General features: G+C 43.9%; 2 protein-coding genes across 2 annotated transcripts in view; both read left to right on the forward strand.

Moving 5' to 3' along the window:
- Positions 1–10,790: 10,790 nt before the first annotated feature.
- On the forward strand, positions 10,791–40,246 carry LOC311579768 (uncharacterized protein; the record flags this gene model as incomplete). The annotated part of the gene is made up of 4 exons (XM_084750612.1): positions 10,791–11,709; positions 33,758–33,834; positions 35,956–36,058; positions 39,035–40,246. 4 exons carry the CDS (start codon positions 10,791–10,793, stop codon positions 40,015–40,017), a joined length of 2,082 nt encoding a protein of 693 aa, XP_084606738.1. The 3' UTR covers positions 40,018–40,246.
- Positions 40,247–64,894: 24,648 nt separating this feature from the next.
- ZNF641 (zinc finger protein 641) overlaps positions 64,895–72,089 on the forward strand; it is a 9,722-nt gene continuing 2,527 nt past the window's right edge. The window contains exons 1-6 of the mRNA XM_084750167.1: positions 64,895–65,128; positions 67,412–67,620; positions 68,290–68,381; positions 69,544–69,673; positions 70,233–70,346; positions 71,104–72,089. The exon at positions 71,104–72,089 is cut by the window's right edge and continues 2,527 nt beyond it. Coding sequence (XP_084606293.1) covers positions 67,437–67,620; positions 68,290–68,381; positions 69,544–69,673; positions 70,233–70,346; positions 71,104–71,858 — 1,275 coding nt within the window. The 5' untranslated portion in view covers positions 64,895–65,128; positions 67,412–67,436 and the 3' untranslated portion in view covers positions 71,859–72,089. The remainder of the gene's footprint in view (positions 65,129–67,411; positions 67,621–68,289; positions 68,382–69,543; positions 69,674–70,232; positions 70,347–71,103) is intronic.

A 72,089-nucleotide genomic window follows, 5' to 3' on the forward strand; every position in this document is an offset into this window, starting at 1 on the left:
GGAGCCTCCCCGATCCCAGAGATACGCGCCCCCCCACAGATTTCCATTCTCTCTCCCAGCCGTCCCCCACCCCGTCTCTCCACACTTGATCCCCAGCCCCTCTCCCCAGCCCCTCCCCCACCCCCCCTCCCCCGTTTCTTCCCTCCATCCACTTCTGATGTCTATTTTATTTCTCCTTCTGGGTGAGATTCAAGCATCCTCCCTTGGGCCCTCCTTGTTGCCTAGCTTCTTTGGGTCTGTGAATTGTAGCATCGTTATCCTATACTTTATGGCTAATATTCATTTATAAGTGAGTACATACTACACATGTCTTTCTGGGCCTGGGTTGCCTCACTCAGGATGATCTTTTCTAGTTCCGTCCATTTGCCTGCAAATTTCAAGATTCCCTTGTTTTTAATAGCTGAATAGTATTCCGTTGTGTAAGTATACCACAGTCTCTTTATCCATTCTTCGGTTGAGGGACATCTAGGTTGTTTCCAGATTCTGGTTATTAAAATAAAGCTGCTATGAACATAATTGAGCAAATGTCCTTGTATGATGGAGCATTTCCTCCAATTTTCTGAGAAAGTGATAGACTGATTTCCAAAATGGTTTGTACAAGGTCGCACTCCCACAGCAATGGAGGAGTGTTCCCTTTTTTCCACATCCTCACCAGCATGTGCTGTCACTTAAGTTTTTTTTTTTTTATCTTAGCCATTCTAATGGGTGTAAAATGGATCCCAGAGTCATTTTGATTTACATTTCCCTGATGACTAAGGACATTGAACATTTCTTTAAGTGCTTCTCAGCCATTTGAGATTCCTCTGTTGGGAATTCTGTTTAGATCTGTATCCCATTTTTTAATTGAGTTATTTGGTTTGTTGATGTTTAATTTCTTGAGTTCTGTATATATTTTGGATATCATCCTTCTGTTGCATGTAGGGTTGGTGAAGATCTTTTTCTATTCTGTAGGCTGCTGTTTTGTCCTATTGACATTGCCCTTTGCCTTCAGAAGCTTTTCAGTTTCATGAGGTCCCATTTATTAATTGTTGAGCATAGTGCCTGAGCTGTCGGTGTTCTGTTCATTTCTTCAGAGACTTGAAGTTCTTATCATACAAGTTTTTAACTTGCTTGGTTAGAGTTACACCAAGATATTTTATATTAGCTGGGGGTGGTGACATGTGCCTTTAATCCCAGCACTCGGAGAAGCAGAGGCAGGGGGATCTCTGTGAGTTGAGGCCAGTCTGATCTACAAAGTGAGTCTAGGACAGGCAAGACTGCACAGAGAAGTTCTGTCTTGAAAAACAAAGTTTACATTATTTGTGGCTATTGTGAAGGGCGTTGGTTCCCTGATTTATTTCTCAGCCCATTTGTTGCTTGTATACAGGAGGGCTACTGATTTTTTTTTTTTAGTTAATTTTGTATCCAGCCATTTTGCTGAAGGTGTTTATCAGCTGTAGGGGTTCTCTGGTAGAATTTTTGGGGTCACTTATATACACTATCGTATCATCTGCCAGTAGTGAAGCTTTGACTTCTTTTCCAATTTGTAACCCCTTGATCTCCTTTAGTTGTCTTATTGCTCTCGCTAGGACTTCAAGTGCTGCACTGAATAGATATGGAGAGAGTGGGCAGCCTGTCTTGCCCCTGATTTTAGTGGAATTGCTTTAAGTTTCTCTTCATTTAACTTGCTGTTGGCATCGGCTTTATTGGGTTTAGGTACGCGCCTTATATCCCTGATCTCCCCAAGGCTTTTAACGTGAAGGGGTGTTGGATTTTGCCAAAGGTTTTTTTTCAGCATCTAATGAGATGATCATGTGGGTTTTTTCCCTTTTGTTTATATGATGGATTACATTGATGGAATTTTGTGTGTTGAGCCATCCCTGCATCTCTGGGATGCATTCTTGGACTTGGCTTGTAAGTATTTTATTGACCATTTTTGCATCAGTGTTCATAAAGAGGTCTGAAATCCTCTTTCTTTGTTGAGTCTTTGTGTGGTTTAGGTATCAAGATGACTTGTGGCCTCACGGAATGAGTTTGGTAATGTTCCTTCTGTTTCTATTTTGTGGAATAGTTTGAGGAATATTGTTACTAGCTCTTCTTTAAAAGTCTGGTAGAATTCTGCACCGAAACCATCTGGCTCTGGGGCTCTTTTCTAGTTGGGAGTCTTTTAGTGACTATTTCTATCTCTTTAGGGGTAACAGCTCTGTTTAAATAGTTTACTTACCCCCAATTAAACTTTTGTAAATGGTATCTATCAAGAAATTTGTCCATTTCATTCAGATTTTCCAATTTTGTGGAGTGAGGTTTTTGAAGTAAGACCTAAATAAATCTTTGGATTTCTTCAGTGTCTGCTGTTATGACCCCTTTCTCATTTCTGATTTTAATTTGGATACTCTCTCTCTCTCTCTCTGTCTTTTAGTTAGATTGGTTAAGGGAATGTCTATCTTGTTGATTTTCTCAAAGAACCAGCTCTTGGTTTTGTTCTTTGTATTGTTTTCTTTGTTTCTAATTTATTGATTTCGGGCCCAAGTTTGATCATTTCCTGCTGTCTACTCTTCTTGGGTGTTTCTGCTTCCTTTTCTTCTAGAGCTTCCAGATGTGTGATTAAGTTGCTAGTACGGGATCTCTCCAGTTTCTTTATGAAGGCGCTCAGTGCTATGAACTTTCCTCTTAGCACTGCTTTCATGGTGTCCCGTAAGCCTGGATATGTTGTGCCTTCATTTTCACTGAACTCTAGGAAGTCTTTAATTTGTTTGTTTCTTCCCTGATCCAGTGGTCATTGTGTAGGGAGTTGTTCAGTTTCCATGAGTTCGTAGGTTTTCTGTTGCTTCTGTTGTTGAAGTCCAGGTTTAATCCATGGTAGTCTGATGAGACATAGGAGTTAGTTATTTCAATTTTCTTGTGTCTGTTGAGGCTTGCTTTGTTATTGACTGTATGGTCAGTTTTGGAGAAGGTTTCATGAAGGAAGTGAGAAGAAGGTATATTCTTTTGTGTTTGGGTGAAATATCCTGTAGATATGTTAGATTCAGTTGACTCATAACGTCAGTTAGTTTCACTATTCCTCTGTTTAGTTTCTGTCTGGATGACTTGTTCGTTTGTGAGAGTGGAGTGTTAAAGTCTCCCACTATTAATGTGTGGGGTTCAGTGTATGATTTAAGCTTTAGTAATGTTCCTTTTATTAATATGAATGCTTTTGCATTTGGGACATAGATATTCAGAATGGAGATGTCATCTTGGTGGGTTCTTTCCTTTGATGAGTATGAAGTGTCCTTTCTATCTCTTTTAATTAATTTTGGTTGAGAGCCTATTTTATCATATATTATAATGGTTACTCCAGCTTGATTGTTGGGTCTGTTTGCTTGGAAGACATTTTCCACCCCATTACTCTGAGGTAATGTCTGTCTTTGTTGCTGAGATGTGTTTCTTGTATGCAGCAGAATGATGGATCCTGTTTTAGAATCCATTCTGTCAGCCTGTGTCTTTTTATTGAGGAATTGAGTCCGTTGATATTGAGAGATATTAATGACCAATTGTTGTTCATTCTTGTTATTTTTATGTTGGTGTTGGGGGATGGAGGGAGGGAGAGAGAGAGAGAGAGAGAGAGAGAGAGAGAGAGAGAGAGAGAGAGAGAGCAAGAGAGAGACAGAGAGAGAGAGAAAGAGAGAGAGAGAGAGAGAGAGAGAGAGAGAGAGCGAGAAAGAGAGAGATCCTTTTTTGTTTGCTGGTGTGGTGTGGAATTATTAATTTCCATGTTTTCTCATTGGGTTGGAGTTTTCCTTCTAGTATCTTTTGTAGGGCTGGATTAATGGGTAAATATTATTTAAATTTGGTTTTGTAGTGGAATATTTTGTTTTCTCCATCTATGGAGATTAAAAGTTTTGCTTGGTATAGTAGTCTGGCTGGTAGCTGTGGTCTCTTAGCGTCTACTATATATCTACCAGGTTCTATTGGCTTTTGAAATCTCTGTTGGGAACTTGGCTGTAATTCTAATAGGTTTGCCTTTATATCTTACTTGGCCTTTTCCTCTTGCTGCTTTTAATATTCTCCCTTTGTTCTGTACATTTAGTGTTTTGATTATTATGTGCCAAGAGGATTTTCTTCTCTGGTCCAATCTATTTGGTGTTCTGTAGGCTTCTTATAAGTATATAGGCATCCCTTTCTTTAGGTTGGGGAAGTTTTCTTCTATGATTTTTTTGTTGAAAATATTTTCTGGGCCTTGGACCTGGGAGTTTCCTCCTTCTTCTATTCCTATTATTCATAGATTTGTTCTTTTCATAGTGTCCCAGATGTCCCGGATGTTTTGTATAAAGGAGTTTTTAGATTTAACATGTTCTTTGACTGATGTATTGATTTCTTCAATCATATTGTCTATTCCTGAGACTCTGTCTTCCATCTCTGGTATTCTGCTAGTGCTGCTTGTGCCTGTAGCTCCTGTTCTCTTCCCTTGGTTTCCCACCTCTAGAATTGTCTCAGTTTGGGTTTTCTTTACTCTCCATTTCCAGGTCATAAACAGTTTTATTAATTTTCTCCACCTGTTTGATTGTATTGTCCTGTATTTCTTTAAGGGATTTATCTATTTCCTCTGTAAAGGCCTCTATCATCTTTTTAAGATTGGATATCAGGTCATCTTCTTGTGATACAGCTGTGTTAGGATACTGAGGCTTTTTTTTTTAATAGTAGCGTAGCTGGGCTCTCATGATGCCATGTTGCTCTGGCTTATGTTTATTGTGTTCTTATGCTGGCCTTTAGCCTCTGGTTGTCCCTGGCATTAGCTGGATGTTTCTGATGCAGCACTAGTTAGGGAGGCAGGCAGAGCCTCGAGCCTGATGATAGAACTCAGGGAATAGCCTGCTGCTCACCTCTGCTGCCTGTGCCCAGGTGGACCAGGCAGGCAGGGAATTGGTGGAGAGGAATCTAAGCTGGAGTGTCCTGCTCCCCCAACCCCACAGGCCTCCTTGGGAAGGTGGGTGATGGGTGTCAGAGGACAGTGTGCAGCTCACCTCTGCTGGATGTGTTCCCAGTGGATCAGGCCTCAAGTGAATTTTGAACAGCTGGTATATCAAAATGCTATCACAAGAAACCCATAGTCTAGAGCTAGACACTACTTAAATGGTGGCTGCAACCACCCACCAACTAATCATAAACTCTTCATTGTTTACCATCAAGACATCATCCCTTAGTGTCAAGCGAATGTCACGGCAGTTTAAACTGGTAAGTGTATCCGGAACAACTGATTTATGGGTTGAATAAGAAATGTCCCCCATAGTCACGAGCCATTTGAGCACTTGGACATTAGTTGGCGGCACTGTGTGGGGAGGAGTAGGTGGTGTAGCCTTGATGGATGACATGTGTTACTGGGGACGGGGTTTGAGAGTAAAAGCCTTGTGCAGTCTCACTGCTTCATAGTCACAGCTGAGATGTGGACTCTCAGCCTCTGCTTGCTGCTTCCATGCTGTCGTTGCCAAAAAAAAAAAAAAAAAAAAAAAAAAAAAAAATCAATGGTTTGATTTTTACCAATAAAGACTCCGGGAGCCAGATGAAAGCCTGCTAGCTCAGAGAGACAGAGAAAGCCCCCAGCTGACCTTCCTCTTCCTCAGCTGACACCTCAAAAGAAGCAATGCTCCTCTCCCATGCTGTCTCAAAAAACCCTCAAACTGAATGTCCCTCCCTTCTACTTCCTGTGCTTTTTTCTACCCACCCTCCTGACTTCCTCTCACTCTCTATGGTGTGCTCTCTGCCAACTGGCTGCTTGCCCTGCCTCTTGACCTATGGTTGACTTTATTTATTTATTTATCTATTTTTTTTGGTTGTCTGAACTTTATTTAATCCTGTTTACAATATTCAAGCAGAAGGCTCTTGGATTAAAGGTGTGTGCTAGGGCTGAGCCTCACAACAACTAGAAACAGTTTTTCCCAGCAAACAACACAATCTCAGGGGTCACACTGTGATCAAATATCCTGCAACATCATGCCATGGTGGTCTCCTGTCCTGTTCTCCCTTCTATAAACTTCTTTTGGCATTGGTGTTTATTACAGCAACAGGAAAGTAACTAATACACGGTATTAACTATTTCCATCTGTAGGCATTATTGTGAACAACCCACATAACATCTGTAGGGAAGCTCCTCGGAGTCAGTACAGAACACACCCAGACACCAAGTTCTCAGCACAAAGGAGATTAGCCCAGAGGGACAAACTAGGGCGTGTGCTGCTGCCTCTAGATTGGACAAATGTAGTGGCAGGTATCTCTGCAAGGGTGGTTTTTAATGAGAAAAGGGGGAAGTCTGTGCCAGGATGAATTGATAAGTCCTGTTGGACAGGACAGCCAGTGTAGCCAAAGAATAAATTTTGGTGGCAGGACCTTGGTTTTTAGTCTCAGGGATGAGTCAGTGGCCAGATAAGGAAATAGACATTGGGAGCTATCTTTAGGAATGTAATCTAATGGTTTGTCAAGGGAGAGAGCAGTGAGGTGGACAAAATCTACCAGCACCATGCTTGCTATGCTCAGGCCTGTTAGAGAGCCTGTCAACATCTGTGATGACAAGTTATGCTAGGAAATGTCTTTACAATGTCACAAAGCATACAAAGGGCACTCTAGAAAGTTCTCAGTTTGATGTAGAAGTTAATTCATTGCCAGAAGAGGTACTGTAAGGAAAATGGAATTCTTACCAGTTCACATTTCATAACGTATCTACTGATATTTGCATTCTGTCCACCTTGCCATCCTGAGTTATGTCTGTTGTTCCTTTTATAAAACAGAAAACCTTACTGACATTCTTCTTGAGGAGGCACCTTTTTTGATTGAAGGCCAAGTGCCCCCAGGTGAAAAAAGAAGAAGAAGAAAGACCTACATCTGAGCCCATTTCTCTATGTAAAGATGTCTAAAATGCTCATTAGCTCTGGGTCTGGATCAGTGTTTACACACAGCCTTTCATTATCTTTAGAAATAAAACCCATTTCTTGTTCTCGCACTGAGATGAGATCGTGATGTAAGAGAAGGTCATTGGTGCCTTCAGAGCATCTTGAAGAAGCTTGGTTCTTGGAAGGCCATTGTTATAGATGGCTTTCTGCTCTTCAGAGCAGCATCGGCACAGGACTCAGCCCGAGGGAGGGCAGCAACGGGGAGTGCTCAGCATCACTGATGACTGTTTCCTCTTGGGCTAGAGGAGGGAGGAAAGGGATCCTAACAGCTCTCCTGGACTTCAAATTCTGGCTGCCCTCAGCTGCCTGGAGCCTGTGTGCAGATGCCATTTTCTCTCCCTCAGTCTGTAACCTTAATGCCATCTGCAAAGCCCTTTCCCCATGGCAGGTCCTTTTCCTGCGTGTCCATAGGCCTCAGAGATTGGGGTGTGGGCATCTCCTGGGAGGGCATCTTGCCTGCTACAGAAGCTACATTTTTGACTTTTGTAAAGTACATGTGAGGTACAAAGAAATATCCGAACCCCATGAATTGCTTATTTTTGAAAAAATAGTCTGAAACAAATACAGCAGATATATAATAGATAAAAATGTTCATACTTGATCACATCAAATACAGTTATTGGAAGTCAAATCAGAAAATATTGAAAAGTGTGTGAAAGAATATAAAATAATTAACTTCAGAGAAAGTAAAATAAAACTACCAAACTGACTTATTTTTAAATTTTTAAATTTATTCTTCACTCCTGACTAAAGTTTTTCCTTTTTCCTCTCCTCAGAGTCCCTCTCCTACCTCTCCCCTCCTCTCTCCTCTCCCTTACATCCACTCCTCCACTAAAATGACTTCTCAAGAGCAATGTCAGTCAAGTAAGAAAATGATAGGATATCTTTGAACACACACACACACACACACATACACACACACACACAAACACACACATACACACATACACACACATACACACACACATACACACATACACACACATACACACACACATACACACACACACATACACACACATACACACACACACACATACACACACACATACACACACACACATACACACACACACATACACACTATCTTTGAACACACACACATACACACACACACACATACACACACACACACACATACACACACACACATACATACACACACACACACACACACACACACACACACACACACACATTTTTCAAGTTACCCATTAGGCCAGACATGATAGCACACAGGATTTGAACATCAGAGGCAAGTGGAGTCTGTGAGTCCCAGGTCATCTAGGGCCACATAATGAGAACTGGGTCTAAAACAAAAAATGATGCACTGGGAGTCTCTGCCCATTGAGCGTTACAGATCGTGCACATGTGCAACCACACATACGAGATCACTACACGATAACCCATAAGTATGTATAAGTGAAATGGTAAAAGCCATAAAGACGGAGTCATATAGAGACTTAAAATGTAGAGGTAAACATCGCCATAAGACTCTCCCTAAACAGAGCCTTGAAGAGACGCTTTCGTGAGGAAAGGAGATGTTCACACAAGTTGTTCACTTTTGCCCTAACTCCAGGGTCCTCTTCAGCTGCGCCTACTTGGTGTCAAAGTCATCAGCTGAGCTCAAGTCTAGCTACTGAGCTTTTCAATTCTGGATGCAGATCAGGTGAGTAAAATAAGTAAGTGTGTTGGCAAATGCAAATTATCACCAACTATACAGCAAGCATGTTATATATAACATATGTTATTATACATAGTAGCTCTAGAAGAACAGCATTGGGGAGGTGGTTTAAAATAAGCAGCGAATCACTTAACCTCAACGGGAATTCACAGCGGAGTCACTTAAGTAACCCTTTTAAGCCAAAGAGCACAAATCCACCCCAGGAGGCACATTCTAGCAACCAAGAGACTCAGCTGTCCCCTGGGCTTTCAGGTCATTGCTCCTCGGTTGCATTGGCCACCTTAACACAGTGGCCTCCTTTGTTAGGTCGGCGTCCTTAGCAGTATATCAACAGCGACAGAGAGGTGACTGTGTAATTGTGCTATAGAGGGGTTGCGAAAACTTTGCTGCGATACTCATTAGGAATTTGAAGTCTCAGGGCTTTCCTTCTCTTTGTAGTTAAACCTGTGAAGGGGTCGTTTATGCTGTCAAAGTTCAGAAAGGCTTATTTGAAGGGCGAGTGCACATCTTTATGCATAAAAGATCTTAACTAGAAATGGCAATGTCAGACCCTGAGATTGTTCACGGTCTCTTTTGAGTTTCTCCTGCATTCAGAGAGGTGCCAAAGACTTTAGGAAAATGGGACGCATCTGCACAAGGAGAAGACGGAGCCACGGTAATGCTTTCCCTCTGTCCCGGCTTTCCCCAGTGTCCAGCATTCTAGCTCTGTCCTGATCAGGCACTCCCCCTGCCTCCTAGCCCTGTTGTCTGCAGTTTGGCACCTGCACCAACAGTCGCACCTTCCTCTCTGGTTTGGGAAGTCAACGTTTCTGTTATGTAAGAGGTCTGGCTTATTCCTCAGGATAATTTCTCTTCCTCTTTTAAAGAAAATTAACTATGAGTTGGAGGTGAGGAAAGAAAATTGGGTAAGTCTTCAGCACTTGCTCTGTCGTTAGCCCCAGACTAAAACCAGTACGTTTCCTCACAGTCTTCCAGAACAGTTAGGTCTTAGCTTGTTCTCTCTCACACGTGCAACAACTGAGATGTGATCTGCAAATCCAGGAGGGCAGGAGCAGGGAGCGGCAGGTATGTATGAGGGTGTGGTAGGTGAGGACATCTGTGATAGGTACAGGGAAACCTGTGAGTCACAAAGAATTCCAAACATACAAAGTGCAGATAGTAGCCACGCGTACAGCTATCCATTTGCCCACTAGGTATCTCTGAGGTTTGTGGCAGTACAGAACAGGGTACACATCTTCCCAGTTGACAGACGTTTGCCCACTGCCCTTGCCACATCTGTTCTAATGCATGCCATGTAAAGTCCCTTGTTGGTCCCTAAGCAGGCCAGCGCTCTGAGTAGTAAAGCTGCAGGCTGTTCTGCCCCAAGTTATGCATACTGTCCATCCGCTCATCAACACATCAATTTTTTATTTTGAGATAATGCATTCTGAGAAACGCTGAGCCATTTACAGAGCTAGATATTTTGTGTGTCCCCTTCTGAAAATGTTGTTTTTTCCAGACAGGTCTTTTTTGGAGGGGAAGGTCTTTTTTTGGAGAAGAGCCACTCACACCGTGCCTAATTGTGACAGCAGCCACGTAAACAGTGGCAATGTTCTCAGAGTGGTTTCCACTGAAAACTGAGACTCGGAGTCTGAATAACTGAAGCACCGAAGACAGTGACACTGCAGTGCCGGGTTAGAAAAGAACGATGGCTTTAATCCCGTGAGTGTCACAAGGCTCTAACACAGTGCATGTGACCTGAAGGAGCTCTGACTCCAGAGCAGCACAGTCTCCAAGTCATCTACCTGAAAATCTCCTTGTAAGAGTTCCACTCTGGTCTGTAGTTCTTTTCTTTTTTCTAATATATATATATATATACTTTAGTTTTGTCTGTGTTGGTGTTTTACCTGCATGTAGGGTCCATATGAGTGTGCTGTAGCCCCTGGAACTAGAGTTGCAGACAGATTCCCATGGGTGCTGGGAATCGAACCTGGGTCCTCTGAAGAGCAGCCAGTGCTCCCAAAACCTATACCCATCTTTAAAGCTATCTATAGAGCTTCTGAGGCTCTGCTCTAGTGACCTGGGCAAGTTAATCATTTTTAAGCGTGCATTTTTAAATAGTGTGAAACCCTGACTAGGAAAGGGGGCCAGGCACTTACATGTTTATTAGGCAAAGGAAGGGGTGTCACCAATCTACTTCTCACATTTCAAAAGAAATGTTGCCGGTGATGAGGAACCACAGCACGGTCCCCGAGTTCATCCTCCTTGGGCTACCCGGTGATGCTCAGGTCCAGGCCTTGCTCTTTGTGCTTTTCCTGGTGATTTATCTTCTGACTCTCGTGGGGAACCTGCTCCTGCTGGTGGTGGTCAAGACTGATCCTCATCTCCACACTCCCATGTACTTCTTCCTGGGACAACTGTCCTTCCTCGACCTCTGCCACTCATCTGTCACAGTGCCCAAGCTCTTGGAGAATCTCCTCTCCGTGAAGAAGACCATCTCAGTGGAGGGCTGCCTGGCTCAGGTCTTCTTCGTGTTTGCCACTGGAGGCACCGAGTCCTGCCTACTGGCAGTGATGGCCTATGACCGCTACGTGGCCATCAGCTCCCCTCTGCTCTACGGCCAAGTGATGAACAGACAGCTGTGTGCAGGGCTGGTGTGGGGCTCCTGGGGCCTGGCTTTTCTGGATGCTCTCATCAACATCCTTGTCGCTTTGGATTTAGACTTCTGCGAGGCTCAGAGTATCCACCACTTCAGCTGTGAGCTGCCCTCCCTCTACCCTTTGTCTTGCTCTGACGTGTCTGCGAGCTTCACTGCCCTCCTCTGCTCCAGCGTCATCCACTTCTTTGGGAACTTCCTCCTGATAGTCTTGTCCTACGTCCGTATCTTGCTCACCATCCTGGGCATAAGCTCTGCCTCGGGGAGGAGCAAGGCCTTTTCTACCTGTTCGTCCCACCTCACTGCAGTGAGCTTCTTTTATGGCTCTGGGTTGCTCCGCTATCTACTGCCAAATTCGGGGTCCACTCAAGAGCTGGTCTTTTCTTTGCAGTACAGTGTCATCACCCCGATGCTGAACCCCCTCATCTACAGCCTGAACAACAAGGAGGTGAAGGCAGCTCTGAGAAGGATGCTACGAAGATATTTGGAGTGTCTCAAATAGTGGCCTAAAAGCCAGGATGATGGGGAAGTGGGCGGAACTCTCTTGAACGATGCTGGGATGTGGAGAATGCATGGTGCTGGGATGTGGAGAATGCATGATGCTGATGCTGGGATGTGGAGAATGCATGGTGCTGATGCTGGGATGTGGAGAATGCATGATGCTGGGATGTGGAGAATGCATGGTGCTGGGATGTGGAGAATGCATGGTGCTGATGCTGGGATGTGGAGAATGCATGATGCTGGGATGTGGAGAATGCATGGTGCTGGGATGTGGAGAATGCATGGTGCTGATGCTGGGATGTGGAGAATGCATGATGCTGGGATGTGGAGAATGCATGGTGCTGGGATGTGGAGAATGCATGGTGCTGATGCTGGGATGTGGAGAATGCATGATGCTGGGATGTGGAGAATGCATGGTGCTGGGATGTGGAGAATGCATGGTGCTGATGCTGGGATGTGGAGAATGCATGGTGCCAGGATGTGGAGAATGCATGGTGCTGATGCTGGGATGTGGAGAATGCATAGTGCTGATGCTGGGATGTGGAGAATGCATGATGCTGATGCTGGGATGTGGAGAATGCATGGTGCTGATGCTGGGATGTGGAGAATGCATGATGTTGATGCTGGGATGTGGAGAATGCATGATGCTGATGCTGGGATGTGGAGAATGCATGGTGCTGGGATGTGGAGAATGCATGGTGCCGGGATGTGGAGGTTGCACGGTGCTGATGCTGGGATGTGGAGAATGCATGGTGCTGGGATGTGGAGAATGCATGGTGCTGATGCTGGGATGTGGAGAATGCATGGTGCTGGGATGTGGAGAATGCATGATGTTGATGCTGGGATGTGGAGAATGCATGGTGCTGATGCTGGGATGTGGAGAATGCATGGTGCTGATGCTGGGATGTGGAGAATGCATGGTGCTGATGCTGGGATGTGGAGAATGCATGGTGCTGATGCTGGGATGTGGAGAATGCATGGTGCTGATGCTGGGATGTGGAGAATGCATAGTGCTGGGATGTGGAGGGTGCATGGAACACTGTGTCTCCACAAGTGCTTACCTCTTTTCTTAAAGGCGGGGAGTTATTTTTTGGGATGATGCCAGTTTGGCCGTACTCAGAGGGTAAGATAAACCTGTGGTCTAACAACTCTCCTATAGTACTGTAGTCAGTCATTGTATGCAGTCCGGGTGACACTGTTGTTTTCAGTCTGTTGTCAGCATTCTTCCAGAAACGAGACTCCACTTGTTCAGTGTGGCTCCAGGGAGACCATTTGTTGTGGTGCCTCTGAGTCTTCTCTCAACCCTGAGTGGTGTTTACTCCTTCGGTCTGGTGGGTGGTAGAGAGATGAACACAGGGCCAATGGTAGGTCATTCACTCTCTGAGGGATCTGAAACTCGGGGAGAGATTCTGCAACACAGAGATCTGCCTTTCACCAGCAACGCTCTGCTGGTATGTGCCTGATTCCCCACTATCAAGATCACTGGTTTTATCCAATATTTTATTCTTTAAAGTCCAGATAGACAAGTGTGAGACTCAGTCAGAGTACATCACAGCAGCCTCACAGTGTGTCTTGTACCATGTTAAACCAATTACATAAATCATCCCATCTGAGCTACAACAACAACAACAAAAATGCATTGAGTAAACATGTTAGCCATCCCTACTCTAAAGAAGGAAAAACTGTCTCAGAGAGGCAAGTGATGAGGTTGGAATTTTGAGCCACATTGACTTGGAGCAAAACCTGTTCTCATTGCCATATTGATAATGAACCCTCCTGTGATCCTGGACTCAATTAATGAATTTTATTTTTAATGTTCATCATGATTTTCTATTATTTTAAGTTGAGAATAGATTTTGTCATTTTCAAAAAATAAGGACTTTAAAGATGCATTGATATCACAACACACACACACACACACACACACACACACACATACACACACACACACACACATCCGGGGACAGCTGGGAAATCTGAAATTGCTTTTGGGACCCAGCCACATTCCTAGAGACTACAGATAACACACCTACTTTGGCCGGTTTGCTCAATGGTCAAACTTTGCTCCCCATGAGGGGGCTGATGATGAGAGATGATTTCCCAGGTTATCCACATGGCTACACAGACAGCTTTGCCATTCAGTCCCCATGGGGTCAAAGTATCACATCACAAGACTGCCAATGACCCAGCGAGTGATGGGCAGAACCCGTGTCACACACCCAGAAGAAAAGAACAGAATTTCAGCAAACATACCTCCGATTGTGGAAGGCAACTGTGGGATTAACGATAAGAATTCTGAGAGGGGTATAGATTAAATCGCTGTGGTAAAAAAAATATTTCTCAGAGTGCCTTCTTTGGTTTTGACTTATTTGCAAGCTGTCCTCTGTCACCTTCCCACTCCCTGGCATGTTGTATCCCTCGGCGGCAAAGAACATAAATTCCAACAAAACAAAAGAAAACAACATACATATACAAACAAAGAGAGGGGAGAGGGAGGGAGGTGTAGCTGGGGGAGTGGAGGAGGGGATGTGGAGGTAAAGGCAGAGAGGGAGAGGGATGGGGAGGAGGTAATGGGGAGAGATAACAACAGAAAACAACCCCACCCAGGAGATTTTCTTGTATCCTTCCTGCCGTTTAAAGAATACAAAAATGGTACCTGAAGAGCTAAAGGCAATTGATGACTACCAAGAGGGAGAGTCAGTATTCTCCAGGGATGGGCCTCTGCGTGGTTATCTGATACCAAGGGGTCAAGCCATAAACACACACGTGAGTAACACACCACCAAACGGACTGGACCGAGCTGTCTTTACACTGTCATCTGTGTGATGATAATATCTAAAGAAAAAGAGGCCATGGACTTGAGAGGGAGTTGGTGGACTTGAGAGGAGGTGTGGGCAGAGGGGATGGTAGGGGAGAGGGGGCGGGGTGGGGGGGGAGGATGTGAACTCAGTACACAGAGATGAAACCTGAGGAAAAGGTTTCACTCTGTTTATTGTCCGATAAATGTATTTTAAGTGTGGAAGCTGTGACTCGAGAAGCTGAGGACATATTTAAGGTGAGTTTGCATCGCATGTATCAAATCACGACTACCTGAACACATCTGCTGTACAAATGTCATTCTCCTCCTGCTCATCCCTGGTCAAGCCCATGGGCTCAGTAACAATGCAGTCCTGGCCAGACAGGTCCCCGAGGCTGATATGCATTTGCACTTGGTGAACTCACACATGGCTTTGTTGGCTGTGTTGCTGCATGCCTTCTATCTTTTGCTGTGTGGTAAAGTGTCAAGTACACTTACCACTTAATTATTTCCAGTATATATGTATGATGTTGTGGTGTCTTATTCATAGATATTATTGATATTCTTTCAAAGCACATTTAATTATTTCATCTTGAAGAGCAATATTTTTTCTATAATTTTATATATCTCATTTTTAAGTTAATTTAGTGGCCAGGACCTTGCAAATTGTGTTCTTGTACCTAGGACTGATTGGAAAGCTGCTCATGGGTCTGCATTGTAGATGGTGGTTTTCCTTTGCTTTTGGATTAATACCTTGTCAGGAGAATTCTGTTTTACTCATAGTTTGCTAAGAACTGGGAGGAGACTTTATCAAACGTTCTTCTGCTTCTATCAAGGATTACTTGTTTATTCCCCTGCTGTGTAACAGCCATCACAGAGGAGACACGCAAGAGAAGAATGCATTCAATAAAAATAAGTTCATTGACATGATCATGTGAGTTCTTAGGAACAATAAATTGGAGGGCATGAGTTCATTGTTCAGTTGTTGCATTTACTCTAATTAGAGTACTAAAAGCTTAGCTTATATTTTTCCTGTTAATTTTTTTCCCAGTTAGCACACATGGTAACATGATTCTTCGTGGCATTTCATTAGACTTGGTTCTGGTCTGTTCCCCACCATTGCTCTCCCCTCTCTCCCCCAACAGTGTCCCTTCTGCTCGCTCTCTTAAAGGACAACCCTTACCTGTATTGACTTATTTAGTTTGTGTGTGCATGCACAGAGATCAGAGGACCACCTGGGAGAGTCGGTTCTCTCCTTCCACTGCATGAGTTTCCTGGGACCAAACTCAAACTGTCTGTTGAGCTTGCCAGCAAGAGCCTCCACGGGCTGAGCGAGTGAGGAGTCCCTCTCTTTCGCTTTTACTGGGCCAGAGTTACTTGATATGACCTCCAGGAATTAAACCAGGCCAACTAGTTGCAGAGTCCGTAGCAAGGCTGAGGCTGTGGCAATATTACCGAGAGCAATCAGATTTTTAAAATACCTTTACCAGCAACAGAATATAGTGCCAGTTTCCAGGATCAATACAGTTGTAGTTGCCGGGATACAATGACGTTTGCAAGCTACACAGGGTACACAGGGTAAATGTCCAAGACCAATTGTCCTGTCAAGTGTTCATGCTTCCTTGACTAAAAATCATGACCAGTACATTTTAAAGTCATGTATTTTACCACAACGACAACAATTCTTAAGACCTATATAAAGCTGGACATCATAGTACACGCCTGTAGTTCCAACTCTTGGCAGGCTGAGGCAAGAGGATCAAGAGGTCTAAGTCAGAGTGGAATGCATGGCGAGAAGCTGGCTTAAAAGGGAAGTAAGTTAGGAAGGGAGGGAGGAGGCCTAAATGCTTCGTTGCCTGAGGGTCTTTTTGGAACTGGAAGGGACATTGTGCCCAAGGAGCACTGGGCCCCAACCTGAAAAAACCCTATGATGCACACCTCTCAAGGCAGCTGGGCCAGGCCAACTTCATGATTCCCCAAATCCCATGAGATCTATTGTCCTCCCTTTTTAGATCTCTTCTTTTAAGATCTCCTTCTCCTCTTTATTTTAAGATCCATTCTTCCATTTTCATGACCCTGTTTCTAGTTTTTTTGTCCTTTACAACCATACCTACCGAACAACCATGCACACACTTAAATTCAGGCTCTGTGTATGTGAGAACACATTGGTTTCTTGGCGGGCTTATTGTTGGTATACAGAAAGGCTACTGATTTTTGTGTGGCACTTTTATGTCCTGCTACTTTATCAAAAAAATGCTTATCATAGCTAAGAGTTTTTTGGTGAGAAAGCCCAAACATGAGTCTGATTAATTTCACTCACCATAACATTCCAGTTTCATCCATCTTCCTGCAGATGATGCAATAGTTTCATTTCTTTATAGATGAACAAGCTTTCAATGTGCCCATGGACCATTCCTCTATCTGTTGATGGATATCTAGGCTGGATCCAGCAATAAGCACGGATGTGCAAATATCTCAATGTTAGGACATAGAGTTCTTTGGTTAAATACCAGGAATGGTATAGCTGGGTCATATAATAATTTTAATTTTAGCATTTGGAGGAACCTCTACACGGACTTGTATAGCAGGTTGTATAGTTCACAGCCCATCAGTAGTGTTGAAGGTTCCTCTTTACAACAAATATGCCTGCTGGAATTTGTTGTTTATTTTTTAGAAGACCCATTTTCTTAGTGTGTGTGTGTGTGTGTGTGTGTGTGTGTGTGTGTCTGTGTTTGTGTGTCTGTGTGCCCATGGGTACCTGTGGAAACCAGAAGAGGGCATCAGATATCCTGGAGCCAGACTTAAGATGCTTGTGAGTGGCCTGGTGTGAATGTTGGGAACTGAGTTCGGGTCTTCTGCAAAAGCAGCAGGCACCTTCTTTAGCCTTCATTTATTTTCTTGAGCTCACAATGATCCCTGGGTACTGAGATTATAGGTGTGTGTCACCTTGCCCAGCCATCTTTCTTTGCTTTTTTATGACAATACATCATCAGTGTTCTCTAGAACAAAACTGATAAGAGTGAGTGTGCATATTATGGGGTACATTAGAGAGGCTTACAGGTTGTGGTCCAGCCAGTTTAACATTGGCTGTCTACCCATGGAAAGTCCAAAATTCCAGTAGTTGTTGAGTCTACGAGACTGAATATCTCAGCTGGTTTTCATCTTCAGTATGTGCCAGAGTCTCGAAGAAGTGAGTTCTAATGCCAGGGAAGGAATGGACTTGCCAGAGGAAGCCAACAGGCAAAGAGCAAAAGTGTCCTCCTTCCATGTTTTTCATACCAGTTGCCACCAGAAGATGTGGGCTTGACTAAAGATGGGTCATTGCACTTAAAAAGATCTAGGTTTAGAGTGGATCTTCCCACACCAAATGATTTACTTAATAAAATTACCTCACAGGTGTACCTGGCTGTAAGATCCAGGATTTACTTCCAAGCTAGGGTCTCCTGATGTGGTCCCTCGGTAGAGGAATGAATATAGAAAATGTGGTATATTTATAAAACGGACTACTATTCAGTTATAAAAACAAAGACATCATCCAATTTGCAGGCAAATGGATGGAACTAGAAAAGATCGTCCCGAGTGAGGCAACCCAGACTTAGAAAGACACACATGCTATGTCCTTACTTCTAAGTGGATATTAGCTGTAAAGCACAGGATCACCAGGGTTCAATCCACAGACCCAAAGAAGCCAATTATAGACATAGATGAGAAGGGTCCAAAGTCAATGGCATAGGACAGATTTTCAGCAAGATTACAGAAGGAAACCTCCCCAAACTAAAGGAGGACATAGCCATACAAATACAAAAAGCACACAGAACACCAAATAGACAAGACCAGAAAGAAAATCCCCAGAGGATATCATATTTAAAACACAAAACATAGAGAAGAAAGAAAGAGTATTGAAAGCCATAAGAGAAAAACGTTGCCAGGTAGATGGACTATAGAGTTGGCAGGGCAGATAAGTGAGTTGGCACGGCAGATAAGTGCACTTGCTGTTCTTGCAGAGGACCTAGATTTGATTCCTAGCACCCATGTCGTGGCTCACAACCATCTATAACTCTAGTGCCAAGGGGATCCAATGCCCACTTGTAACCTCTGTGGGCACCAGGCACACACCTGGTACATATCCACAATGCAGACAAAACACTCGATACACATAAAATAATAAAACAAATAAATCTAAAAAGAAAGAAGTTGCCAGATAGAGATGAGTCCAGGGAACAGAAACATGAAAAAAAAGAAAGTATTCAAATCAACGAGTCATAATTCTAAAGCACATGAGGAAAACAAAGAAAGTGCCTAATTAGAGAAGCAAAACTTCATAAGAGATTCACATTATGAGTTACTGTATCCAATTATAAGTGAGTATATACCATTTGGGTCTTTCTGCTTCTGGGTTAACTCACTCATTATGATAATTTCTAGTTCCATCCATTTGTCCACAAATTTCGGGATTTCCTTGTTTTTAATAGCTGAGTAGTATTCCATAGTGTAAATGTGCCACAGTTTCTTTATCCATTCTTCTACTGAGGGACACTTAGGCTGTTTCCAAGTTCTGGCTATTATGAATAAGGCTGCTATGAACATGGTTGAGCATATGTTCCTGTTGTGTGCTGGAGCATCTTCTGGCTATACTCCAAGGAGTGGAATAGCTGGGTCTTGAGGAAGCCCTCGTCCCATGAAAGTCTTCACTTACCAGGAAATTGGGATAGATGTAAGGACATCCTATTGGGACTCTAGGTGAGAGAAGCATGGGAGAATGGGGAAATAGAAGGATCCAGAGGGTCCTAGAAACCTACAAGAAGAACATTATGATGGGAGGATCTGGGCCCAGGGGCTCTGCTCAAACTATGGTACCAACCAAGGACAATATGTGCAGTAAACATCGAACCCTTACCCAGATCTAGCCAATGGACAGGACATTCTCCACAGTTGAGTGAAGAGTGGGGACTGACTTTCACACAAACTCTGGTGCCCCATATTTGACCACGTCCCCTGGATGGGGAGGCCTGGTGGCACTCAGAGGAGGGATAGCAGGCTACCAAGAAGAGCCTTGATACCCTATGATCAAATGGGGGGAGGAGGTCCCCCTCAGTCACAGTCATAGCGGAGGGGAATAGGGTGAAAGCGGGAGGGAGGGAGGAATGGGAGGATACAAGGGATGGGATAACAATTTAGATGTAATATGAATAAATTAATTAAAAAATGAGTTACTGTAAAAGTATTTCAAGTGTATATTAAGATATTTAAAAGTATTGCATAAAGAGTAACTTTCATATACAAAGAGTAACTTTCATATACAGTATACAAAATGATTGGCTATTAAAGAAAACAAAAAACATAATAAGAGAAAAAAATACAAAAATGTTTATGAATTTTGAAAACAAGATCACGGCCATCGAAATAAAGATATGAATATGTGACATAAACCGCAGCCCATGTTTATTGTTGGACTGCATCAGACTGCCAAAGAGGAAGCCCTTACAGAGACATCTGTGCATAAGAGCGTGTGGAGCAGGGTTTCTGTGGAAGTCAGTCAGCTCTCAGAAGCCCTAGGGTTCTTCCAACAGAAAGATGTGATACAGGAATCAAGAAAATCAAATCTGAAGAGGGAACCTCTTAAGAAACAATTCGAACGATATTTTCATAGTTTAATAAATGTGCATGACTTCTCAAGGGTATCAAATAAGTAGCAAAGCTTATTTGAGACAAGAAGAAATTGTAAGTAAATGATAGAGAGGGAGCATCCAGCGTTAGCATGGGATCGTTGAAATGGGCAGCTCTTTATTCCCATCACTGCTCCTGGAAGCTGGCTGGACACTTGGCAAATTAATACATACTCTAAGCAAGTAAGATAACTCAGGCTAAAATGCAAAGAATTAACTTAAAATCTAGATAAAGACATCAACAGGGCTGGCTTGTCTAAGACAGATGCCATCCAAAACCATCTAAACTGACTGGAAAAATAAGCACATTATAAAACAAAACAAAACAAAACAACAAAAACAACCCCTAAAGGCTGAATGTGGATGCATGAGAGAATGCAATGCCCTTGGGGCTGTAGGCAGGGGGACCTTCATACCCCTGTTGCCAGTTTCCTTTCCTTTTCTTCCTCCTCTGAGAAATGTGAAGAAACAAAGGCAGAGAGAGTCTCCCAGTAGATACAATTCTCATCAGAACCGTGGAAAGAAGAAGACAATGAAAGGGGGAGCTTTATGTTCCTTCAACAAACAGCTGAAAAGGGATGCTCACAAAATAACCTCCCCAAATAAAACAGAGCTCAGACTCTCTCAGCAAACAAAACACAGAAGACCTAGCGCCATAAGACCAACTCTACCAAGACAATGAACTGATTTCCCTACTTAGATGGAATGTGATAGAGGCGTGAACCTCGGATGAAGACTACAGAGATGCAGGAACTGAAGGTAAAGGAATTCTTTAGACATTTTGTGCCTCAAAGTCTGATTAAAGGGAAACATGTACATATCAATATTTTTGTATAAGGACAATGTGTGACAAAAATGCACATGAGGACAGGGACGGAGAACTGAGACACATGTAGGAAAACAGAGTTAAAAGATTTTTATACTACTCTAGTGACACACTTACCAAAATGACATCAGATTATTTAAAAGATGCATTTAGTAGCTCTCTAGACAACTACTAAATGCAGACTAAAGCCACTATGATCAAACTGAACTAAAAAAAAATCCCCACTGTATACTTTCTATAAAAAGCAAAATTTAAGAATATCATGCACTAAAGGAAAATGACGTAGTAAGATGTGCCTTGGAAGAGTAAAGAAGAGTGGCTCATGTGGGCTAATATTTCAAAGTATCCTTCAGAATAAAGACTTTCAGAAAGAAAGGTAATTAGACAATGATAATGTAATCTTGTCTCCAAAAGGCATAAAAATATAAATGTGTACTATCTAAAGTTACAGCTTCAAAGATAAGCGAGACAAAACCCTATAGGCGTGTAAAAAAAACCACAAAGTCACAGCTGTAGGTGGACACTGAAACATCGTCGTTGCTGGTTACTACAGACATCCGCAGAAAGTCGGTTGAGGTAGATAGCACCAGTGTGATCCATCCATTTAACTGTTTAATTCGTAAAGCTTGAGTCAACACCAGAGGAAGACATTTTTCTCCACGTACACAGATTATTTGATGAGAGATGCCATATCTTAAATTTATTTTTTTTTAAAAAGCATCAAACTTAAAATAACAATCATACCATGGACTTCAGACCTTCAGGGGTAAAAAGCCAGCACGCTATATACAACCTTATGCTTATTAGTTTGGTGACTTAGATGAAGCAGCCACATTCCTCGAAAGGACCAAAGCATCTAAATTTAGTAAAGGAAAACAGAGCGGTTTGTATTATTAGAACATCTTTCATAAAATGAATCCAGCAAAAACATTTCATGGATGGTCTTGTTGGTGAATTCTGTTGGTCCTTGAAGAGAGAATATGTACTCTCTATATACACTTAATTCCAGAAGACAGAAAAGAAGGAAACAGCGTCTGTCTACTTTTGATCGTTAGTGGATGCTTACAGTATACAGTTCCACACAAGCATATTAAGCACTTTGTGTTTACCCCAACTCTCCTTTTTTTTTTTCTCTCATCCTCTTTGTCCCTCTAGACAGTTTGCTTCTGCTTTTGTGTCATATATACATACGTGATCTTATATATCAGCATAAAATCCAGAAATCACATATATGGTCATTGTCCTAGACTGGTTCAATAATTTTCATGATATGATTCTTACTAGTTGCAGCCACTTTTTTTCTTCATGTCTGAAAACTTCCATTATATGCACATAGTATATTTTAAAGCCACTCCTCTGTTGGTGGACACCTCTGCTGGCTCCATGACAAGCTTCGGTGTGAGGTACCCCTGTGATGTGTTGATGGGGGGTTCCTTGGGTACATACCCAGGAGTGGAACAGCTGAGTCATATGGTAGATGTCCTTTTAGTTTTCTGAGGAGCCTCTTTCCTGACAAGACTGCTTTACACCCTCGCCAGCAGTGTGTGAGGGACTCCTGTGTCCACATCCTCACCAGCTTCTTTCTTTCCTTAACGATGACCACTCTGACTGGGGTCACACAGACTCTCAGGGTAGCTTTAATTTGCACTTATCTGACGACTGGTGAGACTGAACGTTTTTATATGTTAATTGGTCACTTGTACACCACCCCTTGAGACTAGTTTGTTTATTTCATTGGCCTACTTATTGATTGGATTGTTTAACTTATTAAGTTTTTGGAGTTGTTTGTAGACTCGATATGGATTTCTCGGGTGCGCAGCTAGCAAAGATTTTCTTCCATTCTGTAGGCTGTCTCTTTGCTCGAGTGTTTCCCTTGATGTACAGAAGCTTGTTAATTTCATGGGACCCTTTTGTCAGTGTTAGCACTATTTCCTCGGGCACTAGAGACCAATTCAGGAACCCCCTGCATAAGTCTACATCTTAGTATTTACCTGACTTTTCATATTTACTTGGGTAAATATTCTATATTAACTGTATTTGGTGCTTTTCTTGTTGCCAAACACCTGACAACAACAACTTAAAGAGACATTTACTCTGGCTCAGTTTGGGGGTGCCATTCGTCATGATGGGATGGCATAGCAATGTGAGACTGATGGTTGCATCCGTGTCTGTAGCTGGGGAGCAGAAAGATGAATACTATTCCCTCCCCTCCCCTCTCATCTCCTTCCCTTCCCTGCAGGTGTAAGGTTATTATGTAATTCAAATGCTGATTTCTGTACACCTAATATCTGGCTCTATGAATCTCCTGTCTCAATGTTGTGTAAACACTGCTCCCCAATTGTCCCTTGATGTGTCAATAAAGCAGTTTACAGCCAATTACTAAGCAGAGGAGAGAATAGGGCTGGACTCCCTGCCAGCCAGGTGAGGAGGAGTTAGAGGAAGAAGTGGGGGATTCAGCCATTGGAGAGGTCCAGGAGGCATTAGGAGAGAGAAAGCTGGAACATGAAAAGCTACAACGTGCAAATATCTCTGGGATGTAAGCAGGGAGGAAGCCAAATTAACTTAGAGGGATAAGAATAGAGTCGTAACTGATCAGTTATTGTGCCGTGAAGCTTATTATTAAACAAACATAAAAGAGTATGTTATTTGTATGATAGCCAGGTTAAGAGAGAAACCGAGAAACAAAAGGTGTTTTATAAAAATAACCTTAACACTTCTCTTCCCTACATTCTCCTCCCCTCCCCTCCTCCACCTTCTCCCTCCTTCCCTTCCTTCCTCTTTTATTCATTCTGTGAATTCAGACTATGGGATGTTTCCGCCTATATTTAGGTTGAATTTCTCCACAGATAAACTTTGGGAATACCATGACATAAGTGCCCCAGAATTATGTCATTTAGATGAATCTAAACCTAGTCAAGTTACATGGAAAATTAACTTCACACAATCAAAAGGAAGAAATGGGGGCTGTGCTGGATAGTTTTATGTCAACTTGTCACAAGCTAAAATAATTTGAGAGAGCTGGGCGTGGTGGCGCACGCCTTTAATCCCAGCAGTCGGGAGGCAGAGGCAGCGGATCGCTGTGAGTTTGAGGCTAGCCTGGTCTACAAAGTGAGCTCCAAGACTGTCACGGCTACACAGAGAAACTCTGTTTCGAACTCTCTCCCCCAAAAGTAAAATGTTTGGGGCTAGAGAGATGGATTAGTAGTTAAGATCACTGGCTACCCTTCCAGAGGTCCTGAGCTCCATTCCCAGCACCCACCTGGCAGCTCACAAACTCCAGTTCCAGAGGATCTGACACTCTCTCACGGACATACATGTAGACAAAAACACCAATGCAAATAAAATAAATAAATTATTAAAAGAGCCACCGGAAAGGATGGAACCTCAGTTATGAAAACGAACCCATATAGGATTAGTGTGTAAGCAGGCCTGTAAGGTATTTTCTTAGTGACTGATGGGGGAGGGGCCCAGCTCATTGTGGGTGGAGCCATTCCAGGGCTGGTGGTCCTGGGTTCTGTAAGAAAGCGGACTGAGCAAACTGCGGGGCAGCAAGCCAGTAAGCAGCAAGCCTCCATGGCATCAGTTTCTGCCTCCAGATGCCTACCCTGTTTGAATTCCTCTTTTGACTTCCTTCAATAACAAACAGTGGAATGAAAGTGTAAGCTAAATAAACCCTTTCCTTCCCAAATCATTTTTTGGTGTTTTGTCTCAGCAACAAAAACCCTGAGACCGAGGTACAGAAAAAGAGTAATGGAACCAACGCAAGATCAAGACATTCTCATCAGAGCAAACATTACAGTCTATACCTCCATGCCCAGCATCTGGGGCACCTAGAGGTATCGCGCGAGTTCCAAAAGGCCTTGGCAGTATCACTCCTTATGGCTTGCCGCTTGCATCCTGAATGATCCTTGGGCCGACTCCGCTAAGTGTCTACAGTTTTTCTTGGCAGATGGCTTCTTCAACATTCTGGGGACTCCACTGCAAGTTAAACTTCCTGGCCACAGCTTCGTGCCTCTCCTTCTCACGGGCAGCCTCCCTCTCTGGGAGGAACTTGATTCTGGTATCAAGTTCCTCAACGCTTCGCCTCTCGGGCTTTCCCGAGAAGCCCCAGTGGAAGCTCCCACAATCCCCTATTGTTGCGCATTCCTGAAAAGCCAGAACTACATATAAAATGTAAGTGCGGCAGCAGACTTGAGCAGTAGCCTCCTGAATCAACAGTGAGATTTGCCTCTGATGATCCCGAGAATGTTCCCTAGGTCTGTGTGAGTAGGGCGCCAGAGAGAAACTCTGTTCTCAAGGTTCTAACACTGGAGACCGGAACAGATGGTTTATCATCAATTCCCCAAATGTCTTCAAGACATCTTTCCTAGTGGCCCAGTGAAAAGCACCTGGTCCCTACTTTAACAGCACTAATCTCTCACAACTATGATCTCTTTGTTTGTAGGTTTTTTAGTTTTGGTTTTTCAAAGCAGGGTCTCTCTGTGTAGCCTTGGCTGTCCTGGACTCTTTGTAGACCAGGCTGGCCTCGAACTCACAGCGATCTGCCTGCCTCTGCCTCCCGAGCGCTGGGATTAAAGGCCTTCGCCACCATGCCTGGCTTTGTGCTATGTAGCCCAGGATGGCCTCATGATGGTCATGCTTCAACCTCCTGAGTTAAGCGAATAAAGGTATGCAGCACCACACCCAGCTGGTTCTGTGTGTGTCTACGACTTCAAACGAGCTCCTCCTGAGGTCACCTTGCACATTTGCACATCTTTCTGCTCTTCCATTCACTCTCGAGTCTCACTGTAAGCAGGCATAAAAGCAACCGTGCCATATCTTGAGTGCTACGCTATCTTAAGTTGTCCTCCATCGTATTAATTAGGCTGTTGCTTTTGACTCAGCCTCACTTAAAATTTCAGGACATGGGAAAATACAAGCAAATTCTTTGCCTAAATGTAACACGAATGTCCCCGAGTCTAATTCCCAGTAGAAGTCCCTCATCCCACATGAAACCTCATGAATTTGGCCCCCATTGACAGAATTCCTATTAGAATTCTGCTTTTCTGAGCTCCCACCAGAATTCCTTTAAGTTCTGCTTACGGAATTCTGGGGCTTCTCTAGTCTGCGTCTCCAAACTCTTCCAACGTCTTTCTGCAAACCAGTTCCAAAGGCCCAAAGCTGTGTGGTGAGATTTGGTTGCAGCAATAGCCCCGGCCACTTGGTACTCATTGGCAACCAACAACCCCGCCTACTTGGTACTCATTGGCAACCAACAACCGCACCTACTTGGTACTCATTGGCAACCAACAGCCCCGCCCACTTGGTACTCATCGTCCATATTAGTTACTTTTGCGTCCCTGTGATGTGATGCCCAATAGAGGCGACTTAAGGAAATACGTAGTTTTAAGTTTTAGAGGGCTTGGTCCACCTTGGTGGTAAGGCATGGCAGAGCTCAGATACGGTGTCAGGAGCACACGGATACCACAGGGTTTACAGGCTAGCCTCTAGAGAGTTCACACTGTAGGATTATAGAAGACAAAGAGTGTGAGAAAGGAGGACAATGTCTACTTAATGAAAACGGCTTCAATCTTCCGAAGTCTGGGCAGATGTGGACCTTCAGGTACATGAAGTTCAAAAGCCCCCAAGAAGCTTCACCCTAACCATCTCACCAATAAACATTATAATCAGCCTTTCAAAGTTCAAAGGCAGCAATAACGTTGAGGGGAACAAGAGAAGAAGCCCGTCGTGTACAAAGGGGCTTCCAGATGGAGGTCAACAGAGTCCCTGCCGAGCAAACGAAGAATTGAGAGTGGAACGGAACAATCAACATCCATGTGGTGAGGGGAACATGTCAAGTCAAGGGGCTGTACCCAGAAATCCTGCCTGTCAGAAATGAGGGAAACAGGGTCCCACACAGAAACAAAAACTGAGGGACTTCATCTGTACTAGACTAGCCTTCCGGGAGGCGCTGAGGGAGTTTTTAAGCCGAAAAATTAAACATCAATCTATCAACACACAAATTCACTGGCAAAGATAACAACCAGTAAAATTAGGTTATCCTAATACTGTAGTTTTGATGTTTAAACCCACTTATAACTTTAGTATAAGGGTTAAAAGACAAAGGTAAAAAATAACTGATGCTGTGATAATATATTAATGATATACTATAAAAATTACAAATTTTAAGATTAAAAAGAAAATGTGAGAGAAAGGAATAAAAGGGCAGTACATTTGTATGTAGTGAAAATTAAGGTGCTGTCAGCGTCAAAAGTTGTTATAAATATCATATTTCTATATAGGCTGTGCAAGAAGAAAAGTGTTGTATATTCATAGAAGAGAAGGCAAAAAAAAAGAGCACTCCTTCCAATGAAAGACTGAATTACAAAGGGGAACAAGAGGAAGGGACAACGACAAAGTGGCTGCAGTAAATCTTGACTTTACCCAAAATTCCTTTAGCCCATTTAATCAAAAGATAAAAAGTGCTTTATAAAAATTTTAAAAACATCCAACAGAAATATCCAACCATGTCCTGCCTTGAGATGACTGACTTTAGAAGATAGACAGACAGGCTACAGTGAAAGGACGGAGTAAAAATTTCCAAATAAAAGGAAGCCAAGAAAGAAGGGGTGGGTACACTCATATGTACATCAGTCCAAAATAGCAATAAAAAAATCATGCTGTAATGAAGAGGTTAATTCATGAAGATGTTGTAACAGCGATAAATATGGGTAGGCACCTCAAATGGGAGATCCAAATAAATACTGCAAATATTAACAGATCCGAAGCAAGAGACGGATAGTAATAAGTAACAGCATGGGCTGTTGATGCTCCTAGCAATGGACAGGTAATCTAGAAAGAAATTGAATAATAAAAATTGTACCTGAGTAGCACATTCTGCCCAATAGCAGTAGGACTATTTTCTTTTTTAAAAACATCTGGAACTTTCCCCAAAGTAGATGCTAGGCCACACGTTTTTAATAAACTTAAAAAGATTAAAGTCATATAATATCTCAATTCTAGCCACAGTGATATAAAAAATATAAATAAGAAGCTAGAGGAAAACTAAATATTTCTCAGATACCCAGAGATTAAACAATACACAGTCGAATAACCAATGGATCAAAGAAGAAATTAAAAACATACATCCTAAAGTGATGAGGAGATGGCTCCATTAGTATAATGCTTGCCATGTAGATGTGAAGATCTAGGCTCAGATCCTTAGAACCCATGTGAAAGCTGTACATGGTGGCCCACATGTGTAGCTCTCATGCTGGGAGAAGGTGGGGAGCTCTGGAGCTCACTGGACAGCTAGTCTAGGTGAATTGATGAACCCTAGGTCTAGCGAGAGACTGTCTCAAAAAAAAAGAAGTAGGGACAGATCAGGAAAGACACTTGAAGATACCTACCATTAATCTCTGGACTCTACACGCATGCACACGCATGTATATGCACACCCTCTGTTGACATGCATGCACACAAGTGTATATATACACCCTCTGTAGATTGACACTATTGCAAGGATGATCGTTAAAAGACTTCTATTCACTCCAGACAGGGAGCCCATGTCAGACCTAGGTAAGGATCTCATTGGAGCCCAACTTGGTGAAGCAATGTGTTGTATTGGAGTAATTTATAGGAATATGGGTTGCTTACAGAAACAGAAATACTCAAAGATAGCTGCATCATCAAAGCCCACATCAGCATGGGTGATATGATAGTTCACAAACTCTGCAAGTCTGGAGCTGCATAACTTGCAGGGAGCTCGACAGGATGGAGTCGACAGAGGGCCTTTGCCTCTTCCAGGCAGCCTAGCTGGTCTGAACTTCTAGGAAGCCTGGCTGGTCTTCTTCCAGGCATCATCTCTTGGACATTCTTGGAGAGGGAGAAGGCCCAGTGTATATGGTCAGTTTCAGGGACTTCCTAAAGCTTTTGGGTTGTTTTTCCTGAGCTTTAATGACCTTCCATGCAGAACAGAATGTTTCACCTCCCTTAGACACCCTGTGCCATAGCAAGTTTCCAAGCAGCATGGAATGTTTCAGCTCAGAGAAAATTGCTACGTGTCAGTGTCCCTCCACATATACCCAGCCACATGAGCACACACACACACACACACACACACACACACACACACACACGCTTGCATGCGTGTGCACACAAGGAATGCATATTTGTAAAAAAAATAGATAATAAAGTGTTTAAGAAGATATTAGTGATTGACAAGAGGACCCAGATGGTAAAGATGGTTATGGCGCAAGCCTGGTGGCATCCCTGGAACTGTGTGAAAATAGAAGGTGAGAGTTGCTTCTTAAAGTTGCCCTCTGACCTTTACATACCTGCCTTTGCACATGTTCCCACTCACACATTATGCCTGTGCACACACACACACATGAATAAGTTAAATATTTTTAAGGTAGTCTATGGAGAAATCAGAAAGTTTCCATGCTCGTAATGGAAATTGAAAATTATTAGTCATATTATAGAACTATTGGGGTTTTCCTCTAAAAATGGCTGTTGTGGCTTGGATGAGAATGGCTCCCATAGGCCTGTGTGTTTGAATGCTTAGTGCCCGGTTGGTGGACCTTTTTGGAAAGGATTAGGAGGCGTGATCTTAGAGGACGTGTGCTGTGGGAAAGATTAAGCTTTGTCACAGGTGGAAGCAGTCTTGGTGGGCTTTACCCTTGGGGCACACCATAAATACCTTGTGAGAGACTGTTTGGAGCCTTCCTGGGCTTGGAATTCAGGAAGCCTACCTGGGAACCCCACCGTGGCTATTGTTTTCCTAATTGACCCTCGAAGGGAGGAGGAGACCGCCCTTTGCATGTGACTGGGAAGAGGGTGAGAGAAAAACAACAGGTTGAGAGAAGGCGAGGGGAGAGCACGGAGAGAGAGGAAGGGACCGGACCAGCTCGTGGAACTGAGACACCTAAGGACCCGTCCTGCCGAACGGATTCCAGGAGGTTTTAATCTTATGTCCCTTTAACCTTTTTTTTCCTTCTTGTATATGCTAGTTGGGTTGTATAATAAAGTTTAATTGTTAATAAACAGAGCCAACAGTGTGCTTTATAAAAAAAAAAAAGATTTCATTTCATTTTGTTGGCACATACATTTATATTATTACATGTAAGTAGAAAAAATACATACAGCGTGAAGAAGCACAAAACAATCAGGGATCATATGAATGTGTTATATTCATGGTGTTTTTAGCTAATTGCATCTGGCAATCTTGTAGAAAACATCTCTCCTATCTTGGTGAGTCTACAATTCGGAATGAGAATCAATATCTATCATATCTCATCTCTGTCAACTCAAAACCTCTGTCTAGACCTAAACACATCTGGACCCCTAAACAGCTAAGGTTAATTCTAAGACTTAAACTAATCTGGTCTTCAACCCCATCAGAGACTTGAGAAGGAATGAAAACTTAATTACTTGAGCGAACCAGAAGTGCAGGTTAGCAGCTTCCAAAATGAGAAGAAGAAAAAAAAAATGACAGAGACAGTTTGCTCTCTATTACGTTGGAAGTGTGGTTAACAGTGAGTGGGTATCAAGGTTTCAAAGTCCTGTGCTATTCCCAGTGTACCTTACGCCTCCAGCTTGCAGATTAAGACATGAACTCTCAGCTGTTCCTACAGGCATGCCTTTGCTCCACCATCATGGACTCTAACCCTCTGAAACCACATACTCAGTTGTCTTGACAGGGTGCTCTGTCAGAGCAACAGTCACCAAAGGAATGTGCTACAGAGTTACTATTGGAACTAGAATTGTATTCCTGGTGTACACCAGAGAGAGTCAAAACATAAAACTTATGTCAACACAAAATGTGCATATACTAATAGCCATATCATACCGCCCCAGACCCAGAAACAATCCAATGCATCTCAGTTGCTGGGCAGATAAACAGTGGGCATACCCATTGTGCTAGCCAGCCCTTCACTGCTGTGACAAAAATCCATATCTTACCAAAATAAGTCTAAAAGAGGAAAGCTTTATTTTGGCTCATGGTTTTGAGGTTTTTATCCCCTGTAGGGTTTGTTCCATTGTTTCTGGGCTCTTGTGAGCTTGGGTGTCATGATGAGGAGGGCATGGAACAAGAGGATTGGTCATATCACAGGGTCTAGGTAGAAGAAGGGCGGTATCGTTCAAGAACATTTTGCCTCAGTGACCTATTTTCTCTATCTAAAATCTCCAGAACTTTTTTCCAAATAGCACCGACAACTGGGGACTAGCATTCAACTCATGAAGCTTTGGGGCATCTCATATTTAAATCATAACATGATCACAATGGAACACTACTTTGTATGAAAGGAGTAAAGTTTTGATTCATGTTGCAAGTATGAAACATTATGGTAAGTGATAGAAGCCAGGTACAAAAGGCCACATACAATATGTGGAAAGGAATGTCAGGGATGCTCAGTCTCACTGGAAAGTCCCGGGGCTATTGGTGTCACTGTGTGCCTGCACTAACCCTGGTAGTTCACTACCATGGAAAGGATATAGATGGGATTCTTACTGTGACTCATTTATTTTGCCCCAGTATCCTGAGATCACATTTTTAAGTGGTTTTGTTCTGTAACGGTAGAATATATAGCCTCCTCTTACACCCCACCCCCAGAGATGTGCACAGTTTCTTTGAGAATGAATACCATATAGATATCTTACCCTGACACCAGTCAAATATACACCTAGTAAACCAATATCGTTGAGAGGTATGTTATCCAACTTATGAGACCAGGCTATAAGGCACATACTCTGATAACGATGAAGTAATTACGGTACAGGGCTGGAACACAAAAGGAATATCCAAGTGCATACACGTCCACGTGCAGGCATAAAATGCCCAGTGTAGAGCTCACTACAGCAGATGTAATTTATAATTATCTTGAGTAGTTATCAAGAGGACAAAGGCTTTATGACGAATCTACTATGAGTATTTTTTTTAGTGCATAAAAATGAGTTCATTGAGTACTTCCTGTAGGCATGGGAAAGATCACTCAAATATGCAATTAAAGGACAAACTTAATCTAGACTGTTCATAGATATGGACCACACTCATAAAAGGTACCTTGAGCTTATCTGCTAAATCTTTTTGTGATGCAAAGTACTTAATGGTTGAATGGAAGATTGTTTTGTAATTTCTTCTATAACAGAGGAACAATGAGAAGTTTACTCTTGTTCCTCATTTGGCCCTTTGGTTACTCAACACAGTTGTTCTTACAAATCTATTTCATACACACATGGGAGAGTGATCAGGACGTAAGCGCAATAGTCTCAGCTTCTACGGTAAATCTCAGTTGGTTCCTTTGTTCCCCTTGGATTTTGTCAATGGTATTTTCCTACATAGGGGACAGGTTTCTGTCTTTCTGTTCCAGGGAGCTGTCATCAGCACAGCAAGACTTCTCATCCAATCATTCAAGGCGATTGCTTTAATCCAGAGTTTTCAAAGAGAATGCATAATAGAGTCCCCTGTTGCCCTAAAAAAAAGTTCTGTTTAATTAATGATGCCAAAGCCAATGACCCTGGGGAATGCCTGGCATTGAGTCAGCTGCCTCTTAGACTCCCTAACTCAACCCTCTGGCCCCACTGACTCTAAGGCAGGCTGCCCTCCTGATGGTACACTGGAGGGGTCCTTCTTCAGATAATGCTAACAGCAAACTTTTAGTCACTGAAGGTGTCAAAGTGGACAAAAGATTGTGTGATCAGTTTTAAGAAACACGAAAGAATTTGTTCAAAAAAAAAAAAACACACAAATTGAGTGCACTGTGATGGTTCCCAAACAGACATCAAGGAAGTGTCCTCAACTGTCTAGGGGAGCTCTGGAGCTGCTGTAAGCACACGTCTCACCCAGCTCCCCGCACTGAGCACTATACACATCTGCAGTTGAGTAGCGAGGGATGTGCATTTCGGATGGGAATCACCTGAGGTAAGGTGCGCTTGCTGCTTGAGCTGTAGGGCACATGCCAGGGCATACCAATTAGTGGCCCTTGGCTGCCCAGATGTTCACGTTTCTTCTCTTAGCTTCTTGAGCCATCTTCTCCTTCCTTCTCTCTCTTTGTCGCTTCCTAAGACATGGTTGTTTCATTTCAGATTCCTTTCATCTGTCTTTCTCTGTTCCTAGCTTTCCTACACACATCTCCAGGAGTAATCCCTTCTCTTGGATCAAAGCTGTTCTTAACAGTTCTTAGACAGACTCTCTTCTTTCTCTTTTGGTATACTGATAATTTAAATCAAACTGGACACAGCTTGTTAAACCTCTTTTATTATTCAGTTAAATTCTCACAGCACTGAACACTAAAGGTGGGGAAACTTGGGGCTGCAGTGTTGGCTCAGTGGTTGAGAGCATGCACTGTTCTTTTAGAGGAACCAATTTTGGAGCCCAGCACTCTTTGAGCAACTCAGAACTGCCTGTGCCTCCAGTTCCAAGGGCCCAACACCTCAGCTTCTGAGGCACCAGAAACCATGTGTGTGTAAAACCTAAGGAAAAAAAACCTGTTAGTTTAAAAATTGTCAGTAGCTTTGAACAGTCCAGTAATATGAGACTGTTTCCCATTTCTGTGCCTGCTGGACAATTGTGGCATTAGAGGTGTAAAGTGAAGGGCTCAGGGCACAGCCTTATTGGCACGGAGAACTGCAAGTGTCAGTGGCGGAGCCCTCACCACACTGAACATCTAAGCGCTGCTAGGGCTATGTGGGTAACACAGCACAGAGAAAATTAACTCCTGCTTTTCCTCATGCTAATAAATCTTCACCTTCCCATTCTCCTACTGTAGGGACCCAGAGGGACACGAACCGGATTCCTCAGTTACTTTTGTTTTGGTTACTGTCTGCCATGTTTTATGTGGACTCGGTAAGTTCTATGCATACTTTTGCATCAGAGATAATGATTCATATCAGTCACTTAACAAAAACAAAAAAGGAGCATATGAAACAGCTGTTTAAGTTACACAGTTCAATATATAATATATATCTGGAGAATGCATTGGTGAGGGAGTGTGTGCAAACCAAGCAAAACAGTTTACCAGAAATTTACATCACATACGAGGTAACTTTGTGTTTTTGTTTTTTGTCTGTCTGTCTTTTGAGACAGGGTTTCTCTGTGTAGCCTTAGCTGTCCTGGACTTGCTTTGTAGATCAGGCTGGCCTGGAACTTGTAGAGATCCTCTGCCTCTGCCTCTTGAGTGCTGGGATTAAAGGTGTGTGCCACCATGCCTGGTATGTGGTAACTTCGAGTGTACATGCTTGTGTATGTGAATACAGGGGCCAAAGGACAACTTGGGTGTTTTTCATTAGGTGCCTCTTTCGTTTCTGCTCTTTTTAAACTTTATTTTTTTGTGTGTGAGTTTTTAGCCCACACAGGTGACTATGTACCGTGTGTGTGCCTGGTGCCCACAGAAGTCAATAGAGGACATGGGATCCCTAGGACCAGAATTACAGACACTTGGGAACTGTCATGTGAGTCCTGGGAATCAAACCCCAGGTCCCCTGGAAGAGCAGCCAGTGCTCTTAACCACTGAACCATCTATCTCTCCAGCCTCTTGGCTTTACTTTTGAAAGTGGCTCTCCCTGGCCTGGAACTCTGCAAATGAGCTCAGCTGGCCGGCCAGTGACCGCCAGGGTCTGCCCGTCTCTGTCTCTGCATGCCCTCACAGCCCCTAAGCTCAGGTCCTCAAGTTCTGCAAAGCAAACGCTGACCGTCACTTCAGCCCTTAAAGACACCTTAAAATCTGAATAACTTTAAACACACATGCATACTTTAAGCATGTATTTGTACTCTAATATAATTCAGCCTGAGTCAAGCATTTTATTTTGCTTACTATGTGCACTCATCTTTCCCTTTACATAGCGCTGTGCTAGTTCACATGGAGAAGTTGCCTGGTTGAATCATTTGAAAGTGCAAGATGACCATGACCCTTGAACAGTCAACCTTTAATGCTTAACTGCTCATCTCACACATGCTCTCTTGTATTACCTCAGCCCCCACTGCTACCCTAAGGCAGTTACCTGTAGCTCAAATGCTACCTAATGCTTGGGTATTTCTGTGTGCCTGCCTATGAGTGTGGGCTGACATGGGCCACAGCAGATGTGTGGGGCTCAGAGGATAGCATGCGGGAATCAGGTCTCTTCTTACACCTTGGGGGAGGGGGACGGTCCCAGGGATGGACCTCAGCTCATCAGGCTTGGTGGCAAGGACCTTTACCGTCTGAGACATCTTGCCTGCCTTTGAGTTACTCTTTAACAGACGGCACACAAAGCTGTCTGTACTTCATTGCCTACACTGTCCACAGTGCATTGCAGCACTACACTGTCTTCAAGATGGTGTCTCATCTTAAGCAACTCTTACGCAGTTATTGTCTTAATAGCAGAAAATTCTACTGTATATCTGGTGAAGCTAGCAGTCCAAGGTGAATGTCGAAAGGAGGTTGGTTTCCCTGGAGGCCATTTTCCTTGGCCAGCTTTCTTACAGTGTCCCCATATAGACGTGACATTGTTCCTTTTGCCTCTTGCTGTGGGCGACTTCACTATGTAGTCTACAGGGTCAGGGTGAACCTTAAGCACTGGGATGTGACTTTGGGTGTGAGGCAGTGCACTTTGCTGTTGGTGTTCCCCCTGGCGCACAGGAATGGGCGCTCTGCGAGAGGACCTCAGCAGCTGCGCAGTGCGCTCAGCCGGCTCTCCCTCCCGTGCAGGAGTCCTGTGCTCATCTTTGCCAGTTGATTGCACAGCAGGGATCTCTGTGGTTGGCTCATAAATCTACTGAGATCCTGCTGCATTCCAATTTATGTAATGTTGGCGTCTACCAGCTTAAAGAAATGCTACGTAAACCAAAACCAAGCAAGGCGCCTCCCTTGCCAACACCCCAACCTGTCTAACTGCAGAGGAGAGGGAGGAAGGCATTGGGACGCATTTAGAAAGTGTTTGCTGCTCAGCTTTGGCCTCTGTCACTTTTCTCCATCCTGCTTATGCCAAGGAACTGCAGACTCTAGAAGCTCAAACTTTAGCTCTATGGATCGGCGTATCCTCTTCCCCCGACTCCCCACCCCTGCTCTCACCTTATTCTACCATCAACGAAAGTACCGAGGACCAGTTATGATGCATGCTGCCTCTTATTTAGTTCTGAGATGAACAGCTCTCAAGGAGCTTTTTCTCTTGGGCAAGAGTTAATTAACTCCGCCCCTCCCCCACCCCTACAGCAGTGCTCGGGTCTAAAAGAAAGCCTTTCACGCTGTATTCCATAATTGCTTTAGATTTGTCGTGTAGCTCACATAAAATCAATGGTGGATGATATTTCAGGCATTATGAACAGCCAAAATGGAATTTTTATTTTATTTTTAAAAGCCTCCCCCTACCCCCCACCTCCACCCCGGAGTCTCTAAATGACTTCAAGGGAGGAACCCACAGAATGAAGTGACTAGCATTGACTTTTATTATACCGGCCATTTCTCGACAGGGTTCATAATGTAAAGCTGGCACTCTGTCACTGTCACTGTCACCACACAGTCCTCCTTTCTTCCACCCACTCCTCTGCTTTCCTGGCAGTTTTAGTAAATCTGGCGTGTGACACTAGAATTCTTTCTTCGGCTGCAATCCTCGTGTTTGCTACAGTGTTCACATAGCAATAGTTTTCCTGTTTGGACATGAAGACTCACGTGAAGCCATCTGAATTACACTAATAAGGTTTAGGTTCCTGCAAAGAAAAATAATAAAGGCTGGAATTGTCTCTATAGGTCACGGGATTTCTGCAGCCAGTTGGGCTGTGCTTGGAGGATGTGGATAGACGCAGTTCTGGCACTCCTTGGCTCTGAGATCACGTAGCGCAGGTCTCTGTTGCCCTGTGAACTTTGCCCGAGTTCTCCTCTGTGTTGCTTTGCTCTGCGAGGTGGGCACCATGTCTAGAGAGAAAAAGAGGATGGATTTCTCTCTCATCCTCAAAATAGTCAAGTAAGTGTCCAGATACTGTCTCTGACCTACCAGCTCATATTATCGGTGCTATAAACGTGAGCCTTCGGTGTTTTCCTCCCTGAAGGGATTGTTCTCACTGGAGTATCATAGCCCAGGATGCACCTGCTAGGAAGTCAGGCTGGTTGGGTTTTGTTTCACTCCCTAACATGGGGGCTTAGCTGCTCTGTCTGTGACAGAAGGGGTCACTGACAGCCTTCACAGAAGAGCTAGGAGAATTAAGGCTGAACTAGAATACAGAGAAGGTGAAGATGATTGGACAATTCTCTCGTGACTCAGGTGTGGCGATCGGGTCGGCATGGCATAACACACACTAGTGAGAGAAGATGGTTCAGGCACAAGGAGGGGCTGGCAAAGCCCACACACGCTGTGTACATGAAAGGTGACTGCGTGTGCATCAGACAAGTGGGTGCTGGACTGGGCTTCTAACAGGAACATGTCCTTTTTTTCCCCTCCTTTTTCATTTCTCTAGTGTTTTCCTTTTTATTAATTAAATATTTTTTATTTTTTACATATACATTTTAATATATTTTATAATTTATTCCTATTACATCTAAATTGTTATCTCATCCCTTGTATCCTCCCATTCCTCCCTCCCTCCCATTTTCCCCTTACTCTCCTCCCCTATGACTGTGACTGAGGGGGACCTCCACACTATGGAATACTACTCAGCTATTAAAAACAAGGAATTTCCAAAATTTATGGACAAATGGATTAAACTAGAAATGATCATAATGAGTGAGTTAACCCAGAAGCATAAAGAGTCAAATGGTATATACTCACTTGGACACTAGCCCAAGGGATATGTCCCATGAAAGTCTTCATTTACCAGGAAGTGAAACAGAGGGGAGGACATTCTATTGGGACTCTAGGTGAGAGAAGCATGGGAGAATAGGGAAATAGAAGGATCCAGAGGGTCCTAGAAACCTACAAGAAGAACATTATGATGGGCAGATCTGGGCCCAGAGGTCCTGCTCAAACTATGGGACCAGCCAAGGACAATATGTGCAGTAAACTTCGAACCCCTACCCAGATCTAGCCAATGGACAGGACATTCTCCACAGTTGAGTGAAGAGTGGGGACTGACTTTCACACAAACTCTGGTGCCCCATATTTGACCACGTCCCCTGGATGAGGAGGCCTGGTGGCACTCAGAGGAAGGAAAGCAGGCTACCCAAGAACAGGAACATGTCTTAAACGGGGATCAGTGTCTCATGACCCCTTGTAAAGAATTGCCTGTAAAAGTCCACCTACTTCCTGGGCATTGAAAATCTACACTGCCAGCCTGGCAAGGTGGCATATGCCTTTAATCCCAGAGCTCAGGGAGGCGGAGGTAGGCCAATCGCTGTGAGTTCAAAATCAGGAAAAAGCGAGTCCAGGACAGCCAAAGCTACACAGAGAAACACTGTCTTGAAAAACCAAAAAAGAAAGAAATCCAGACTACCATTACAAAAAATCACTATTATATGCACACATTTGAATATTAAGTAATAGCATGATACTAAACACCAAAGAATTTGGCTATATTCTTACAGGTTTATACTTAATTTTATTACTATCAGTGTTTTTAAAAAATTTTCCAGCAGGTGAGTGGACATGTTAACACACATATACACATGCACAAGCCAAGATCTCATTTAAAGTGAAATGGATGCACTGAAGTAAAGATTGACTTTCTGTGCCTGGTCCAGCACTTTTGACATTTTCTTCTCCTGTTTGTAGACTACACTGTGTTCGTGATTCTGCTTAAAGCCTTCGCATCTCGATGCTGCCCTCTCTCTTTCTCTAGAAGGTAACCCACACTTTGGGGTTTTTCCTCTACCTCTAGTCAGAACTATTTCTCATATGAATCACTCTCAGCAGGGAGAAAACACCGAGCTCCATGAAAAAAAAAAGGCATCCTAATAAATGATAACGTGTCAATTCAGAATATTAATGGTATAGCAATGGCCAGGGAGTTCACTTATAAATAGCTGAGCCGAGGTTTATGGCTAACAAGATTTTGGTCTGGGGTAGCCAAGGGGCATTATAGGTCTTTAATGATGGCTCTTCTTTTGTTTTTGTTTTGTTTTTTTCCCTACAGCCATGAGAAAGCACAGTGTTGTCCTTGAGTTTGTTCTTTTTGGACTATCCACCATCCCGTACATTCTCTACGATGAGAAACCACAGCGCTGTCCGTGAGTTCATTCTTCTTGGATTATCCACCGACCCGTACATTGAGCCTCTACTATTTGTTCTGTTCCTTGTGGTTTACCTCCTCACTGTGCTGGGAAACTCCTTGCTGCTGCTTGTGATCACAGCTGATTCTCAGCTCCACACACCGATGTATTTCTTCCTGAGACAGCTGTCCTTCATAGACCTCTGCCACTCGTCTGTCACGGCCCCCAAGATGCTGGAGAATATACTTTCTGAGGAGAAAACCATCTTCGTTGAAAGCTGCTTGGCCCAGGCCTTCTTTGTGTTCGCCACTGGTGGCACCGAGGCCTGCCTGCTTGCCGCAATGGCTTATGACCGCTACGTCGCCATTGGCTCGCCTTTGCTCTACAGCCAGGTGATGAGTACCCAGCTCTGTGTGGGGCTGATGTGGGTCTCCTGGGGTCTGGCCGTTGCTGATGCTCTCCTCAACATCCTTCTGGCTGCCAGTTTAGATTTCTGCGAGGGCCAGAGCATCCCCCACTTCAGCTGTGAGCTGTCTTCTGTCTTCCGTCTGTCTTGCTCTGATACCTCGACCAACTTCATACTCCTGCTGTGCTCCTCGGTCCTGCATTTCTTCGGAACCCTGGCTATGATCGTTTGCTCCTACGCCCGCATTGTCTCCACCGTCTTGAGCATCAGGTCCAGCACTGGGAGGAGCAAGGCCTTCTCCACCTGCTTGTCCCACCTCACCACTGTCATCTTGTTCTATGGCTCAGGCTTTATCAGTTATCTCTTACCGGCTTCAGGCTCCCCGCTGGAGAAGGTCTTCTCCTTGCAGTACAGTCTCATCACCCTCATGCTGAACCCCCTCATCTACAGCCTGAAGAACAAGGAGGTGAAGGCGGCGGTGGCAAGGATGATCAGAAAGCATTTTTAACCTCTTAAATATCAGACACAACGTTGTGTGATAAAACAGACACGGAACTGCGGCGCTGCAAGGTCAACTAACGAGCTTTAGGGAGAGCGTTTGGTGGCCATGATGGAAGGTGCTACTGGGGACATGACTCTTGCTTTTTTTGGGGGGGGGGGAAATATTTGTGAAGAAACAGAGAACTCTTAGAATGATGAGTCTTGACAAGGAAAGGATAAATGGATCAATGGACCCTTTCCCCCAGGAGAGCATCTTACCAAACAGTTTTTTTTCATTTATGTGTAAATATTTATTGCTGTTTTCAGCTCACCACTACTTCAATATCTATCCATCCATCCATCCATCCATCCATCCCAATTTTTCAGTAAATGTGACTCCTGCAAAAACAGATGACCATCATGGGGTGGGGATGACCATCATGGGGTGGGGATGACCATCATGGGGGTGGGGATGATCATTATGGGGTGGGGATGACCATCATGGGGTGGGGATGATCATCATGGGGATGACTCTGTGGTCCAGAGGAGACTGAAAATTCTGTCTTTTTCTCCAACCTGGAGTGAAATCAGGACTCAAGTGAGGTTATCCAGAATTTTGATCTATAAAATTCAAATTTTAATCACAAAGAAATCCAGAAAAACAATAATAACAAAAAAACCCTTGAACTAAGCCTACAGTACTGTACCTCCTAAGGAAACTACAGCCCTGTTTCCTAGCAATGATCCATGAGTGATAGTTAAAGTAAGAATAACAATGTCCAGTTTGATACATTTCTCTTTTTTTTGATATATTTCTTAACTTGTGCCAAGAAGTGGACTACAGTCCTGGGGTAGCAAGGTGCCACACCTGTCATTCCTGGGGCCTCTGGACAGATGTACAACAGATTATAAAATAAGAAGAGTATCCTAGATTACCCCGGGTCTAATCTAATGACGTGGATGCTGGCGAACGTTCTACAACAGAAAAGAAGAGGCAAATGGGAAGACAAGGGTAATATAAACCCAAGAAGGATTTGCTACTGCCCCCGCCTCTCAGTGCCAGCTCTCTTGATGGAGAAGACAATGAGGCAGGAATCGTGGCCAGCTTCTAGAGGCGGAGAACACACCAGCCAACCGCCATTGGAGAGACAGGAAGTGCAGCTCCTAGCATGGAGTTCTGCCAAGAGCCCAAAAGAGGCTCAAGTGCTTTCCTCCCAGGTGCTCAGAGCAGCGCTGCCACACCTTCATTCTGCCTTTGGGCAATGCAGAGTGTTGAGCCCACCCAGACTTCTGACCTAATGATTTGTAACATAATACATCTGCATGTTTAAGGTTTAAAAAAATTTTTTTTTTAGAATTTCATACATGAGTTTGGTATTTACATCATTTCTTTTTATTTTTTTAAATTCTTTTAAATTTAAGTAATCTATTCAGATTACATCTCAGTTGTCATCCCCTCACTTGTATCTTCCTGTTCCCCCTCCCTCCTTCTTTCACCCTATTCCCCTCCCCTAGGTCTGTGACAGAAGGGGACCTCCTCCCTGACCATATGGTCACAGACTATCAGGTGTCATCCTGGTAGTTTGTTTATCCTTCCTCTGAGTGCCACCAGGCCTCCCTACCAAGGGGAAGTGGTCAAATCAGTGGCACCAGAGTTCGTGTCAGAGTCAGTCCCTGCTCTCCACACAGCTGTGGAGACTGTGGTGTTCATTGGATAGGTCTGGATAGGAGTTCTAGGTTTACTGCACGCATTGTCCTTGGTTGGTACAGTAGTTTGAGCAGACCCCCGTGGGTCCAGATCTGCTAGCCTTAATGGTCTTTTTACAGGTTTCTAGGACCCTCTGGATCCTTCTGTTTCCCCATTCTCCCTTACCTCTCTCACCTGGAGTCCCAATAGGAAGTCCCAATATCTATCCCAATCTCCTGCTAAGTAGACTTTCAGGGGACTGTTGAGCTAGTGTCCAGTTATAAGTGAGTATATACCATGTGAGTCTTTCCGGGTCTGGGTTAACTCACTCAGGACGATCATTTCTAGTTCCATCAATTTGCCTGCAAATTTCAGGATTTCCTTGTTTTTAATAGCTGAGTAGTATTACATGATTTAAATGTACCACAGTTTCTTTATCCATTCTTCGACTGAGGGACATCTAGGTTGTTTCCAGATTCTGGTTATTACAAATAAGGGTGCTATGAATATGGTTGAGCATATGCCATTGTTGTGTGGTGGAACTTCTTTTGGATATATTCCAAGGAATGGAATAGTTGGGTCTTGAGGTAGCCCTAGTCCCAGTTTTCTGAGAAAGCACCAGATTGATTTCCAAAATGTTTGTACAAGTTTTCACTCCCACCATCAATGAAGGAGTGTTCCCCTTTCTCAACATCCTCACCAGTATGTGCTGTCACTTGAGTTTTACAGATTCAATGCAATCCCTATCAAAATACCTACACAAAAATTTAAAAGACATTGAAAGATCAGTTCTCAACTTCATATGGAAAAACCAAAAACCCAGAATAGCTAAAACAATCCTGTACAATAAAAAGTGCTCCAGAGGAATCTCCATACCTTATCTCAAGCTGTATTATAGAGCAACAGTAATTAAAACAGCACGGTACCGGAATAGCAATGGATTGGTTGACCAATGGGATCGAATCGAAGACCCAGAAATGAATCCACACACATATGGACACTTGGTTTTTGACAAAGAAGCCAAATCTAATTAATGTAAAAAGGATAGTATCTTCAACAAACGGTGCTGGTCTAACTGGATGTCTACATGTAGAAAAATGCAAGTAGATCCGTATTTATCACCATGCACAAAACTCAAGTTCAAGTGGATTAAAGACCTCAACATAAAACCAGACACACTAAATCTGTTAGAAGAAAAAGTGGGGAAGAGCCTGGAACCCATTGGCACAGGAGACAACTTCCTGAACAGAACTCCAACAGCCCAGGCTCTAAGGTCAACAATTAATAAATGGGACCTCATGAGGCTGAGAAGCTTCTGTAAGGCAGGAGACACCATCAATAGAACAAAGCAACAGCCTACAGACTGGGAAAAGACCTTCACCAACCCTACATCTGACAAAGGACTAATATTCAAAATATATAAAGAGCTCAAGAAATTAAACACCACCAAACCAAATAACCCCAATTAAGAAATGGGGCTCAGAATTAAACAGAGAATGCTCAACAGAAGAATATCAAATGGCTGAGAAACACTTAAAGAAATGCTCAACATCCTTAGTCATCAGAGAAATGCAAATCAAAATGACTCTGAGATTCCATCTTACACCCATCAGAATGGCTAAGATTACTTTCATCACTCCCATCTACAACTACCCCTCACATCCCCCCAATTCCCTTTCAAGTTCTTGACTTTCTCCTTTAGTTATTGTACACACACACACACACACACACACACACACACACACACACACACACTCCCAACAGAGACAGACAGACACACCCTACTCAGTCCATTTAGTGTTGCACATATGTCTATGTGTTTGTAGCTGACCATTTAAGATTGGGTTACTTAACAGGGGGTACCATCCCTGGAAATACTGATTCTTTTAGTAGGCATCAATTGCCTGTGACTTTTAATCTTGGGGTGGGATCTTGTGAGATTTCCCCCGCTGGCACTGCCATTTCAGCTGGTGGCGCATCTTGTTTAGGCAGCCGTGTTGCTGAGAGTTCATGGGTGTCGCGGAGACACAATTCTCACAGCAGCATCCCCTCTCCCACGTTCCTCTGGCTCTTTCAGCCTTCCTCCCCTCTTCTCCACCGTGCTCCCCATGGCTTGGGCACAGAGGTTGTATTATAGATGGATTTGTTGTGATAGTAACAGAAAATTAATATAGAATCATGTCTAGGATTATTCTATTTAGCCATCTTAACAAGTATGTGGGACAGGTTGTGCTTTAGTCCTCCTTGCTTAGTGAAGAAATAAGGTGGAGGACACCTGTGTGCTTGTGAAGTTGTTATCAGCAAGATGATGGTTCCTGAATCCGAGCGGGGTGCTCAGAGCTAAGCTGTGCTCTGTTACTGAATGTACCCCACCGCCGCCACCTCTTAGGCTCCTGTGTCCTTGGTATAACTGTTTGCTATCTGATTCAGTTACTTAAAACCAAACAATGGTAACTGGCCCTAACACAGAAATCAGAAGTGACTTTTGTAGATAAAAACAAACAAACAAACAAACAAAAAACAGCCAACCAACCAACCAACAACACAACTAAAAGAATGTCCCAGGAAAATGAGGGCATATGGGATTAATTACTAAGATGCACAAAAAAGTGTGCCACACCCCCTAACTGCTTGTGGAATGCATGTGTTAAAAGACCTGACTGCTTCTGACCAGGGGCGTTGCGTTATCCCTGTTAATCATGGGACATTGCTAAAACTAAGAAAGTCCAAACAAATGAGGAAGGGCAAGACTATGGGCTTTTCCGCTCTCAAAACAGTGATTTTGTTGCGTGGTTTTATTTTATTTCTCTGTTTTTATGCCTCTCTCTCTGTGTCTCTCTCTGTCTCTGTCTGTCTGTCTGTGTCTCTCTCTCTCTCTCTGCCTCTCTCTCTGTGTCTCTGTCTCTGTCTGTCTGTCTGTCTGTCTATCTGTCTCTCTCTCTCTCTCTCTCTGTCACTGTGCCTCTGTGCATGTGTGCCATGTGTGTGCAGGTACCTTTGGAAGTCAGAAGAAGGGAGAAGGCATCAGATTCCCTGGAACTGTAGCTACAAATGGCTGTGATCTACCCGACATGAGCACTGAACTTGGGTCCTCTGCAGGAGCTTTAAGAGCTCTTCACCATTCATTATCTCTTCAGCCCACCTTTCTTGGTTTTGACCTTAAGGTACAGAATAAACTTTTGTGTGTGTGTGTGTGTGTGTGTGTGTGTGTGTGTGTGTGTGTGTGTGTGTAAGAATATCTGTCATCGTAGAGATGCAGAGCCGAGACAATGCAGAGCTAACTGAGCTGTGGATTCAGTAACATGCTCAGTCATATCACTAATTGTGCTATCACAGCATGCTGCTTATGGGTGTTACTTATGAGATGATACTGTGACAACATCTGGAACAAGAGACAGCTTGGGGGATCTGGAGGACCTGGAAAGCCATGGACCTCCATGTATCTCTTGACACTGCTTGCTGTACCAATCAGGAAAAGAGTGTTGGTAACGCATCCAGTATTGTTTCTTCCTCCATGTTCCTTGGTTAAAGTCCAGAACTTAAGATTAGCATAACATGCAGTATATGGAAGAATCATTATAAGAAATAATGGAAGTAGATTAGTTGTGTGTGTGTCCTTGTATGTGTGTGTCCTTGTGTGTACATCTATGTCCTTGTGTGTATGTGTGTCCTTGTGTGTATGTGTGTCCTTGTGTGTATATGTCATTGTGTGTATTATGTCCTTGCGTGTATATGTCCTTGTGTGTACCCACAGAGGCCAGAGGAAGATACCCAGTGTCCAGCTCTATCACTTTTTACCTTATTCCCTTGAGGCAGAGTCTCTCATTGAACCAGAATTCACCATTTTGGCTATACTGGCTTGCAAGCTCCAGGAATCCACTGGTTTCTGACCCCTCCTCAGGGCTGGCATTTTGGCACATGTAGCTATGCCCAGCCTGGTTTATATGGGTGATGGAGATTGGGCACAGTGCCTCAGACCTGCTCAGCAAGAGCCCTTATTCACATCCAACTCCTCAGCCCCTAGAATAATCTAAAAATTATTTCTGAGAATGTATTTTGTTTTTTCTCAAATAGAAGAGTAAATTTAGTTTGCGTGCAGCAGTTTGTCTTTTGAAAGTAGTTTAAACAAATCTGTAGCCCCTTCCACAGACACAACTTCACCTGTATTTGGAGAGATTCATATCACGTGATGTATTTTTTGATGACTTTTTTCTTGGCTTGCCCGCCTTATCATATCTTTATCTACTCATTCTCCACTCAGCACACCTGTGTGAGCCGTAGAGTAGACATCTTTCTTAGTTTATAGTTAAACATCTGTATACACATGTGTGTAAATAGAAATACATATAGAAGACTATCCATCTCTATTTATAAAGAATAGATAACATGTTACCTACACGGCCAGTGACTTTGCTCTAATCGGTTCAAGGTTTTTGTTTTTGTTTTAATTCTAAAACTCCATCTTGTGAATGTGCCATAACATCTCAAACCATGCCCCAATTTGAGCTCCCTCAGCCCCCAGTTGCAATAAACATTTTTAGTATATAACATGAAACTTGAATGTCTTTACTTTTCTTGGACTGATGCCCAGAAACAGGACTGTGGGCTGCATATTTGTTTTTAGTTTTAATTAGTCTTTTCCAGGTATGCCATAACACCTCATAGCTCATCAACAAAGCAAGAGCTTCTTTAATTCACAGCGAGTCTCCAGTGTAATAGAATTCTTGCACAGTGATATTTAACTTTTAAATTACCAATTTGCATTCCTCTGATCATGAGAAAATGGTAATATCTGTATGCATACTAATCAAACATTTGCATTTGTTACATTAGGAAATCATATCCATGAGCCACTTAAATTTTTTTACATCAGTATTACAATATGTTTCTTTTCACTAGTATATTAATTATTGCCTATATTGTAAGCAGAAAAAATTTTCTTCATTTCTGTTCTTTTTAATCTTTATTTATAGACTCTTTGACTATGCGAATGGTTTTGGGTTTTATACTGTCACATGTAATTTATTTTTTTCAACATCAAAGCTCTTACTACCTTAGTAAATATTTTCTTTACTGTTGACTTTCAGTCATTCTTGGTCCTTAATTTTCATTTCTGTGACATTTTTGGCATTTGTGTTTGTACTTGCAACAAGACAGATGGTTAGCTGTGCTAGGTTCTACCGGGTGGGAACTTTGGACAGAAATCTTCTATAAAGAAGCCATTCTTTTGTGACTGGAGGAAAATAGCAATCGGGCTGCACTGTAATATATGAGACAAGCAGATGTCATGTGTTTCCATCAATACACTATTTCTGCTCAAATATTATGCTGATGACTTTAGTGTTTGGTAAGTTGTGTCCCCGCCAGCTTTGCCCCTCACTGTCACTCCTCCTCCTCATTCTTCTCTATCATCTTCAGCATCTTCATCTACCATGCAGAAAGGCAATCTTATAATTACTATACAGCATCAAATTTAATATCTAGTTGGGGTTAGTAGTGACAATAAATCATCTCAATATCGTCACACTTATATCTTTCAACTTATGCAGATATTACTTGTAGCCATGAGTAAATTTTCATAGGGTATCATTATATAGGCCCTGGGCTATTCTTATCAAATGTATCTATTTCTTCCAGCTTTATTTTGGCATAGATGATGATTAAAAAATGTATAGGTTTCAAGCTAATTGAAATAACCATTAACTCACATATTTACCACATGTTAACAACACTTAAGACCCCCCCCCCCTTCAGCAAGTTTCTGGCATATAATATAATAATTTCATATTCACAATATCTAGAAGTTACTCTCCAAACATTCTGGTATAATTCTCCCTTTGTGCATGTTGTAATTGAGCGAGCAAGAGCGCCTCATCTAGAAAGCAGCCTCATTCTGCCTCAATCATCCTTTTTCCTGACATCAAAACCACAGATGCCATTCCTGCTCCTTCCAGAAAACCCACAGCACCCCCATAACCCTCTCCTGAGTCTGATAAAACTCTGCGTGTAAGAGCAGCTTGCCCTCTTGCCCTCACTCTCCCCCAGTGAGAGTCCTTCCTATAATATATGCTATTAATATTTTCCCCAAGTTGAAACGTTCTCCCTTTAAGGGAAGAGGGAAGCTCATAAGTCTTAGGAAGCTAATGAAACTTACAAGCCTCAGAATGTTACAAGATTCTCAAGGGCAGTAATAAAATTCTGGGAAGAGGAGACTCCCCTGAAGTGTTCGATAAACTCCCAGGATGCTGTTGTATAGCTCTGAGATGAAAACCTTTCTTTTTGGAGGGAATGGTGTTGGCATAAGGTTTTTGTGTAATTCAAATGCTGATTTCTGTACCCCCTCCCACCCCATATATGACTGCAAGCTTTGCTCTGATAATCTCCTGTCTCACTGTTATATTAACTCTGCTCACCAATTATTTTCCCCCTGTTATGTCAATAAAGCAGTTTACAGCCAGTCGCTGAGCAGGGGAAAGAATAGGGCTGAACTTCCCGCCAGGTAGGGGAGGAGGAGTTAGAAGAGGAAGTAGGGATTAAGCCACAGGCAGAGGTGCAGGAAAGAGGAAGACAATTCAGCTGGAGCAATGAAAGAAGTAAAAAGCAAGTCACTTGGGAATTTTGGCAAAAATGGAGTCAGGATAACATAGAGGGGTAAGAACAGACTTAATTGATAGGCTGAGGTAAGATGTTAGGGGAGGAGTGCTCCCCTTTCTGAGGACTAGCGAAGGGAGGGAGAGGGTAAGAGGGAGGGAAAGTGGGATTGGAAGATGATGAGGGAGGGAACTAAACTCAGGATATAAAGTGAACAAATTAAAAAAAAAAAAGAACAGACTTAAACTGCTCAATATTGTGTTGTAAAACTTTATAGATAAACATAATACAGTCACAGTTTTTTGTGTGATAGCCAGGTTAAGAAATAAACCAAGAGAAACAAATACAGTTATATAAAGTTAACCATAACAGAAAGGTCTTCTAAACAGAGGTAAAAACATTTCATCCTACAGAGAAGCTCATTAACTCCAGAAGTAAACAACACAACAGCCTCCGGCAGTCCCTAAAATTTACCAGATTCACTAGGCTCCTCCTACCTCAAGCAGGTAAGGATTACCGAGAGACATTCTCACACAAGCTTGAACTGCCTACAAAAGGTGGTTTCAAACTGACCAAACCATCTGGAAGAAACAGTGACTGGAAGAAACAACCTGCCTGGAAAAAAGGAGATATCATCTGAGCCTTCTAAAATAAACAGAAAACAGCGAGCTCCTGGGAAGGGGCTCAGCCTACCTGGGCTATCCGAGACAGTCTCCATTCCGTTGGGCACCCTGGTTGTGCGGTGTGCTCCGGGTTCTCAGCTTTTTGTAACCGTCGCCCATGTGGGCTTTTGATGACAAGGCTGTCTTTGAGTCATTTCTGCTCCTGTAAGAATAAAACTCATTGGCGCACCAAGTTGGACTTTGGTGGTAACCCTACTTTGGTCTGTTATCTGTTCCTTACTTGGCATGAGTAAATGTTTCTTTACGTCTCCCCAGGATTATGTACGTCTCCCCATAAACATGTCACACAAAATAAGGGCTGTTTGGTTGGAATGAGTCAGGGGAGTTGTGGGGGTGGGGAAGAGTGATTGTGAATCATCAGAACCCAATACATACGTGTATAGACTCATCAAACAAAACATTTAATTAATAAAAGGACAAAAACCAAAAAAGAATTGCACCATACTAAGATTTTCCCAACTGCGTCTACCTCCAACTAAGCTCGGCATCTTTAAGCTCAGCACACAGTCAGCCCACAGCATCCACACGACTTCTGGATGTCAGTTTTATGTGAGTGTCGAGGTTTCAGTTCTGTGACAAAGTACCCAAGGAAACCAACTTAAGGAAGAAAATGTTGGTTTTGGTTCCTAGTTTACACATTTTAATTGGCTTTTCTGTTTTTCTCAGGACTGTAAGAAGCAGAAACATGTTGGAGCGGCAGAGGAAAGCTGCTCCCCTCCTGGGATCTACGAAGTGGGGGGAAGGGGGTAGAGAAGTCAAATACGAGCTTTAAGGCATGCTCCAGTGCCACACTTTCACCAGTTAGGATCCAATTCCGAAGCAGGTACTCAACTACGAACTCATTAATGGACTAAGCCAGCCACCAACTGTGGACCACGATTCTAACACAAGTGTCTTTGGGACATCTTTTTTTTTCCTTTATTAATTTATTCTTGTTACATCTCAATGGTTATCCCATCCCTTGTATCCTCCCATTCTTCCCTCCCTCCCATTTTCCCCTTATTCCCCTCCCCTATGACTGTTCCTGAGGGGGATTTCCTCCCCCTGTATATGCTCATAGGGTATCAAGTCTCTTTTTGGTAACCTGCTGTCCTTCCTCTGAGTGCCACCAGGTCTCCCCCTCAAGGGGACATGGTCAAAGGTGAGGCACCAGAGTATGTGAGAAAGTAATATCCCACTCTCCACTCTACTGTGGAGAATGTTCTGTCCATTGGCTAGATCTGGGTAGGGTGGGACATCTTATATTCAAACCATAATAAGACTTTGGTCAAGAACTTTAAAAAGTAACAAGAAGCCAACTATACAATGAGAAAAAAGTTAATATAACAAGAATACATAACAACTCGTGTGTGTGTGTGTGTGTGTGTGTGTGTGTGTATGTGTGTGTGATATATACACATATACTCAACATTGGAGTACTTAAATATATAAAGAGACCTCGAGAGAACAATAATTCGTATGGTAATTAGCTTTTTGTCAGCTTGACACGAATTGGGGCCAGCTGGGAAGAGTAAGCTTTATGTGAGAAAATGTCTCCATCTGATTGGTCTGTGGTGCGGGAAAGCCCAGCCCACAACGGGCAGTAGAACCCATAAGCGGGTGGTCCTGGGAGGTATAAGGAAAGAAGCCGAACACGGACCCAGAGAAGACGCCTGTGAGCTGCATTCCTCCATGGTCTCTGCTTCAGTTCCGGCCTCCAGATTCTTACCTTGAGCTCTGTCCCTGACTGCCCCCAGGGATGAAGTGTGGCCTGTAAACCAAGTAATCCCTTTCCTCCCTAGGGGGGTTTTGGTCAGTGTTTTATTGCAGCAACAGAAATGTGACTACAACAGTCGGTGATACAGTAATAGTAGAGAGCAGTAACACTCCTTCTTTCAGTCACAGCCTGTCTAGACAGAGCACTAGCGGACATCACAGTTAATTAGCTCCTGACCAGAGGCCCTCGCTACAGAAAATCCTAGCCAGCAAGCCCCGAGTACACATTCTTAATGGCACATGCACATTCTCCAGGATATACCATATGTTGGGATTCAAAACAAGTCTTAATAATTATATATATAATGTTTTCTGACAAAAATGGAATAAAATAAAAAGTGACAAAAGGAGAAACTGAAATTTCAAATATAAATGCAAACAGAATTTATGCCTTGCTTCTGCATAATTAATGGATCAATGAAGAAAATAAAAGAGGATTGCAAATTACAATGGAAACGCAATGTACTGAAGCCTGGAATCACAGAAGATAAAAAGAGCTAAGGGAAAAAATTATAACAACAAATTTCCACTTAAAAAAAATAAAAAAGTTTTCAAATAACTTAGGAACAAACAAAAGTTGAAGTAAAAATATTAATGACAAAATCCAAAATTAGTAGGCAGGGACAAGCAATACCAGGACAGAAATAAAATAGAGCAACTCCAAATGTTAGGTTCTAAAAATATACTTATAGCCAAACCCAAACAGGCCCAGTAGACTGCATTTATATATCTACCCACACATATGTCACAGTAATAACTAAAGAATAAAAGGTCATAATTTGAAAGGCAGCAGAAATGGATCAGTGGGATGGGGATGTAAGGGGTTGAGCAGTAAGAGGTGTAGATGATGTAATTCTATTTTAATTAAGTTTAAAGCTGTAGACTAAAATGTAAAAGATCACTAAAATAAAGAATTGGGGTTTTAAAAAGAGAAAATGGTGATTCCTTAGCGAGAAAAAGATGACTCAAATAAAAGCAGCGATAAAAAGACATTACAATAGAAGTGTGAAGAATTAAGAGTGACTATTTGAAAGAACTTCATACCAATAACTTGGAAAACCCATATCCTTGGCACATGTACATTACCAAGGTGAATCTCAAAGAAAAAAGTAATATTATGCTAGTTATTGGTGTCTCCCACCAAAGAAATGATCAGACTGGCTCTGTGCTGGGTCATATCGTACATTTTAGGAACTAATACCATTTTTTTTCAAAATTTCCCAAAGGTGAGAGGAGAGAGAATTTTCCTCTTCTCACTTTATGAATTCTTCTATGAGCATTTCAGACAAGAACACAGTGAAAAACAAAACCACAGACCCTTATCAGACAAACACAGATGCAAATATTCTTAATTGCTATAAATTCAGTACCATGTTAAGTGAGATTCATGACCGAACAGGATTCACCCTTGAGATGAATGAGTCAGCAAGTCAAGAAACAGGGCACATCACATGATTAGAACGAAGGACCAAACTCATGTGATCATTTCAACAGGTACAGAAAACATGTACAAAACTGAATACCTGCTCATGACGAAACCACGTATGGAAGAAATACACTTAACACAGTAAAGCAGAGCCACAGCAAACACCGCATTCGACAATAAAGAGGTGAACTCTTTTACTTCAAGACCAGGAGACAATGGTTTCCATCTTCAGTATGAGAATCAATGTGAGTTTGGCTGCCTTGGTCAGAATAATTAGGCAAAACAGAGAAATGAAGACCATCTGAAGCGAAACAGGTGAACTTAAAATCTCCTATTTGCCAATGAAGTGATATATATATATATAAATGTATTTCTAAGGGCTCCACCAAAAAGCTCTTAGGACTAAAAGTTAAATTCTGTGAACTTACAAGATGAAGCCAATAGTTTCTGCTCAGTTTATATAACACCCTCAGAACACTATTTAGAATAAGGAAATCATGAAAAAAAATGGTGTGATCTCATTAGAAACAGTTGGAGCCATTGTCCGTGTTTGTATTCTGAGAATCAGCTTTCCTTGTTGGTTTAGAGCAGGCCAAGATTGGAAGGGTCTTGGAAAGAGTCCTGGCCTGAAGGCTTCTGGCACTTCATCTTCATTTGCTTTCTGTTGTTGTAACAGAATTATCTGAGACATGGAAACTTGTGAAGAAAGGATGTACGTATGTGTTCTTGGTCCAAGCATGATGCTGCCATTCTGCTGCCTGGAATTCGTGGCAAAGATGGGGAGAGCAAGTGTGTATGTGTAAAGGACAAACAGGAGAACCACCTCCCTTTATAACAACCCACTCTTGTGGTCGCTGATCCAGATGCATGGAAGCAAGAACTGCGCCACCCGGAGGACTACCCCGTCCATGAGGAAGGCACTAATTCAGTCAGGAGTGCGCCATCCCATGCCTCAAACGCTATCCCTTTGGCCTTACCTCTCAACACTAGAACACTGAAAACTTAGGGTTCCAACACACAGACTTTGGGGGTGTGCGGGGAGCAGATGAAGTAAGGAGTGGATGTGTTTTGTTTGACACCGACATGGGCTGTGTCAAGAGCCTCAATGTCTCATACCCATGGGAACGGCAATGCCTTCCCTTGGTCAGGCTCAGGGGTTGTCCAGACCTTCTGATCTGAGTACAGTTGATGAGAGCGCTTACAGAAATTATCGACGACAGCTTCCCTCTCCTTCATGATGACAGCCTGAGGAGTCACTATGGAAACCTTCTAAACTGGCCTCCTTGTTCATCTGTATACCATAAGCCATTTCTCCATGTCTGACCATATACCATAAACCCATCTCTTTGCTTGTCTTTATGCCACAAGCACATCTCACATCACAGGCGTAAAATAAACCCACTTGTAGGCATAAGGTTATTGTGTAGTTTAAATTCTGATTTCCTGTCTAAACATTGTGTAAATTCTGCTCCCCAGTTGTCCCCCTGGAATGTCAACACAGCAGCTTACAGCCAATCTAGGAGCAGGGGGACAGAATAGGGATGGACACTTCCTGCCAGCCAGGGGAAGAGGAGTTAGGGAAAAAAATAGGGGATTCAGCTGCTGGTGAAGATGCAAAGAAGATCAGGATGAAGAAGCTGGAGCCAAGGAAAGCTACAAGGTGCAGGTATCACTGGGCTGTTTTCTGGAGTAAGACAAAATAGCACAGAGGGTTAAGAACAGACTTCAACTGCTCAAGATTGTGTTGTGAAGCCTTGTGTTACAAGAGTCTCAATTATTTGTATGATAGCCGGGTTGTGAAATAAGCTAAGAGAAACAAAGACTGTTTCCTGAAAATAACTTCAACAAATTGTTTTCAACGAGGGACAGAGTTTACAGTAATCTAGCAAGAACGTAGGCAGAAAATATAAGACTACAGAGCAGTTTCTCAGTTCTGTTCAGTGAGAGAGGAACTGCAGTTCCTGAGAGAGAATCTCACAGCTTCCTGATTAGACAGACAACTGCCCTCCCCACCCCTGCCATCCCCTAAGGAGCAGCAAGACCTTCCTCCAGTTGCAGAAACACAAAAACTGATACATGCAAACCCCAGAGATGCAAAGCAAAAGAACAAAGCAGCTTTTTAAAACAAGCATGCTTTTCAAAGCCAGACTTTCCTAGCGAAGGCAAGAAGCTAAATCGCTTTGAAAAGGGGCTCTTGCTGGCCTGACTCTTGCTCGCCAGAGGAGCAAACACTTGTGGACCTAATAGCCTCCCAGAGTGAGTGAGGGGCCAGGATCCAGTGATGGAGACAGAAAGAAAAAAAGCCCCTCCCTGGAAGCAGGGGCCAGAGACAGACTGAGAAGCCTCAAGCCTCTGAACTGGTGAGGTCTAAAAGGGAAGAATGGGTCTAAGAAAGTAAAGTCCTTTGGGAGAGGTTTTGAGACCAAAGAAGGCGATTATTTTCTATGCTGGTAAAGATGGAAGATTGAGTGACACAGTGCTTCTGGGTTCCATTTGTGTTTGCTTCTCTTAGCGTACAAATAATTCTTTTTCAGTGATGATTTCAGTTTTGTATATCCTCTTTGGGAGAGATCAGGATAATACAGACTTGGAGGGAGAAGAAACTAAGAAATTACGCTAAGTTAAAGGCCATAGAACAGAGGTTGTAGGAATCTTTGAATCAAAATAGGGAACTGGCAGAGAAATCCAATCTGGAACTTACAGTAGTACCAAAGGAGGTAGTTCCAGATGGGAAAAGTCCACAAAGGCTTGGTGACATTGCAGAATTGCAACCCATTGAGACGCTGGATAGAAAGGATCTGGCTATAGGCCAATGTGGTCAGACTGGATATTGTGTGTGTGTGTGTGTTGTCAAAGTTCAAGGTCAAGATGAAGGTCTATGTGCTAAAGTGGATGTGCAGATTCTGTTCGGTGTTGCCTTGGAACAAGGTCATACAGTGGCTCGTGGGCTCCATCTTGCAGAGTTTGGAGAACTGAAATATATAGGCCACGCTATATGTTCGCATTCAGAATTCCAATGGGCTTTTGCCTCAAATTCTGGAGAGCGTGACTCTAAGGTTACACGTTTGTTAGAGATGGCGGCTGTCCTGGAGATGCCTTTGCGGATTAGAGCTGAAGACACTTCAACATGTGCACCCATTGGGAATACAACACAATTTTTAGACATTAGGACATGAAACCTATCACAGATATAACTTATATTCCCACAGGTCATAACAATTATGAGAATATCTAACAATAATTTTAAAAATGTGGTCATAAAGCAGAATGGGAGTATAATATCTCCCTGAATTAGATGAAATAATGATATATTGATTTTAGGGCTTTTAAATGAGACAAGTAGTACACCTGCTAAGAGACACTGGCTTTTTAATTAGATCAGCATATAAAAGTCCTAATTCCAAGACAGAAGATAGGAAATGTGTTGGGGAAGAGAATATGTTCTTGTCTCAACAGGAAACAAAAAGCTGTATGTTTCATCCAAACTTTTAGAAATAAGATTTGACAGAGGGAGACCCTCCTGAAGATGTTGACTGTGGACAGAAGGAATCAAGAAAACCAAATAGGACAGTTAACATTGCACAGAGCAAGAGGGCCAGACACCAAAACAGACAAGACAAGTAGCCCAGGCGAGTCAACCTCAGAGACGACCTCAATAATTCTCTCCTCAAAAATGTTCATCTGGGGCAATTTCAAACGGCTCTCTAGATTGTCCAGCATCACAGACGGTTCCAGTCAGGACGCCAGTTAAGCTCTAAACTTTCCCAGCATTCAGAGACTGAACAGCACAAGTTTCCACTAATTTTGGAAAAAATTACCCAATAATGGAAAAAATACCCATTTTCTTGGCCCCCCCCCCAAAACAAAACTATGTGCCATTCCCATGGGGGTGGTGGATGGTTTTTGGTCATTCTATGGGCAACAGATGATTGCTATTGCTTAAAGGGGTAGTTATAGGGTAGATTATCAAATCCACTTTTACACCAAAGAACATTAATAAGCCAAAAATATTACATTGGTATAGATCTTTGTACTTAAGATGATGTTTGGTTACAACATGCTAAGGTATTGTACCTGTGTAATTCTTAAAAGTTCAATGTGAAGTTCTAGTCACTTTGAAAGCTACTATTAGGATAAGTAATAAATGCACATTAGCAGTTAGACATTCAAACTCATGGTCATGTTAGATATTAGTTTAGTTAATTTAAAAAATATGTTTTCTAGATTGACAGATAAAAAATAGTTAGAATGAACAATACAAATAAGATAGATACATAGATGATCGATCGATAGATAGATAGATAGATGGTCTTCAAAACCCTCAGAGATCTACAGTATATGACATTTAAAGATTTTATTATCTTAAGGCCTTTTTTTGACAATGAAACAGATATGCTCCTGGCAGAAGCCCTGTTCTACTTCAAAGAGCATCAAAGACTTCATAGGTGGCAAGACAGGCACAGAATAAGAAAATGTCCTTATGTCAATTACAGACAGAATATTGTCCAAACAGGACAAACTGGATGCAGGAAAGGTGACTGCTGAGCTTTGCAAGAGCAAGGTAGGCAAGTCTTTTATAATGCATACTTCACAGAAAAGTCTATAAAATATTATGGGCCAGAAGGCTGAAGATGTTGCATGAACGCCATAGAAAAAAATGTGAGGGACTGTCTAGGCCGATAAATATCTATGTCATTTCTATACTTTTGGAAGCTGCTTGCCTGCACTTCTTATATATTTAGGTATATTTATTCCTTCTTAAATCTTTGATGGGCTTAAATTTAGGATAAATAAAAAGTGATCATAAAATACTTTATACAAATGTAAGTCTTACATAATAACTTTCATAGTTGTTATATTACATATAGTTTGTTATTGTAAGAAAAGGAAACTTTTATTAGACTAAAGGGGGAAATGTAGGCATAAGGTTATTGTGTACTCTAAATTCTGATTTCCTGCTTAAATGTTGTGTAAACTCTGCTCCCCAATTGTCCCCTGTTAATGTCAAGAAAGCAGCTTACAGCCAATCAATGAACAGGGCAGAGAATAGGGCAGGACTTCCTGCCAGCCAGGGGAGGAAGAGTTAGGAGGAAGTAGGGGATTAAGCCAGGGTATGCAGCTATGGGTAGAGGCCCAAGGAAGACCAAGAGGAAGGAGCTGGAGCCAAAGAAAGCTACAAAATACAAGTGCCCCTGGGATATTTGCTGGGAGTAAGACAAAATAGCACAGAGGATTAAGAACAGACTTAAACTGCTCAAGATTGTGTTGTGAAGCCTTGTGTTATAAGAGAGTCTCAATTATTTGTGTGATAGCCAGGTTATGAAATAAGCTAAGAGAAACAAACACTGATTTATAAAAATAACTTCAACAGCCCCTGAGTCTCCAGGCTGCTGGCACAATCTCATCAGAGTGCATAGCCCACCCAACCCCAGAGTTTCTGTCACGCGTCTGTTATCCTCATCACCCAGTGAAGTCAAGGACAAAGTCATGAAGATCATAGAGGCCAGGGGTACACATTGAAACCACACCAAACATGAGGTAATGTTTCTCTGTCAACTACTGGCACCTAGGTAGACAAAGGAGGCGCTTTCCTTAAGAACAAGAGCTATTGCTCTTTCCTTCTGGATAAAGTTTTTGTTGAGATGCTCAGTTCACACAGCAGAGTGCATGGAGGCTCTTTCTATTAGAAAAGATAAGAGCTAGGTTTATCCAATCAGAATGAATGTACCCACACCAGCATTTTACAGTTAATCCAAAACTAAAGACACCCTCACTATTGCTTATGTCATTAACCACACAGTTTTTATTTGGTTGGGAAAGAAAACCAACATCTGAGACTTAACCACATTTTTGGAGCATTCCATACCACTTCCTTTCAATGTGAACCAGACACAGCGGAAACTAACTTTCTAAGCTCCTCCATCTGTACCAAGTTCTAGGTATTAGGAGTCCCAAAACTGTTTTCACAGTGGTGGAAACTCAGCTTGAGACGAGGGAGTAGAGGGCTAGGCATGTAACGCAGTTGGAGGTTTTTGCTTATAGTACGCGAGGCCCTGGGTTGGATCATTATGGGGGTGGAAAGAAGAGGAGGAGTAGGAATGGAGGGATGGAGGGAAGGAAGGAGGGAGGAAGAAATGGAGGTGAAGAAGAAAAGGAAGAGGAAGAAGAGGAAGGAGAAGAGGAGGAGGAAGAACAAGAAGGAAAAGACACCTTCTAAATTCACAAAGTAGGGCATGGCGCAGAACTGGTGCATCCGTCCAACAAGCTGACACTTTACCAGTCTGCACTCTACCATTTCTGTCACCGATCAGATTCCTTTGGGACAGAACGGGAGAGTGCACATCCACCTGTGAGTGGGAGGCTGCATAGGTCAGCATGAGCAATCCCCAAGTATGGTAACAATGACTCTGGAGTATTCTAATTTTCTCTGGTGGGGAATCTCCTACCTAAATTCCAAGACCTTGGTCTGAAACCACGTTAGGGGTCACTTCATTTAGAGCTCAGGGATTCTGAGTGTGTAGAAAACAGCCTGATTGTGCAGCCCCTTCAGAAAACTTTAGGGATAAAGCAAAATCTCCAAGCTGTGTAGATTTCGGTAATCAGCACCCTCCTAGGAATTTATCCATTCTTCCTGGTTTTCCAGTGTGTTCGCCCTGTTCGCAGTGGATCTTCTAGTCTTTGGTGTGTCTGTAGAATCAGATGTAAATACCCTCTTATTTCTGATTTTGAGTTCTATTTCTCTCTTTTGGTCTAGTCAAAGATTTGTCAGTTTTATTTTTGTCAAAAGCACAGATTTTGGTCCCATTGGTCTTCTCTGTCATCTTGTTTACACAGTGGGACTCTGGCAACTCTTCCCTTGGATGGTAACATTTACTTATTTTAATTATTTTAATGTTTAGGTATTTCTTCCTATGAATTTTCCACTTAGAATCACTTTTCTTGCATCTGTTTTTCCCCTAATCTTTTTCAAGATGTTTATAATTTTTAAATTCTTTAATTTATCCTTTAATTTATCCTTTGATCTATTGGCTGCTCTGTTTAACTTCCACGTTTGTGAGTTTTGCCAGGTTCCTCCTAAAACATAAAACAATTATTTGTCTTTTGTTTGTTTGTTTATTGTGCTGGGGATTGAACCCAGGACCTTGGGTAAGTAAGTACTCTATCACTGATCTAAACTTTCTGCCCTTCTCTCTTTATCAATTTAATTTGAGTGTCTGCAGAAGAATGGATAGTCAGGAGCCCCTATTCTGCAATGTTGACAACATTACCCATGAAGAACAATGTTTAAAAACCAAGCCTTGAGAGCATTAAGTACCGAAAATTGATAAACACTATTATGTAAAAAAATTAAAATTAAAATTTATTCAAAGAATTCATAAGGATGATAAGACAAGTCACATGTTGAGGGAGTATATTTGCATGCAAATGAATAATAAATCTTAGTCTCTTACTTTATGAAAAGATGAACCAACCAGATAAAAATGAGTAAAAGCTTCCTTTCTGGGAATACTGGTGAGAGTGAGACTGGAGCAGGATCTTATCTCTGCGGGCATAAGCTAGCAGATGCTGCGGAGTTACCAGCAGGTAAGTTACAGACGATCTGGGTACAATTGGAAAATGGAATTGAAAGAAATATGTTGGAGCCTTGGCATGCTAATGTTGAGATTTATAAATTTGCTGACCCAAGTGTCCTCAGCCAAAATATTCTCAGTCATGGTATACCTAATGAGTTTCCTACAGACATTCTGAGTTTCCTATAGACATTCCAGGGACAAAGGGGGACTTCCAACTGACAATATTTTTTCTGGCTAAATGGTGTACCAAAGATGCATGCACGCAGTGCTGTTGGTAGCTAGTAACAAATCTTGCCCTCGGCCTTAGACTTCTGAACACCTACCTGTGATAGAAATCATGAATTTGAATCACAGTTTGATCCTACAGAAGAAAGCTAGCTTGGCAGAAAGGAAGTCAGGATAAAAGGGAAAAGAACACATTCTTGAATTTGTAGAAGGTCCTATTGCAGAAAAAGATGACAGGATTCTAACATTTGCTCAGTGAGCACAAAAGAAAACTACCAGGAATCCCAAGAGACTTTACTCTAAACCCCATGTTGCCACTGTTAAGCCATTTGAGGTCTAAAAACCTGGCTGTGAGGTTGATTGCCTTTAGGAAGCTGTAGTTGGAGGTAGTAGTCTAAAGGGAGTGGAACCCTGGGTCAGGGGACAAAAGCGAGACTTAGAATTCCTTCTGAAAATAGTGAGGGATATTTGCATGTTATCTCATCTTTTCCAAGTTTGTGTCACTCTTTGTGGGACCTGATAACATCCAGTATGCCTCTCTAGGGGGTCAAAAGAAAAACTGAACGCACTTTGTGCCTTGATGACAAAATGGTGGGGTCAGTAAGTGTGAGCATGTGAGAACTCACAGAATTGGAAATTTCCTGTTTTCTAGTTAAATGGGTTCTAGCTGTGTGCACCAAAGAGGACAAAAACAAAACATCAAAAGCTACAACAGCAACAGTAAACCAGGGAGGGTCCATAGACTAAGAATGGAATGAAGCAGTCCAGGGCAGCACTGGGCACCTATCAAAAGCATCAAGCCTAGAGTATATTTCCTTAGCAACCGCAGCTCATTACCCTCATAGACATTGTAAGGGTAGTCTTGGTTTTTTTGGACAGTTGTATTGGTTAAAACTGAAAGATACAAATTTCCCCTTGAGGACCAGATAACTCTTTACTGGCCCCATATCTTACGTTGCTTTATCTTTGAGATATTTAGTGAAAAGAAAATGAATACAGTCAAACGTAAATGGCCTTTAGCATGTGGATGACGTCTTTCATGGACAAACCTTCCTCCTCAACTTTCCTGGACCAGAGCATAGGAAGATGTGTCCAGCTGTCAATGGCCAGCTGTCCTTACCCCGGTACCCAAGACTATTATTTCCCCATCACTGCCTGGCTTAAATCTCAACCTTGCTCCCACTGGCAAACAATAGTAAACTCTCCTGTCTCAGTGTTGTATAAACACTGCTCCCCATTTGTTCCCTGACATGCCAATAAAGCAACTTACAGCCAGTCATAGAGCAGGGGAGAGAATAGGGCTGGACTTCCTGCCAGCCAGGGAGGAAGAGTTAGAGGAGGAAGTAGGGGATTCAGGCACAGGAGAGGCCCAAGAGACATCAGGAGAAGGAGCTGGAACAGAAAAGGGACAACGTGCAATTATCTCTGGGATGTATGCTGGGAGGAAACTAGATCAATTTTGAGGATTAAGACTAGAGTTCAAAAATTTCAAATATAAAAAACAAACAAACTAGAGTAAAAACCGCTCAATTACTGTGTTGTGAAGCTTATTATTAAACAAATATAAAAGAGTCCCACTTATTTGTGTGATAGCCGGGTTAAGAGAGAAACTGAGAAACAAACAGCTTTATAAAAATTAACTTTAACACCATATTTATAGGCTAATACACAAAGATGTAGAGGAGCCAGGGCTGATAATCTCTTAAGACAAGTGAAAGGTTGGTTCTTTGTTTGTGAACTCAGAATCCTAAGTATCTAGAATCTCTCCCTGTGCCCAGGAAACGCTGCCACGTTCTAAGGAAGTCTGTGTTTCACATGTAGGCACAATTCATCCATTTTTAAAAGCCGGAGTTTCATCAATAGAGCAGGTTAGGACTGTCAGGTTCTAAGTGATGACCTGTAAGAACCACACGCTACATCATCTCCTCATGAACACATGGCCAGTGACTCTGTCACCTGACAGGATTAAAGTAATATCCTGAGGCACCCCACCAGCTTCCTATTTTATTATTTTTCTGCTCTAGATGGACACCCCAATGTCTGTGAACTTCCCATACCACACAGCGCATCCATCAGCACCTCCCGAACCGTCTGTAATTCCTGCCTGACATTCCACCTGCAGAGTCTCCCATCATAAGCCTTTGAGAAGCCTGAATTCTCTGCTTACTATTCCCCATGTAGTCAGTTTCCCTGTACAACGTGATATGGTGTTTGGACTTCCGTAGAATTATGGTGGAAGATAAGAAGCCTTTCCAGAGATAGGTGTACCAGGTTAGAAGTCAGACCAGGGCTGAAATTTGTTTTCTTTCATTCTACTTCTTTCACTCCACGTTCCTGACCTCATGTGGGGGTACCACTTATACCTGACCTCATGTGGGGGTACCATTTATACCTGACCTCATGTGGGGGTACCATTTATACCTGACCTCATGTGGGGGTACCATTTATACCTGACCAACTCCACACCCCTGGGCTCATGCAGAGATAATGTCTGCACCTGGCCATGCTTGTCGACTGATTGTTAAGGAGATGGAACGGTCAATGGAAAATATAATTGTATCTTACATTTATTCCTTGTGGTGTGTAAGATAAAATAGAAGTTGTTAAATATTAGCGTCCAGCTTGTCATTAGACGTAAACCTATCTTTTTCCTCCTCTTCTCTTACAATGTAAGAGTTATGTCACAATGCCCCTACTCCTGGGGGGGGGGGGTAAGTGTTTGCCAGCTTCTCCCAGACAGGATTTTCAGATAGAGCTAGGCATAGATGCTGTCTTCGTTTGTGTTTTATTCCTGTGAAGAGACACCATGACCTCAGCAACTCTGATCAGGGAAAGCACTGAACTGGGGCTGGCCTGCAGTTCAGAGGTTAGTCCGTTATCATAGTGACATACAGGCAGACAGGGTGCTGGAGAAGAAGTGGAGAGTTCTGCCTCTTGACCCGAAAACACCAGAAGGAGACTGTCCCACTGGGCACAGCTTGAGTATATATAAGACCTCAAAGCTGGCCCCCACAGTGACACACTTCCCCCAACAAGGCCACACCTCCTGAGAGTGTCACTCTCTACTGGGCCAAGCATTCAGACACGTGAGTCTATGGGGACTACTCCTTTTCAAAGCACCGCCATAGCGGATGTAAACATGGTTTTTTTTTTTGACCCCAAGTGTGGGATGTGCAACAGGCTTGTGTGAAGGTGTGTGGTAGGTGTGTGGTGTTTGTCTATTGGAAACAGACTTTTGAGAGAGCACATGGTGTTTGTCCACTAGAAGAGGAACTGCCCTTGCTGGGGGTGTGGTCTTTGTCGACTGATAACATCCTAGTGTGGACTCTCAGAGGGTGTGTGTGTGTGTGTGTGTGTGTGTGTGTGTGTGTGTGTGTGCCCCAAGCAAGATTTTTTGGCTTGTTGGTCTTGCCATTGTGTCCCATCGTTTGGCTGTTCATTGCTCTGCTTCAGGGCGTTCCTAGAGAGAAACGCTCCAGAGAAGATTCTGGCTGCTGCCGTTGCAGTCACCTTTGCTGAATTCCTGGTTTGCTGTTTAACGTGTCTGCTGAAATCTTGACGGCAAAAAGTGGAATCGCTCCAAGGAACTGAGTCTAAAAAGGTCTACTTCTTCTGTTCCCATTAACCTCTCTTCTCTCCTGTCTAGGGGGTAGGTGGGTTGGAAGGAAGGTATAAGCATTGCAGAACCTCAAATAAAGCAGATTTGGAGAAGTCCAAGGCCTACACACACTACAGACGCTCAGTTACGTTCAATCCAACATCACGCATCAGATGCATGGAGGCAACGTGCTTTCTTTTCTACCAGGCATACACACTTTACCTCACAGCCACTCCTTGTTTAGCTGTAGCCATGCATCCAGATGCATGAGCCCCGGGTACAGTAAAGGTTAAGTACCAGCATTTCCAGAAGCGGCCTCTACTACACAGCAGCCACGGCTCTCGTCCCCCTTCCCCACAGACAGGCCTATTCCAAGGCCACCTGAGATGGTGGAGGCGACAGGTGAACGGTGTCCGGTCCACACATGAATGCAGAGAGCAGAGATTTACACCCCACCCTCACCCCCGATTTCATACCATCCACCCTCAGCACACTGAATGGTATGAAGAGGCCCCTTTGTTGGAGTTTGAGCACGATTTAGGGTGCATAAGTGAGAACCCCAAGGCCTGGTTCTGGGGCCGAGGATAGACATTCTGAGCCTGTCACCCTCACACATTCCGGGAGCTGCTCCTAGAACGCCGGCTAGCCATACCTGCTGCTCCTACTCCTCTGCCTATTTCTGTGCGTCCCTGCCTGACACAATCGCTTGTCTTTGCGCCTATCCTAGCTCAGGTAGATTTCTAAAAACGCATATCACATAACTTATGGCAAATAGCCGTTGGCGCTATCCACTGGTATTTCTTTCTTTGATTTCCGACATGTATTTACAACAGATGACATTTAACAGCGAGTAATAAATACCTATTAAAGAAATGCCTGCCACGTACACCCTGCCACGAGGCTCTTATTCTTTAAGTCCGTGCTGTAAGATTTTTCAGAATGAGTGTGATTAGAAACAATGTGAAGGTATCATTTATGGGGCAGGTTCTACCATCATCTGTTTCTGGTCTTTTCCAGCCATGTCCATCTTAATGCTTTAAGGTAGCCCTGTCCAGCAGAAATGTAACAGCAAGTCACGTTTGTAACATATGAAATAAAAAAAACCTAATGTAGCTTAAATATATTAAAAATATCAAGTCTTCTAAATGTGGCATGCACACTTGCGTGTGCAGAAGAACAGCGCACTTCACACACAGCCAGCACATGGAGCCAGCATGAAGGAAGGTGTCTCTTGGAGTCCATGATCCGCAGCCCAAGGTGCTCTCTCCAGCCAGGGTTGGCTGTTGGAGGGCTAGCCGGTCCAGCCCACTTGCCGCCACCCCCACCTCTCAATCAGGCACGGTGGGTGGGTGGTCCACCGGCTGTGGGCGGAACCCCGGGAGGAGGAAAGCCAGAAGGCTGCGGCGGCTCGGCTAGAACGAGCGAGGGTCCAGGACCCCCCTTCGCGCACGGCCGCCCCCGCCCGCACCGAGGAGCCCCGGAAGCGGCGGGATTTCCTGTGCCCGCCCCGCACTGGCCGCTGTCGCCTGTCGCTGGCTGTGCGGGGGCCCTGGGCTCCGCTGCACCGGGTGGGAGGCAGTGCCAAGGGGGCCGAGCAGGGGTGAGTGGGGCCGCGAGGGGGAGGGAACCGGCCTGGCCGATGGGGATGGTGGCCTCGGCGTCCACTGCTGTCACTCGCGCGGGCGTCCCCGCAGCAACCCTTTCTGTCACTTGCTGTAGCCCCCGAGTACCAGGAACCTGCTTTCTGGCCCCACTTTGCCTGCTTCGTTTCTGCCACGCGCAGAATCTAACTCTCCCTTCCCCGGGGTGCTTTGACTTGGAGAGAGGAAACCTTACTCCCGCTTCAAGCTCTGGCCCCGAGGTGCCACACCCGCGGTGGTGGGGGCCACTAGAGCGACTGTTGTCCCTGTGCCCTTGGGCCACTCTGATTCCTTGGCCCTGTCTCTGTCCAGTAGAACTCCTTGGGGGGAAAAAAACTTTCTGCAGGTGCCCTGCCTCCCAGATACATAGACAAACAACAGAAATGAAAGCCCAAGAACCTAGGTTCCAAAGGACATGGGATCACCCAGAACTAGGGAAAAGGAGAGAAAGAGCAAACAGGTTAACGCTGAAAGCCCAAGTTCCTGCCCGAGCAGAACACCCTAGGAGATGCAGGCGGGTGGCAGCTATCTACACCGCCGCCCTTTGCTTGGGTTTGCTAACATCTCCACAGGTTTTTCTGTCGTCCAGCTGGCCCAGTGGGCTCTGCGGAAAGGCTTCCTAGGGAGCGCTCCTCTGCCCAAGGTGGTGACAGGAAGATGGTTTATGACAGGTGTCCTGCTACTAAACTGGGGATGAGACCCGCTGGAGAGCTTGCTGAGGGAACACGGGAGACTTAAGGTGAAGGAGGGTAGTTGGTGCCCTGTGCATTTAAAAGTGAAAAGAACACAGGGGCTAAAATTCCATGGAGAGCCAAAGTGGAGGCTTCCTCTTATTACTGCCCTGTCCCCCTTTTTTCAAGAGACCTCTCCAAAAGGGAAAACATCTAAACCGGGGTCAGTCCGCAAGGCCCCCAAAGTCTTCAACGATGAAAGAGGAATTTGTTCTTTACATTGTGCTTAGAAATCGTTTGTGAAAGACACATAGACAAGAAAGTAAGTGGTCTGAGATCTGTCATAGCCTTTCCTCGCCTCCAGTGTGCTCACTGAATGTCACCTAATGATCGCGTGAGCCACAATACCCACTGAAATTCTCACTTGTTCTAGGGAGACATTTGGTTGGCTGTATCTACTTGGGTCTTGACTGAGAATCACAAAAATTGATTGCCAAGAGGAAGTTGCTTGATAGTCATTCTCAAATGGGACCTAGCTTGTCCCAAAAATGTCCAAAAAAAAAAAAGAGTTACAAACTTGGCCATATGTTCTATAGGATTGCTATGGGTTCTTTAAAAAACAAAAGACAAAACTAACCTAAATCTCTTCTTGTGACCAAACCCCACTTACTCTGTTTGATACATAGACGTATTTACAGGTGGCCTGGCTGGCCAGCCTTCTGCTGCTTGTCGAGCAAAAACCACGTCTTGTTTTTGAGCTTTTCCGGTGCCTTGAATCTCTTCCAGTGAACAAAATACTGGCTTCTCCATACCTTCCTGAAGTTGGACATACTCTTTATAATGCGCCGTGACTGGGTGCCCGTCAAACAAGTGTGCCGATTCCCTCACACGCCGCCGTGTTAACAACACTCTTCCCTGTTTTCCCTCTCCTGTCCAAGCCCTGTTCTTTCCCACCATATCCAGTTACACACCAGCTCCTCACTGACCTGTCAGGGCTGTGTACGCTGGCTCCTCCATACCTCCCCTTTACGGCTCTCCATGTCTACTGGTCTCTGCTACGTTTGTATGGGTTCTCGTTTCCTACAGAGGAGTGACAGCTCTCATGCCCCTTCGCTGAGGCTTTCCTTACGGGAGACGCTCTCTGCTTCAGACTGAAGAGAGCAGATGCTCGTGACAGGTCACACAGTCCAAGAGAATAGAATTTGTGGCACAGACTCTCTAGCTACGACCCCCATCCATCTTTGTCGAGTGTGGCCCCCTTCCTGCGTTTTAACCAAATTCACTGCACTTTGAGTGATAGAGATACAACAGATAACCTTTGGATTTTTCAGGATTGTTCTTATTTTTTAAAATGAAGTTCTTGGGAGTCCTCAGAGATTTCTGTTGATAGCACGAGGTCTTCAAAATAAAAACAGTGACTTGACTGTGTAGCACCTGCCCGTCCCTTCGTTCCTCCAGAAAAGCCTGGCTCACTTTCCCCTCGGGCTCCACTTACTGTGCCGTCCCTTAGCCTTGGGAACTGTTCTCTGAAATCTTTCGCTTACAGGTATATCTGATATTGACTTGTTCCAGGTCACCGTTGGCGCTTGCTGCAGAAATGCTTTCTGAGCAGACTGTAGCCCCGGGAGCAGGATGGGAGCCGATGCACGTACAGCTGGATGGAGCAGAGCCGCACTCGGAGAGAGGAGCCCGGGAGGAGGGCCTGTGGAGAACAGCGCCAGGGCCACTGGAGCACCTTCACTGGGACCTTCAAGAGGAGCCACCATCCCTTCTGGACAAGGGTGAGAGCACACAGGGTGTTTGGATGCACTAGAAGTCTCCTAGTCTCTGATCAAAAGGTGGGGCTAAAAATTCCTGACCCGGCTAGGTATGTTTGCCACGCCCCCCCCCCCACTTGTAATCTCCTTCCCTGAACGCTAAGGCGGGATTGCCACGAGTTCCAGGCTAGCCTGGACAACATAGCATGGCCTTGCGTCAAACAACAATAGTGATCTCTAATTGCCACCAGTTGAAAACACACGTACACCACATCCAGTGTGTTTTTCCTGAGACCTGCTGTCTAGTACACGGTGAGGCCCTGCGTTTTCCAAACTCTGCAGACGGGCTTCTTCCATCCCTCACATGACCATTCCTAATACATGGACGTGCATAAGTAACGGGATTGGATGTGGGAGACACGGGAAGTGCTGGGGGGCGGGGCTTACTGCTGTTGGAAAACGCTGTAATATTTGCTTTCCTGGGTGGGAATCGAGCACTGTCTAGAGCTATTCTAACTGAAAGTCACCAAATCCTTGCAGAACATGTTGAGTGAAGGCCTCTACACCTGTATGTAGGTATGTAGTTGAGTTTAACAGCGAGCGTAGACTGAGAAGATGAATGGGTCTCAGTGCCTACCGGGAAAGATGGGTAGGTAGGGTCACCTCTAATTGTTCTTTTTTTCCCCTCATCAGCTCAGTCTGCTCCCTGGGTTCCTGCAGCGCCCCACGAGGGGAGCACCGGAGACTGGGAAATGGCCGCTGCACTTCTTGCAGCCGGATCCCAGGTGAGCTGTGCTCCCTTTGACCTTCCCCCAGGGTTGGTGCAGCTGCTTTTCTATAGCTTTGGCATCATCCTGTTGGCCTGTTAGTCCCAGGAACACGAATGGGATGTCTCTAAGGGTTTTTGGGTGGGCGACTCTGTTATCTGTGGGATAGGGGCGGGGAGTTCAGAATAACTAGTTGGCTGACCCTCTTAGGATGAAAATCTGAAACCAGGTATGATGGTGTCTGCCTGTAATCCAGGGACTAGGGATGCTGAGATAGGAGTATTGCTTGAGCCCAAGAGTTTGGGGCAGGTCTGTGCGGCACAGTCAGACCTTATCTCCAAATATGTATGAGGAAAACAAAATCCCGGAATAGGTAGGAAAAGAGGGGCCAGTGAAAGCTTGGAAGAGCATAAAGTAGACAGGATGGTGCAGATTGCGCAACTTTTACAGAAGAGAAGAGAAGAGAGTCCTGTGCAAAGAGCTGGAAAGAGAACGCAAGTGTTGAGGCTAGCTGTGGAAAGACAGCAGTGTGGGCAATAGTGATATTTCCAGAACCCCTGTTGTGTGCACTCTTTCCTGTGCACTTTACATACGCTAAGTAATGTGAGGACAACTCACTCTTCCCATCTTAATCGAGAGAACACCGGGCCATAGAGAGATGGAGGCATTTGTAGAATACGGCTCGTAAGTGGTAGAACAGACACTTGCCTCCAAATGTTGAACTTAACCGCTGTGCCGTAGCACCTGAAGAGATGTCAGCTTAGCTGGGAGGCAAGCGTGCTTTGTTCACATCGTTGTTGTGTTGACAGAAAAGGTCAAGTGGAGGAGGAGGCTGTGGTACAGTCTACAGGAAAGAATAAGACAGGTAAGAGGAGACGCGGTAGACACTTAGAGTTAACACGGGGAGCGATGAGCTGTCTGCCATGCCTCTGGCATCTCGTGGTCTCACTGGGGACCTCCTGGAGTGGCACTCACTCACTCACTCCTTGACCTTGTTTCTTTATTCTTTCTCTTTACCACAGCTGTGGGCCTTGCTAATGAGCGGCCTGTTGGCAGTTCTTTTCCTGGGTCCGCTCTCTCCCTCTTTCCTCGTCCTCGGCCACCTCAGCCCTTCATGGTGGGACCGTGTTTTTCATCAGAGCAGCCGCAGACAGACAACGACTCTCTTATCTTGTTTCAGGGCCTGGTAACCATCAAGGACGTGTCAGTGTGCTTCTCTCAGGAGGAATGGCGGAGCCTGGACCCCTCACAGACAGACTTCTACGGAGAATATGTCATGCAGGAAAACTGTGGGATCGTTGTGTCTCTGAGTAAGCAGGACATTGCTTGGTGCCTGAGAGGCTGTTGCCCTGGGAGGACGGGGCCACCCGCTTCAGATGTTGGATATTGCCTGCCTAGGGGCCTTTCCTTGGCAGGGACACTGTCTGGGCTTTCACCAAAGAATGAATATGGTGCTAAGCCCAAAAGAGTTGAAGTGAGGGATCTCTCTGTAAATAATGCTAAATTGTGGGGTGAAACTTGAGGCTCATCTTGGTTGGGATTTGAGGTTTCTTACACAGAAGAGAAAGGGACAATTGGAGCTATGGCCTTGGAACTGCAGCATCACCCTGGCGATGGCGAGGGTGCTCGCTGCAGGTCAGCCTTACAGTAGGGCTAAGGTAAAACCATGAGCAGAAAGGGGCGTGGCCTGGGAGGGTTTGCATGAAAGAGAACCGGAAAGGGGAACTTAAGAGGGGTGAGCAGAGGCTTGTGTCTGGCTTTCCTGTTCTGACGTCCCCTAAGGAGAAACCTAGGCCGTGGCTCTGTCCACGTTACGGAACTGCGGTTGAACTAGCCTGGCATGTGTCTGTTTCCTTTTCTCATGGCCAGGGTTTCCAATCCCCAAGCTGGACATGCTTTCTCAACTAGAGGGGGGAGAAGAACAGTGGGTCCCTGACCCCCAGGACCCAGAAGGGAGGGACATCCTGAAGGTCACATACACAGGTGAGGACCCAGAAACGCTCTCTTGACATCTTTACATGTCTCTAAGCAAAAAGTTCAGAGTTCTTTTTTTTTTCTCCCCCCAAAGGCAAGGCTGGGGTGCAGAGGTGTGGGAGGCAGACTCTGAAGTTAGGCTGGGTGGGGTTGACCTCATCTGTTAACCCCTGGGATCAGTAGATGAGTGTTAAACACGTGAAAGGCACTCAGTAAATGCTGATACTGTTGGCCAGTGTCCAAGTCATCCTAGAGCTGTCTACTACATATGTTACCCAGGGAAGCTGGCGGCTGAAGCTCATCACTTCCCTCTCACTCCACATGCGCACACACCACACTCATACACACACATGCGCACACACACCACACACACACGCACGCACGCACACACAACACATGTACACATGCACACACACCACACACACATGTGCATGTGTGCACGCACCCACGCACGCACACACAGCACATGTATACACACACACACACACACACACATACACACACACACACACACACACACACAGTTGCAGCAGTGGGATGGGGACAGGACTGTCCCTATTTTACAGAAGACATAAAGACTTAGAAAGCTTGTTTGCCTATTTAAACCTCAGCTTTTGAAAAATCTCTGCCTCTGTGGCTCTACCCTGTGCTTTCACACATGTTCCCCGGGGTCCATCTGGCATCATACAGCTTGCCCTGGGCCTTGTGTGCTGGGATACAGTCTTGGGGCTCTCCTTTTAACAGTGGTGTTCTTCCTTCCCCATAGGAGATGGAAGTGAACATGAGGGAGACACCCCTGAACTAGAGGCTGAACCTCCCAGAATGGTTTCCAGTGTGTCTGAGGACACTGCTCCCTGGAACCCAGGGCAGGACCGGAGTTGGGAGGCCACGCCCAGGAACTCCAGAGGAATGCTCTTGGGCTCCCCCTTTCTTCAGGAAGACAGCTTCTCTCACCTTCTATGTAGCCCAGAGATGAGTTCTCTCTTAAAACCCCATACCTGCCCTCAGTGTGGGAAACAGTTCGTGTGGGGCTCCCACCTCGCCAGGCATCAGCAAACACACACTGGCGAGAGGCCCTACAGCTGCCTCAAGTGTGAGAAAAGCTTCGGGCGAAGGCATCACCTCATCAGGCACCAGAAAACCCATCTACGTGACAAGCCAAGCAGGTGTGCTGAGTGTGGCAAGAATTTTCGCTGCAGTGCCCATCTGGCCAGCCACCAGAGAGTGCACACGGAAGGCAAGGCCTGCAAGGGCCAAGAGGCTGGAGGGAGCCCTGGGTCTCCAAAGTGGCAGCAAGCCCCACCAGTGCCCAAGTGCCACGTGTGCACAGAATGCGGGAAGAGCTTTGGCCGAAGGCACCACCTAGTGAGACACTGGCTGACCCATACAGGGGAGAAGCCTTTCCATTGCCCCTGCTGTGAGAAGAGCTTTGGCCGCAAACACCACCTGGACAGGCACTTGCTGACGCACCAGGGACAGAGTCCTGGGAGCAGCTGGGACAGAGGGACAACTGCCTTTTGAAATCTATTCTCTTCTATAGCTGTGGTCGAATCTGTCAGCCGGTGCTACCAGCAGCCACTGCCAGAGCTGCACCTCTCCCTGTACCCTGATGGTCAGAACATCTTTCACTGGTTCTGTGAGACAGTGTATGAAAACAGAGTTCTTTGGGCAGCCGAGACTTTTGGAAACAGTGCAAAGTACATGTGAGGCTATTCAGCCTGCCCCTACTCTCCAGGGTACAGTGGGACCAGC

Source organism: Acomys minous (assembly GCF_964271855.1).
Source record: "Acomys minous genome assembly, chromosome: 12".
Lineage (NCBI taxonomy): Eukaryota > Metazoa > Chordata > Mammalia > Rodentia > Muridae > Acomys > Acomys minous.